Source organism: Vitis vinifera, chromosome 14 (genome assembly GCF_030704535.1).
Source record: "Vitis vinifera cultivar Pinot Noir 40024 chromosome 14, ASM3070453v1".
NCBI classification, from domain to species: domain Eukaryota; kingdom Viridiplantae; phylum Streptophyta; class Magnoliopsida; order Vitales; family Vitaceae; genus Vitis; species Vitis vinifera.
In genome coordinates, this window is record NC_081818.1 from 21167241 (window position 1) to 21239329 (window position 72089).

The 72089-nt window shown below is 29.2% G+C and overlaps 2 protein-coding genes and 1 pseudogene across 2 annotated transcripts; 1 reads left to right on the top strand and 2 right to left on the bottom strand.

The window, feature by feature from the left end:
• Positions 1-23465: 23465 nt before the first annotated feature.
• Positions 23466-26038, bottom strand: LOC132255118 (cytokinin hydroxylase-like). Its single transcript, XM_059742877.1, has 5 exons — positions 25717-26038; positions 25394-25620; positions 25060-25301; positions 24404-24782; positions 23466-24084 (listed from the first exon to the last, which is right to left on the bottom strand). Exons 1-5 carry the CDS (start codon positions 25991-25993, stop codon positions 23662-23664), a joined length of 1548 nt encoding a protein of 515 aa, XP_059598860.1. The 5' UTR covers positions 25994-26038; the 3' UTR covers positions 23466-23661.
• Positions 26039-37373: 11335 nt separating this feature from the next.
• On the top strand, positions 37374-37906 carry LOC100263476 (uncharacterized; annotated as a pseudogene).
• A 20306-nt stretch (positions 37907-58212) lies between these two features.
• Positions 58213-60243, bottom strand: LOC100266928 (3-ketoacyl-CoA synthase 6-like). The gene has a single exon (XM_002283694.5). The coding sequence runs from the start codon at positions 60112-60114 to the stop codon at positions 58636-58638; it is 1479 nt and encodes a 492-aa protein (XP_002283730.1). The 5' UTR covers positions 60115-60243; the 3' UTR covers positions 58213-58635.
• Positions 60244-72089: the final 11846 nt, after the last annotated feature.

The following is a 72089-nucleotide window of genomic DNA, read 5'->3' on the forward strand; positions in this document are numbered from 1 at the left end:
CTATGGTGGTGAAACTCTCAAAGGCCCACATATAAAAATATGTTGTGGTGATAATCTCGAAGGCACAAGGATGAAAATCCATGGTGGTGAATCAACTGAAATGCTCATAGATGTCCAATCTATGGTGGTGAGATAACTAAAACAAATGCTCATAGATGAAAATCTATGATGGTGAGATAATTGTAACAAATGGCCATAGATACACAATCTATAGTAGTGAATACTGATTAAGGCCCATAGATGAAAATCAATGGTGGTGAAACTGAAATGTCCATAGATGTCTGATCTATGGTGGTGAAAACTGATTAAGGCCCATAGATGAAAATTTATGGTAGTGAATTTGAAATGCTCATAGATGTCTGATCTATGGTGGTGAAAATTGTTCGAAACTCATAGATGAAAATCAATGGTGGTGAAACTGAAAAGCCCATAGATGTCCGATCTATGGTGGTGAAAATTGATCAAGGCCCATAGATGAAAATCTATGGTAGTGAATCTAAAATGCCCATAGATGTCTGATCTATGGTGGCGAAAATTGATCAAGGCCCATAGATGAAAATCTATGGTGGTGAAACTGAAATACCCATAAATGTCTGATCTATGGTGGTGAAAACTGATCGAGGCCCATAGATGAAAATCTATGGTGGTGAATTTGAAATGCCCATAGATGTCTAATCTATGGTGGTGATAATTGATCAAAGCTCATAGATGAAAATCTATGGTAGTGAAATAACTAAAATGCCCATAGATGAAAATCTATGGTGGTGAAACTGAAATGCCCATAAATGTCTGATCTATGGTGGTGAAAACTAATCAAGGCCCATATATGAAAATCAATGGTGGTGAAACTGAAATGCCCATAGATGTCTGATTTATGGTGGTGAAAACTGATCAAGGCCCATAGATGAAAATCTATGGTGGTGAATTTGAAATGCTCATAGATGTCTGATCTATGATGGTAAAAACTAAAGAAAAGGGGATGCCCTAAACAAAATGACGGAAGGGGGATGCCCTAAACAAACTGACAATAGGGGGATGCCCTAGGTGATAAATCATAAAGATCAATAAATGGGTCTAACAACCATGAAATCAACATGAGATGTGATAAACCCAAAGAGGGGGGTATACCCTAGTAAAAGAGCGCTAAATGGGGTATGCCCCAGTATGATGACTCGTAAAAATCAAGAAATATATCAAGTAGTGAGAAAATCTGCAAAAGATCCGATGAACTCAAAGATTGGGGGTATGCCCTAGTAGAATAGTGCTAAAGGGGGTATGCCCTAGTAGAACAACTCACAAAGATCAAGAAATAGATCAAGTAGCGAGAAAAATCTGCAAAAGATCTGATGAACTCAAAGATATGGGTATGCCCTAGTATGATGACTCGTAAAGATCAAGAAATTGATCGAGTGGTGAGAAAATTTGTAAAAGATCTTATGAACTCAAGGATGGAGGTATGCCCTAATGTAAGATAGTAACCAACATAAGACACAAAATGTCACCATATAAGACACTTTAGGATATGCTCAACAATGATACAATGAAAAAGTCTAACATCAATGAATAAATGCTTAAACAAGACTATGCATCACAGAAACTATGTTGACAAAGCAAAACTAAACTAACAGACCAAACAAATGTTGACCAAGACTCTAAGTTTGAAATATAAGCAAAACAAGACACAACATATCAATTGTCAATATGAAAACATCATCACAAATACATCAACAATCTAATAGGTCATGCCATCATGGAAGATGTTGAACCTAATGCCCAAAGGATGTGAAAACTCGACCAAAAAAAATCAAGAATGGTCTGCATCTTTTTCTGATAAAGAGAATGAGATAAGGTCATGCTCGATAGTGAGATAAGTAGGCTCAATATTTGTTAGGCTCTGAAATGATGGATGTAGGTGTAACAATGTCAAAGGTGAAATGTCAAGTGTGTAACAAAGTGGATATCCAAATCAAACTAGGTATGTTGAGAAGACTGAACCTAGGGTGTAAACAACTTTATAATCCATAAAAATAGCAATCATAAATAGGAGGTCGAGTCTCAATGTCAAAATAAGCAAGGTAGCTACACCCCACTATGAATACATTCTCTCAAAATGGGTAAGCCCTAAGTGCAAGATAATATCTGGGAAGTATGTGTCTCCGTCATCTCACAAAATCCATCATCGATGAGTGGGCTATGCCTTAGTGTAAGCATCTCCAAATCAAGCATCATAGGAGAAGTACAACCAATCATACATAATATGATCAAAATGAATCTCCACTCCTCAAAGTCATCGTGGTAACGTGAAGAGAGTATCTGACCTTATCTAAAGAGATATCATGTCCCAATGTGAAAAAGATCAAGCAAAGTGGTATGCCTCAACAAAAATGCACTTTGACATGATCATGCCCAAATGTTAGCTGGTATCTCTAAGATCAATCTAAAAGGGTTATGCCCCAGTATAGGACAATCTCTTAAATGACTAAACTCCGCTGCATGCTCTTATGAGTGTCTGTGTCCTGATCCAATCATCTCAAAAATCTGTCAACAATGATGAGAAGGTTGTGCTCCTATAATCACTTCAAGGAAATCGCCCAATCATATCTCATACTCCAATGTGGAAGGAATCTAATAACTTCCAAGGAACAACTATGCCTCAAAAACCATCATCGATTGAGAGGGTTATGCCCTTGTCTAAGGTACACGAGATGAAATATACCAATCATGTCTCATGCTCCAATGTGAAAAAGGACGTTTGATCTCCTATAAGGGATGGTCATGACTCAAAAATCCATCATCGACTGAGAAGAGTATGCATCGGCATAATGGTCATCTAAAAAATCAACCCTCAACTAAGAAAGGTGTGCCCTAATGCAATGTACCAAGCAGAATGGCTGCATATTCGGAAAAAAAAAAAAAAAACTCTCTAATGTGGCTATGCCCCAATGTAGGGTCATATCATAACTCTTGGTTCATCACAATCAAAATGCTCTCAAACCAATCTTAAGTATCGCCCACATAAGAGCTATCAAACACAATGTGTGATGTCATAGCCTCAGGGTGGTCTTTAAGACTCATGACGTAACGTAGGCTAAGGTAATAAGGTGAAGAAATGAATGGAAACAATGCTCAATAATCCCAATGATAAAATCTGATACCCCTATGTATAAAATGCAATATGTGAATAGAGTCTCATAAACCATGGATCTGAGGATGTCCAATATGAATATATCGATGATGAAGAAAGAATCCAAGATGAATATATCAATGATGAAAGAGAAGAAATGAATAATATCGAACTGCTAATGGGATGTACAAGAATGATGTGTGGAAAATATCGAACATAGAATGTAAATTGATATGAATAAAGATCAATGTAAGCAAGATGAATCAAATACCACGAGAAAAACAAATAGATCAAAGGAAAATGAATGAGCACTGATCTACTCAAATCAAGTCATAAAAAACAGTCAAATCATCAACGTATGGATTGATGAAGAAGACAATGATTCAAAGTCCTTAGTAAAAGGTCATTCGTTTCTCACATATAAGATACATAACGAGATAGACACAAGAAAATGTGGGTGTCTAAAAGCTCCCATACGAACTCTCATAAGCAATTGCCTCAATGAAGTAAGCTCAATGAAGGATGACATTGTATACATACATACATGTGCTTATTTTTATTTATTTATTTATTTTGCTTTTTTTTTTACTTGCACATACTCTAAATATCAACAAATGAACTCCACTGAAAATACGTAATGAAATGGATATACTCTCAAAAAATGATGTACATTAACTCTCTCTAACAAGATGACCCTCTCAACTAAAGATCTCTGAACTAGTGTCCATGAGATAGGAATGGAATGGGACATGACTATTCTCCATGCACTAAAATGTGAAAGATCATTACTTATGACATAGAAAGAAACGCGATGACAAAGACAAATGATAGAACAAAGGATATAAACAAAGAGGTATGATGAAAAAATAATGGTAGGACAACAAAAAAACAAAAAATAATGAAAAAAATGATTAAATAAGTCCATGACTCATGAGACTCCTGAATAAATCATATATACATCGGAGGACCCTTATCCCGATGTAAAAGATGAGCAAGGCTATAAGAAAGAAAATGTTATGATGCTCATACGAGGCTCAAAGGGCTAACAATGGTTTAAATGTCAATAAAGATAATAGGGTGTGAGCTAACCGAAATAAAGGTCACCCATTCTATGACCACGGTCTCAAACATCATGTTCTCAAACCCTTGAATGATCGATACTGAAGATCAATGTCAATCTGATATAACCACATCAACCCTCTAGAATCGTGCACCAAACCGTACTCTAAATGCTCCACAATAATCTCAAAGATAATCCTCTCAAAGCAATGTAAATGACAATCTCATCAGGCACAAATTCTCATCACAAGCCAACTCTCATCATACAAGATCAATCTCTATACTCATGGCAAAATAAGTGATAGTCCCATCAGGGAATCAACTAATCCTCACATCGTAAGCCACCCAAAGATCATAAGCCATCCCTCGCCATGCAAGATCAACCTTGAGCTCAAACTCCTCACACTCTACTTGGTCGGATCAAAGAGGAGATGTGCAAAACTAGAAAAACTGAGGATGGAAATATCATATAATGGTGTCAAGGGTGATGTTGTGCAAAGCTCACAATGGGCAGATGTAGGTCAAAACAAAGTCAATGTCTGAAAGTGAGTAAGACACTACTCTGATCATAAGAAAATGGGTCAGTCTCAAACTCCCTTGGTCAAATCTCTGATCTTAGGTTAATAAGCTCAATATCTTCCATGATAGGTTGATTACTACTCAAAAAGTGTTATTCTATAGCTTGTAATTAACTCTTTTAAACACTTTTGAGTAGTAGTTATTACCTTTTAATAACTCAATTGGCATGTTAAGGACCTTTGCAAGTGTTTCTAATCAAATTGTGTTAAGTTTTGGTGTTTTTGATAGCTTTTTGATCACCAAAGCAATATAAGATGAGAGAGAGCTTTATATAATCCATGGCAAAGAAAATGGAAGCTCATTTACATGAAGAAACCAAGCTTTGGAGCTTTTTAGTCCTTTGCCAAAAGCAAATCAAGAATGCAAGGAGGAAAAACAAAGAGAGAAATCTAACATGAAGAAATTCAAGAGGACAGCAACTGTTGGACATATTTCGAGTACTTTTTGGAGTCCATTTCATGCATACTATATTTTGTTTCGAATCTCGGGAATTCAGGAGTCCAACGCTTCAAACGGTGTACGAATTGGAGTTGAAACGAAGAAGTTATGGTCATTTGAAGACAACCGCATCAAACTGTGTGAAAATTTCGCAGTTGCGAAATCAGCTACGAAATCAACCTTTCGTTGCGAAAATTTCGTAGCCCAAAGCCCATTTTGCAGCTGCGAAATGAGCTGTGAAACCACCTACAAGCACACGTATGCCACTTCACAAGTTGAAACTCCATCTTCGCAGCTGCAAACCACGTTGCGAAATCACCTCCAAGCTGCGAATCAAGTTGCAAATCATCTCCAAGTTGCGAAATCACCTCCAAGTTGCGAATCAAGTTGCAAATCATCTTCAAGTTGAGAAATCGCCTCCAAGTTGCGAAATCACAAATTCAACTTGCAAAATCAAAGTTCAAACTTGCGAAATGGACACTTCCAACTTGTGATATCCACCTGTGCAATCTCAAATATTTGCAACCGACTCAGTTAGATTTTTTTCTCAAGATACTTTGTAAATTTCTATTTTCTCCTTGTAATAAGCTAAAGATATTATTGGGATATTTCTTAGAAAATATCTTCTATATATATCTCTAAACCAATGTAAAGAAATATCATGATAGATCCGATATATGTAATCCACGAGAGGATGATCATATTAAGAAATATATTTTACAAAGCACTTGCTCTGTTTTTCCTTGATATTTTTGTTTTCTCATTATTTTTATTTCTAGCAAATCAAACTCTGAGGATGTTTCCTCAGAGGATGAATGGCTAGGCTTTTTGCCTCTTGGAGTGAAGAAAGTCGGGTAAGTTTCCGAATGCAAAAATTGGAAGTTTTGTTGTTTCAGCTTTTAATGAAGAGAAAGTATAACCCATTAATGGTTTTTATGTTTTTAGTTAACTTAAAACGCCTTAAAATCACTTGGGCCAACACTTGGTAAGGCAAGTGGACTTCGTCCATTGAGTTACACTAGTTTATCTCTTGTGAGCCTTTGGGAGGTGGTTTAAAGGTAGGATTTTCTAGAATAGCCAACACTTGATAAGCTTTTGAACTCCAAGGAGACATCCATTAGTTATCTCTTGCGAGCTTTTGACAGGTAATCCAAGGTTAAGGATCACCTTGAATGGCCAATACTAGGTGAGAGGTATGAACCATTGCAAGATGCATCAGTGAGAGGGATTTAGTGTTTGAACCCATTAAGGGGAAGCATCTGTACCACACCGGTTCGGGAAATAACTATATGTTAAATCCCTAATGCGAGGAAAAGATTCAAGTGATCGGAACTCCCTTTTTGTATAAGGAACCTGAGCCTAGTGATCTGAAACTCCAAGAAACATTTTTCTTTGTAATTAAAATCAGTTACTATTTTTGGTTAGCTTAAAACCAAGCCTTTTTCAACCAAAGTTTATGTTTTCTTTTAAAGCTAACCTTGAAATGAAAAAGCACCAATTCATATTTGAATTAATATCAATTGTGAAGTGAAAACCTATCCCAGTGAACGATCCTAGAGCCACTATGCTATGCTAGCTGAGGCTATCCTAGTACATGGTGTAATAGGTTATAAATTTTGTTGATTACTCTCGTCTGAGGACCAAAATCAAGGTACACTAGCTGGGCATGAATCATAGGTCAAACCTCAAAACCACAATGTGCAAGTGAATAGATTCCTCAAGTCAAAAGTAAAACACATCATATGATATATGGTCCTGTGATAGCAATCTAAAACCAGATAAATGACAAAAACTCTAAAGTCATAAAGGTGTCCACTATGAGATGACTACAAATGTGACTAAAGAATCTTTATCAATAATCCAGAAAATGAATGAGGTGTGAAAAACAACACTATCATGAGATCGATACTCCATCTATAACAAAATATCCTTGATTCACTTTCAACCCGAGCTCCATAAAGAAAAATGATAAGATGATAAAGGTGAACCTCTAAAAAATTGTGTGAATGTGAAAACATGTTTTTCACATTTTTGTAATAAAAATATCGGGTTGAAAATAGAAATAGGCAAATCGACCAAATAATGAAGTACCAAGCCCATGACAAGTGAGGAATGTAAAAAAATGAGCATGATCAATGAGCACATCCCAAAACATTAAGTAGAAAGTGACAACAAACCGAAAGAAAGTGTCGAATCAAGAAAAGAAGACTATATGAAACCCTAGGGGAAAGTGTGCTAAACTCAATGAGTGACAAGAAGAAACCAAAACCATATGGGAAGGGATAGTCCAACTGATACTCAAACTTGCACTAATCTCTAAGCACTCTCAACTGAAGACCAAAAAAATGGAGTATTGGATCCGAATTGTAACTAAAGAGGCTCTAAAGACCTCAAATGCACCCATGTGTGGGAAAGAAGTCCTAGTCGAAGAATCTAAGGCTCAACCTACAAGGTCAAAGTGACTCTAAAAATAAAAGGGGTAGACTTTAAAGGATTCCTAGTAGAAGCGATCATACTCTCCGGCGGTACGCAACTCTCTGTACGCTTTCGAAGAGACGGGGTGCTTCCATGTAAGGTGGTCATCACCTCCACACATGCACTACCTCGATATCCCAGGGGGTTTCCTATAGTGAAAGCTCTCACAACTCTCAGCACTCAATAGTCGACTAAAGTGTAGAGTGAGTGGTGTGGGTGCATCCGAAAAACTTATAAAGCTAAAGCAGAAAAGGAAACACATTGGTCACACAAATATCCATGAAACTTAGCTTTGGGCTATACTAGTCTTCAAATATCATACTCTAATCAGCATCAATATGTCCACCTCCTCCAGAATGCTCCCAAACATAAATATAGCCCATCATTAAACCTTACTCCAAATCACTAGCTCGGTCGAAAAGCAAACAAAGTGACAAGTCTCGAATCAAATATGAGATCAAGGAAAACAAGGTCGACTGAGACTAGAGAATTTGAGGTAAGGGGATAGATGTGTGTCCCATATAGACAAAGAATACATGCATCACACAGAAGAAAAGCAGTCATGCATAAAGCAATCATGCAAAGAACATGTATATCACTTCTATCTACACACAAGCTAGGTAGAGATAAGATAAACAAGATAGCTATATAGCATAATGGACAATATGTCAAGACAAACAAGATAATATACAACAAAGAGAATCAATCATGTCAAGATGAATGAGATATACAAAAATGAGAATATACATGTCCAAGAAAGCAAGATAATCATACAACAAGAAAAGTCACTATGCTAAAGAAGGTAAGAGAATCAATCGATGTAATTAACGTGCAAACATCTCCAATGAACAATAATAACCAAACATACATCACAAATAAACATATCAAAGCTCTCAACGTGTAATCAACACCCAATCATACAAAGACACGTAGAGAGGGGTATCCACTAATCGACCAATCAAACACCATATTTCCCTTAACTCGAGTTCAAGTTTAACTCTCTAAAATATCCCCAATGGAGTCGCCATTTTGTGGACTCACGTTTTTCACGTGTGTCCCCACTCGAATGGTGAGACTCGCTTATTATTTATTTGGTGAAAATTTGCTTTTTTGAAAAAGACTTGGAGTCATCACTTATTTTTTGTTTTATTTTTTTTTAAAAGGAAAACAAAATAAGAAAGAAAACCATGTGTGACTCCTTATTTGGAAAAAACATGCCTGCAAAATTCGAATCTAGATCCGGGGGTCAAGTTACTTATTGGAAAGGTACGGTTGTGGGTCGTAGCACCTCTCTAAGCTCGTATACATACGGTATCTACTAAATGAATAAGAAAATTGTGACAATTAATTAATTAATTATGGACACCAAGATTTAAGGAATGAAACAATATACACAAAGATGATGACAAATAAAATTACAAAAATGTACAAAACAAATGACAATAGAATTATGCAAATTGATTTATTGAATTAATTAGAAAGAATATATATTTGAAAGAATTAGTTTTCAAGAAATTTCAAATGATTTTATTAAAAACAATTTTGAATTAGTGATTTCGATTTATTTATTTACAAAAAAGAAGTTTCAATTTATTTTATCAATTTCATTTGTATTCAATTTTTTTTTAAAAAAATAGAAGTTATTTACACTTATTGTATCAAACAAATTTATTACAAAATTTCAATTTGGGCATAAAAATTATTTTTACTTGTTTTTACAAAAAATGAATGAATTTTTATAATTTTATTTACAAAAGTATTTCAATTTGTCTTCATTTAAGAAAAGTGACTTATACAAATTATTAAAAAAAAAAAAAATTCATTTACAAAAGAATTTTTAATTAAAAAGAAAAAAAATTCAATCTCTTATTTCTAAAAATTACTTTTAATCCTATTTTAATTAAGGAAAAAGAATTTATTTTTTAAAAAAAAATTTGGACAATTTTATTAAAAATTAATTTTTGGGACAACTCTATTTACAAAACAATTTTTGGACAATTTTTATTAAACAAAGAAATTTTTGAACAATTTTATTAAAACAATTTTTCAAATTCTATTAAAAACAATTCTTTTGAATTTTTCTAAATGCATTTTTCTGAATTTTTATTAATAAAAAAAATTTCTTTTATTAAGAAGAATATTTTAAAATTATTATTTTATTAGAATATATTTATTGAATTGTTCCTCTTATTTAAATGAAATTTTTAATTTGTTCGATATCCAATTCTATACACACTCAATAAATATATACAAACAAATATTTACAGAAACCAAATAAAAATAAAATCAAATAGTAGTGGAAAATAAAACATGTACCCAAATAAGTTTACTACAAGTTCAATGCTTCATTTATAGCTTTTCAAGTTTCACTTTCTTTTATGAAATTTCATGCTCAATGTGTCATAAATCCGTATTTAGCCAACATAATTGTAGAATAGGACCATGCAAAAACAAAAATAACTCAAAGTGTAAATATCTAAAAATATGTAGTCCAAAATAATTATTCAAGCCCAAATTCAAACTTCAAATTAGTCTAATAAATTTCACCAATTAAAAATAGGCTCAAATTAACAAATATAACCCAACAAAAATATCTCACATGTCATATACCATAATCTAAAGTTTCCAAATTAATAGGCAAAACATGATATATTAAAATAAATCTCATTATGCTTAAATTTAATATTTCATAGTCCAAGCCCAATTTAACATGCAAACCTAAATCCACAACCAAAATCAACCTAATTTAATATGCAAACTCACTTCCAAAATATACCACAATATTATATCATGTCCAAATTAAATAATTAAAATGAGAACAACTATATAAATTATCAATTAATCTAACCCAAATTAGTCAATTTTAAATTAATTCACCAACAATAATTTATTTCACATTTCATACTAATTTATCAACAACAAATTAACATAAATTTCATACTAATTAACAAAGCCCAAACATAAGGCCCACAAACAAACATAAATGCACAAGTCCACTTTCAACAACAATTACTATTAAAATCAAATCAAGAAAAAAAAAAGAAAAAAATAGTAATAATAATAATAATAATAATAATAATAATAATAATGGAAAATAATAATGGAAAATAGGCGGTGACTAGCCGTGATCCTATTAGCGATCAATGAGGGTTGACGGGTTTTTGGGAAACAAAACAAAATAAAATAAATAAATGAGAGGGAAAAAAAACGAGAAAATGGGAATGGAGGGGCACATGTAAAGGCGTCGGTGAGAATGGGTGTTGGGACGGCGAGTTGTAGGGAGAATAAAAAAAAATTGCAAGAGGAAATGGGGGTTGGCCCAATGTGGGTGTTTGGAGTGGAGTGTGTGTTGTGGGGGAGGAATAAGAAAAAAAGAAAAAATGGAGAAAAGAGATGGGTCGTCGATCGTGTGTGGTGTTGGGAGAGAGGAAAAAAAAAAGAACAAAATGGAAGAGAGGAGATGGGGAGATGGGTTGGCTGTGTGGGTGTTTGTGTAGATCCTAAAAAAATGAAGAAAAATCATGGCGAAGAAGAAGAAAGGAAAGGAAATGAGGGAAAAAAAAAAGAAAAAAAAAAAAGGTAGGGGTATGGTCGGTGGGAATGGGGTATGGGAGGAGAGAGAGAGAGAAAGGGAGAGAGTGGGTGGGGTCGTTGGGGGAAGAGAGAAGAGAGAAAGGAAAGAAAAAAAAAACGAAAAAAGAAAAAGAATGAAAAGAAAAAAAAAAAAATATATATATATATATATATATATAATAATAATAATAATAATAATTAATAAAAAATAAAATAAAACAATATATAAAATAATAAAAACTAAGAATTAAAAGGTAAGTGGGCCAAAAAAATCAAATATAATCAGTTTTGAAATTTATTGATAAAATTGAGCTCAAAGTTAATGTAAAAATAAAAATGGAACAAATTTTGGGGTCCACACTTCTCAAAATAATTTTGAGATCTTTAGGAATTAAAAAAAAAAAAAAATCATTTCTAGAAGAATGCTCTTATTTTCTAAATATCAAATAGGGTACTTTCCTTATCGCACAAAATTAGAATTTTTCATCATAGATAAATTATTATTAAGGAATAATCAAAAGGGAGAATTATGTTTTGGGGGTAGATGGACCCCCAAATTAACAAAAGGTTCATCTAACTCTTTAAATTAAGCCCAAGACCCAATGAAAGTATGGAAATTGAGTTGAAGGATATTATCCTTCAGTTTTTTCAAAAATGCCCTTTGTTGATTTTGAGAAAAAAAAAATAATATTTTTGAAAAATACTTTTATTTAATTTAATATTTTTAAAAAATACTTTTATGTAATTTAATATTTTTTTAAAATACTTTTATTTAATTTAATATTTTTAAAAAATAAATTTATTTAATTTAATATTTTTTTTAAATTTTAATTTAATATTTTTTTAAATTTTAATTTAATATTTTTTTTAAATACTTTAATTTAATTTAATATTTTTGAAAAAAAATTTAATTTAATATTTTTGAAAAAAATTTTAATTTAATATTTTTGAAAAAAAAATTATTTAATTTAATATTTTTGAAAACTACTTTTATTTAATTTAGTATTTTTGAAAAAAAATTATTTAACTTAATTTTATAAAATATTTTATATGTGTTCTTAAAGGGTATATTTGTCCGTTACTATTTCATATCCTTCAACTCAATTTGAAGAGTTATATGGACCTTTTGTTAATTTGGGGGCCCATCTAACCCCAAAAGATAATTCTCCCTAATAAAAAAGGGTATTGCTAAGATTTAGGAATTTTAATGGAATAAATTATTATGAAAATAAATTTTCAATTTAGAATATTTATTAAATTAGAAATGTGTAGAAATAAGGAAAGTAAGATTTATAGAAAAAGAATTTTGAATTGTGAAAAAAAAAGTTTCCATTTATAAATTTATTCTAGGAATTTCATAATTTTAAATTTTTCATAAATGAGAAGTTTTTTTAATTACGTTAGAGTTACTAATTTGGAGAATAAATTATCTTTAATGAAAATTTTCAAAAATATTTATCTCCTATTTCTAGTGTAATTAGAGAATGTAAATCTTCAAAATTTTAAAAATTTTGTTTTATCCAAAAATTAATTTGACATGAAAACTACTCTCAATTTTTATACTCTATTTTCATACTTTACACAATTCCATTTGACTAAATATTTTGTCATGGAAAATTTTCCAATTGATAGATAAATATTTTTGGAAATTTTCATAAAAGATAATTTATTTTTATCAAATTACTTAGTTTTCTAAACATTTTTAACAATGTCCTTCAATTATAAATTATAATATTTCCAAAATATTTATTCTCAAAATTGGAAATTCTTTTGAAATAAGAAAAATTTTCATTTATTAAAATTTTAAAAATTTGAGAGTACCTTATCAATTCTTAAGGATTATTGTAAAATAAATTTTAAAAAATTAAAACCCTTAAGAATAATTTTACAAAGGAAACTTTGGCTCTCACAATTCGAAATTCATTTTCATACAACTAACTTTCAAAAGTTGAAAGTCCATGCAACATAATAATTTGGTAAAATCGTGACTACCCAATAATTAATGTCACTATTCATGATAGGTCATGTTCAATGTTAGTCATACACATTAATATTTTCAACATGAAAAACTCATTTTGGTGATCAAGACAGGTTATCCCTTCAATTAAAAGGAAGTAACACTATAACATTAGATGAGTTGTGTAAGTCTAAATCGATGATAGATAACTCATCAACTTATAGGGAACCCATAACTTAGATTTTTTTTGTATAACTTCTAATGCACTTATGTTATATACAATCCAAGTGATGCAAATATAAATGCCCAAATAAATATTAATGCAATTTAGGATAAAATGATAAAATAGTGAAAATTTAAAACTCATTTGATACATCATGTCATGCTTTATGAATTCTACCCCAACATATTTTTCAAAACTATTTTTAAAAAATTGGAGATATTAAAAAAAATTTACTATTTAATTTTTTTTTTTAAATTAAAGTGATTATTAGAGATATAAGATAAGTCTAGATTTTCATATGGAAGTTCTTACTATTTTTTTTTTAAATAAAATAAATATAGTAAGTGTGTCTAAATGATACTAAATTATTTTTCTATAATATTTTTAATAAAAAAAAAACCTTAGACACTTAACTTTCTATTATCCAACCAAATAAAATCAGGTTTTAAAATTGAAATTTTGAAAATCTTGTTTAATAATGTATTTTTTTACTTTTTGTTTTGAAAATAGCAAGGCTAAAAAAAATGTATCAAAAGCTTTTTATTTGTAAACTTTAAAAAAAAAAAAAAAATGAGAAATTAATATGTAGAGGTCACAGGTCATCAATATCTTATTCTTTCTTCTTTAACAAATCAATAATATCAACATTTGAACATTAAAAAAAATTGCTAAAAAAAATTAAACAAAAATATTCATCACAAAATTATGCATAAACTTCATTTCTACGTGCATGTTGTTATATGATTATTGAACATTTTTTTCCAAAATTAAATTTATCGCCAATATTTAAAAAAAAAAAAAAAGAATTATTCTTGCAATAATAATAATTTTTGTAGCTTCTATAAACATATTTTTAATTTTTATAAGGATTAAAATTTATGCACCATTTGTTAATCTTTTTCAAAATAGGGTAAGAAAATATAATTTTCCCCAAGGTCGAAAGTTACAAATTATAAACGAAAGAACCACAACCCTAATGTACAAAAAACATACAAATAACACTAACCACCTGTATTATTTACTAACGATTAAAACAATGCATATATTTTTTTTTCTTGATTTTGTATTAAACAATGCATATATTTTCCTTTTTCTTGATTTTGTATTATTTATAATTTAAAAAGTCATATATTATATCAATGCAGACACACTAGCCGTGGTGAAGCCAAAATTTTATCTTAGTAGGGCAAAATTTAAGAAAAGAAAATGATAAAGTTTTATTTAAAAAGAGAGACAGGAGGGGGGGGGGGGGGGGGAGAGTGAGAGAACCATGGTTGGGCCCTTAAAAAATATATTATTAGAAAGGATGAAAGTTGGGCTTGTCTAATTTTTTTCCCAACCCAACTCAACAGATGGAAGAGAATGGATCAACCTCAACTCCAAAACTCATAATCAAATAAGCCCATATATATAAATTTTTGTGGGCATTCTTCCAAAGAAACATTTGATCACCATTAGAGAGGAAGGAGAGAGTGGGAGAGAGAGGAAGGAAAAAGAAACTGAACCATGGTTGGGCCCCTATGAAATATATTATTAGAAAGGATCAAAGTTGGGCTTGTCTAATTTTTTTCCGAACCCAACTCAACAGATGGAAGAGAAGTGGACCAACCTCAACTCCAAAACTCATAATCAAATAAGCCCATATATATAAATTTTTGTGGGCATTCCTCCAAAGAAACATTTGATCACCATTAGTCTCAATATCAATATGGGTTTATTTTCAGAACTAGTTTTCAAATTTAGACTGATCTTTGGCTGAAAATATTATATTTTACTTTCAAATTTATTACACCAACTATTTTGGAGGTTCTGAAATACATTTAAACAGCTAACCTTCTCTCTTTCTCTCTCTCTCTCTCCTCATCTCTTTCCTTTATTGACTTTTTGAAGAAAAAAGTAGAGAAGAATTGTCTTGATCCTCTGAGAAGTTTTTGTTGTTCAAAGTCTCTGAATTTTGGGCAAACCTGCAACTGTATAAATTTGGTCACGCTTAGAATGTTGGAATAGAAAATGAGAAATCAACTCCATTCTCATTTACTAAAGTAAGTGGAAATGAAAAAAATCACTAGAACAAAAACTCAATTTTGATTCATGTGTCATCAATCCATTCCCATTGATTGGATTTGCGACACCTCTGCCAGAATCCGATGATGATGGTCAACTGCACACAATGTCAAAATCATACAGGCAAGTTGCGTTGAATATCCAAAAAATTTGAAGAATGGGAAAGGAGTTGTGGGGGGAGCACTTAGGAAATTAATCCAAAGTTGACCAAATTTCTTTTGGTTGCCCCTCCCATTTGGTACATTAAAAAAAAAAGTACAATGTTGGATTTAAATTTTAAGCAGAGTCATATGATCAGAGATGCTGTTGTGAACATGCAGAATCTCAGAGGATAGGCCTAAGATTACAACTCATAATGAAGCACAAGAGTCTGAATTACACAAAGATACTCTTTTCTCTTCATCAATCAAGTGCTCCTTCCACTTGGCCACTTGAAATGAGGATATGACTTTGTGGTGGTGAGTCCTGTTGGACGAACTTTGGGTGTTGTTTTGCCTCATCACCCCATCTCTTAAAAACCCTCCCATGTATTCCCATGAAAATCTCACTTTCCCAAATCTAAAGGGCAAAAAAGATTTCTATTGTTGTGTTGTGTTTTGAGCTTGAGCTTGTCATTGTCAGTGAGGCTTGTGTGTTGCATCACCACAGGAAGCATCACCATCCCATGTAGAGTGCACCATTTTCTCCATGCATTCCATTGTCTCCTCACCTTCTTTGAGAGTTCTGCAGCTGGAGCCCTCTTCTCTTGCCTGTCTTCTTCTCAATTATTCATTCCCACATTTCCCATTCTGGTGGTTCGAGTTTTTGGGTCAAGGAAAGGCATGGGTGGAACCAGATGGTATGCAAATTGTCACTATTGGTGGTTTAAGGATATTGATTAGCTAGATAGAATTAAACAGAGTATATCTAGGTAACAGCTAAAGTTTTGTATGTTGGGATGCTTCTTATTCGAGTCCCTGTGCCCCGGAGAGACAAGAGCTACCAGCTAATGAAAATAGAAAAGTGGGAGACAGTATAAGATTATCCATATGAATTGACAGAGAAGAAGAGGAAGAGGCCCCCGTTAATTTACAAAGACTAGTCCACCACATGCAGCTTTGCTGTCCACAGTCAACAATCCACATGTGGGCATCAGCAAAAACATGAAAATGAAATGGACTCATTTTGATTTCCCATACATTGAGAGAGGTACTACATGTTGAAGATGTCTGATGGAGTCATCACCATAGTAACCCTTTGGTCTCCTCCTAAGGGTTTCCATCATTTTGGGTGCTCTTTTGGCTCCTCTTTCCCTTTTACTTTGATATGCATTTAGGGGGTCTTGGCTGAATGCCTCACCTTGGAAAAGGAAAAGGGATTCACTGTAGTTACCAAAACGATGACAAATAATTCCATTTTCAAATGCTGTGTACAATGATTTCATTTCCATGAGACCTTTCCAGACTCACTCACATTCTGCAGCATCTCCTTTTTGACTCCTGTGAGAAAAGGAACTCCAAGTGCTCCTCATCATCCAGCAGACCTTCACAACCAAAATTATGGGCATCACTGGATCATCAGAATGCCAACTACATTTGTCCAATCTTTTTCTTCAGCTCTTGTCTTGTCAATGACTTATTTTTATCATCCATCTACTGCTGAAGTCATGATAATAGTCCAAAATATATGTATTCCTCTGTTTCTTTAGTTCCTCTTTTGGGAAAGCCACTATTCAAAAATGTATGATAAGGCTCTGAGCAGACAATTGAAATCAGGCCTTTTTTTTTTCCTATCCAAAGCCATTGTGTCATTCCATTTTTCATCATGGCCTTCCCCACTCTGCAGGCCTAAAGCTTTATTGAATGAGAAGCCCTAACACGAAACGGCTTTGTATATACTAGGACTGATCGCTAAGGCACAAGTGTTGAGCTAAGGATTGGGACATGGCAAGTTGAGGAAATGGAATCCATCTAATGCATGGAAGTGGACGTTTGTACGTAGCGGTAGAGATAGCGAGAAATTTGTGCCGAGTGTATCTGGAAAAATCCTTTGCTTAGAACATGTAGGTACACGATTTAGAGGCAATTTCGTTTTCCATGATGAAAATGTCAAATGGAAACTATACTAATTGGGCTAAGAGGTCACCATGCACTCAGCCGCCTGCACCACCAACACAGTTCACCTATCCAACACGAGGATTGCGGATCGACCTTGAAAATAATAGCCTCCTCTCCAACCAAGGGAAAGGAGATTTACTTACATATAAGAAATCCAAAACCCTCTCGTATCTTTAAAGGATAGAGTCCAATAGCCTTATCACATACACAGTGCCCATCACTCCAGGCCAAGACCCCCATCCCGGCTACACGGTCCTATTGAAGTAGAACAAATTGCATCTCTGTGCCCCATGTTAGTGATGCTGCTCCTGTGTCCTTCCACTACCCCCTGATGCTCATAATATTTCATGCCAGAATAGGCAGCACATGTGCTGATGCTTACAAAGGCACAGGCAAAATGTCTGAATATGCCTACTAGTCCTTTTCTTTGGTTGCTGACTGGTCCAGGTTTGACATGCAAACAAATTACAATGGGTGGACCGTGGGTGGTCAATGTTTTCTTGGTTCATCACACAGGTGGTCCGTGTCCCCCCTGTTCTACGTTTTCTGGGTTCATGCTCTTCTGTGTCCTCAAGGAAGAAAGAACAAACACACTGTACTTTGGTACTCGTTTCAAACTACTACGTGATCAATAACAAATTTGAACCAAGTTTTTCCCGAGATTCAATCCATTCAGCTTAAGATATTAGAGATTAAGATATTAGGTAGTGGGATACACACACACAAAAAATAAATAAATAAATAAAAATCTCAAAAACATGGATGAGATATCGAGACATGAAGAAAAAGTTTTATGACTTTTTTATATGTCCGTTACATCGAGTTACATCGAGCTTAAGATGTTAGGTAATAAGATAAAGGAAAAAAAAAAATTGAGATAACGAGGTTGATGACTTCATACGTCAGGCTTATGTTTACTAGCTTTCTTTTGCATAAGATATTAATGTGGCAACCTAATTAAAGATGATGGAGACCTTTTCAAAACATAATCTTTGAAAATTTGGAAGGATGGATACTGAAGATACTGAAAGGATCTTCTCTCCATGGGTCAAACAGAACACTTAAGCATTTTGGCTATCATAACCATTATGTGGATGCTGTCCATTTAGTTTTTATTTTTCTTGCCCATTAGAGTGCACTTTGAGATCTTCTATTATCCTAGAGGAGCGATTAGTTCCTCTCATATCTTAATGCCTCCTAACTTAAAATGTTTCCAAATTTCTTAGATATTCGTCTCAAAATCAACAATTTTCTAGTATTTTCAAAATAATTTAGAAATTAAAAGTTTCATCAAAGTTTTAAAAGATTGACAACTTTAACCAAAAATCACCCATTACCTTTTTTACTTTTTTTATTCCAATTTCATGGACAATATGGGTCAGCTGCACTTAATTATTTGGCAATTGGTATATCAAGATGACCATCAACCCGAATAAGGTACTGTTTGAGATAGCTTCTTATTTTTTGTGTTGACCAAAAATGGAAATTGAACTTGAACTTGAAGTTGATGAAAATGAAGTCAAAGTTTTAAAGGATAAGATTAGTATTGTAAAATTTTTATTGAGTATAAAAGGTCAATTTTATATATATATATATATATATATATATATATATATATATATATATATATATATATTTTTAAGTTTTTGGCAAAATATTCTTAATCGTCATTGATTTGAAATTATATAAAATATTTAGAATGGAAGTAAGTGAAAATAACAAATAAAAATATTATGAGAGATATTTAAATGAAATTTCAAATCAATAGTAGTACGAAAAAACCTGAATATGTTAAAAAGAGTTTTATAATAAACAATATTAAATAATTTAAAATATGAACTATTAAATAATAGAAAAAAATGGATTAGGGTTATAGCCGCCCAACTCCACTGAAGCCCATTCTTGTTTCTTGTATTTGGTTTCCTTTAATTTTGTTTTCTTTTTTTTTTTTTTCTTTTTTAATGAAGTAGTGGACTATCCTTCTGAATTCAAACACTATGCTGAGTCTAAACCTAGTCATCCCTCACATGGGAAAATCAACACAAACATAAGAGCAATGGAAGTGATCTTCCACATCTTCCTAAAAAGACAGATTCTAACTGCACCCTAGCTATGGCTCATAAATTAACTTTCTAAAGAATTTGTGAGAGAGAGGAGTACTTTCCTCTTATTTTAATATAATGGTTGCACGAGCGCATCACTTTAGAGTCTAAGGAATAATGGGATGCCACTTCCACCCTCCGTTTAACACATACAAGGACAATGACAAGATGGCTTAGCGTATCAACATTTATCACTCATGCACATTCATCTTTTTTTTTCTTCTTCTTTTTCCTTTTTAAATCCATTATATAAATGATATACAAGCACTGTTGGTGGGGTGTAATACTTTTAATTGAAAAATCTCTTGTTGATTAACATCAAATATAATAGTATTTTCGTGAAGGTGGTGGAGGAGATGAAGGTGGTGGAGATGATAATGGTGGTGGAGGAGATGTTATTTATTTATTTATTAATACCAACCTTAGATAAATAAATACTAAGATTTGATGTTGTAGCTAAAAAGGTTACTATTCCGTGTTTGACTCTCCCCTACCACTTTAACACCACTTAAATTTGCTCGTGCCAAAAGAAAAATAAGGTAGGTAGAAGTTTGGGGGTCTAATCATTAAGTCATAGGATAATCTCTTTTATTTGTGTGCACCAAAATTGTTGTTAATTATTTCAACCCCTCCATTTTCATATTCCCACAAGCATCAACCCAACCCCATCAATTAATTAAGATAGTAAAAATAATAAGATCCGTTTTATCATATTTTCTAAAGTTTATTTTTTAAAATTATTTTTAAGTTAAATTTTATTTTTAAATTTTGTAAAAAATGATGAAATAAGTTTATATTTTTCTTTTATTTTAAAAAATTGATGATTCTTCAAAAATTATTCTTTGTTTCATTTTATTTAAAAAAAAAAATAGAAATGTGTTTCTAAATTATATGACCAAACAACTCATAATGTCTAAAATCTAAATTCTCTAAGATTATGTTTGATTCCTGAAAAATATTAAGGAAAGAAAAATGACTTTTTTATATTTGGTTGTTTTATGAAAAATATCAAAGAAAATCAAATATAATTAAAACTAATTAAAAACTTATATATTTTTAAATTATTTAATATTTATATTGATGAGTTAAAATAAATAAAATGAGTTTGAAGTAACAAAAAAACTAATATATCAACTTTTAACTTATTTTTCTTATTTTTCTTCTATTTTTCCTTTATATTTTCTTTGCCTCATATTTTCCTTCAAATTTTCTAGGAACCAAACATATAAAAAAAGGATAATTATCTTTTGGACCTAGTTGGACCCAAAAATTAAGATTTGATCCATAAAAGTTGTATAATTGATGGAAATGATCTAAAATACGAAGAGATCAATATACCCTTCAAAACTATTTTCTACCATAATGTTTGAAAAACTTTTTTATCTTAACTTTTTTTTAATAAGTATTCTGAAAATTTATTATTTTTAGAAAACTAATTTTTTTTAAAAATATATTGTAAAATATATCATTTAAAAAAAAAATTTGACATATTTTTAGTTATTTTTTATATACACAATTTTAAAAATATATATTTTACAAGATGTTTGATTTTTAAATAATAATAATTTATTTTTATTTTTTTGGAAAATTGTGTATTTTTTTTTTCAAATCACTAAATTATATTAAATTTTATTGAGAATAAAATTTAAATTAATGTTTTTCTACTTTTTTTTTTATAGTCAATAAAGATTATTTTTGGAAAGATAAAAACTTCGTATCCTTCTTTTCAATTTTCCTATTTTCTCTAGGTCTTGGGTTTTAATAGTGAACTTATATGGATTAAAACTTAATTTTTGAACCCAACTAAGTTCAAAATATAATTACCCCTATAAAAAAAGGAAAAAAAAAAAAAAAAAAAAAGATGATTTCAATAGGATTATCGAATTAGGGTTTGACTATGTTGGACATTACAACTTCACACGCCTTTATACTAGCATTCAAAGAAGGACATCAAATTCATAAGTTGGAGGTCGACACAAATTAATGTTTTGAAAATGAGAAGAAATATGCTAAGACTAGTTATTATTATGATGGTACACTATTTAGGGTTGAAAAATAGATTGAGATAGGTGAACCTTTTTCAAACTTATGGTCCACGGTAGGTCGCAAGTACTTGACACCGACACTGATACGCCTAGTGCTCTCCACAGGTTTCAAACATTTTTTGCTAAATACATTTCCCAGTTGAAAATTTAAAAATAAAAATAAAAATAAAAAATCATGATTTATGTTAGTTAGTACGTCACACTGAGGACTGTAAGGTGATTAATCAGTCTAAAAGCATGTGATTGGCCATGCAAACTACCTTAACAAAATTAATGTCAATTGTATTTTATATATATACAGAATACAGTTTATTTTCCTAGGTTTCGATGGTATGTAGAACCCAAAAGAGTAAATTTGTCGGCAAGGGGCCTTCCCTGTTGTACTGTCATTTGACCCTACGCCCACCACCGCCGTCTTCAGTTTCTAGCTCTTCTTTTCAAATTCCAGGGCTCTTCCTTTCATAGCTATAGTTTCTTGATGTGTATGATCGCATTTGTCCTATGGTTGGCAAGTTTAGCATCATTCCACGTTGGTTAGATCACAATTGTCCTTTTGGTGGGTGAGTTTCTATTGATTTCCTTGAATATCTGGAAGAACCTTACACTCGTTTACATGATTTCAACTCTTGTTTTGTCAAGGTCGGCTGAAAGGTGGTTATAGTGGAATATGAGTAGGGATGTTAATGGGTTTGATTTTTTTTTTTAGCTTATCTGTCATAAGTCTTATCTGTCTTAAGACGGGTTTATGATAAAAATAAATATGTAAGGGGAAGGTTTGAAGATTTTTTAATTCGAATTTGAAAAGGGTTTGAATATTAGTTTGTCCCAACCCCTTTATATATATAATTAAATAAAAAAAAGTTATTTTAATTTTTATAAAATAAATTATAAATGAGAATAGATTTTTTTTTAAAAATGGGATATAAAAGTGAGCCATCCTAAACCCGACAGTGACACCTTGGCAATCTTTGAATACACGTCTTCGATAAATTAGGTCATGGAATAATCTCAATTTGTATTTTTCTTTTCTTTCTTTTCCTTATAATTAATTCAATAGTTTAAATTGTTGGGCAATGGATCGACAATACGTAGGCTCATACGCAGAAAACAGGTATATTGTTCATATATTTATGGGCGAAATGTAGTGTGGTTGGGGTAACAGAAAAAAAGAAAAGTATATAATAGTAGATGAAAAATGAGGAAAGATCATATGAAGATGTGATACTTTGAACCAGACCCAGATCTTATGATTGGAGAGTGATTTGGAGGCTACAGTAAAGAACGGTGGCGCAGGAATTTCTCGTACCAAGTGTATAGGCAGTAGTGACAGAGAAGAAAAATGAATAAATAATGGGATTGAAACAAAAAAATGAGGAAAATTGGTAAGTGGGAAGAGCAGGATCACAGACTGGGAAAACCAGAAGATGACGGAAGCATCACTTGTATTAAAAAATGAGGGAAAAAGACAGAAAGAAAAGAAAAAGGAAAGAGGGCTTGCCCAGTTGGCTATATATTTTTTCAAATTCAAAGTCATGGAAGGAAGGATCAGACCATCAAATATTAATTGTAAGTGTTGTGAGAATCAAAACTAAACAACAATAAACACTTTCTTAACCCCATCACTTCGTGTTGTCTGCTTTGATTAATTAATCTTTTCTTCTCCAGAGAGGTGAGGTTCTGAATTTCTTTAAACTAATCAATGGTAGCTCACGGATGATAACACATAAAGCTAAAGAAGAAAAAGTCAGTCTGGGGTTTTCTCATTGTATTATATCGTTGGTTTTTCTTTAATGCTTACAAGAGTCACCTCACCACAAGGAGCATAACAAAAGGAGTATTATTCTTGGCTCCATGAATGGCTTAACATAAAAAAAAAAAGGGAAAATCCAGACTGCAACCTAATGCAGTGTCCTGAATTGATCCTGATCATGGTTTCAAGGGCTTCAAACAGATTTGAACTCCATATTTGGGCTTTATGGTGAGGATGATGACGGGGGCATGCCGGTAATTCTGTGAGATTGTAAAGCTAAACCGGGAGACTAGCATGGCTAGAATGATCTTAGCTTCCATCATGGCAAAGGACTGGCCAACGCAATTCCGGGGGCCAGCAGCAAAGGGGATGAAATGGCGACCTGGGGCGAACATCTTTCCGGCAAACCGGTCTGGATTGAACTCATTTGCGTCTTTACCCCATAATTCCTCGCTGTGGTGGATTGCCAGTACTGGGATCCATATGGAGAGTCCCTTTGGGATGTGGAGGTCCCCTAGTTTGATGTCTTCGAAGGCCATCCGTGGTAGGACGGTGGCCGGTGGGTACAGCCGCATTGATTCATTGATTACCATGTTTAGCTGCACCAGGGAAATAAAAGGCCTCGTGTGAGCTCTTCTCTTGTTTTTTAAATGAAAATTTTCCAACAGGGGAGGGACATTTTTGTACAACAAAAATACTGTATCTAAAGGAGAAATCAGCCTCGGTTCATGCTTTTTTCAAAATTTAGGAACACCGATATGGCCAATACAGATAGTGAGTAGAACTTGTATGCATATATATATATGTTGCCAAGCACCCTGCCCTTTGGTAGGAGGCAAGAGAAATAAAAAATAGAAAAAACAGAAACAGAAACAGAAACGGAAACAGAGAGAAGCGGAAGCTTGATGAATTGCATACCAAGGTGAGCTTGGAAAGATGATCAACAGAGGGAGTTTCACCATTGCAGACCTCGGCCACCTGGGCGCGAACCTTGTCTTGCCAAGTGGGGTTGCTAGCAAGGAGCATGGAGGTCCAGGTGAGAAGGAGAGCAGTGGTTTCATGGCCGGCAAAGAAGAAGGTTTTGCATTCATCCATGATGAGTTGGAGGTTTAGGCTGAACCCACTCCCTCTCTTCTTCTGCATCTCATTCAGCAGCAAGCCCAGTAAATCATTTCCGTAAGAACTGCTCCTGCCAATCTCTACACAGTCCTTTCGGCTCTGTATGATCTCCATCAACAGTCTCTCCACCTCCGTCTTCAGCGCTTTAATCTCTCTGTTGTATTTACTAGGAAAATACCTGTAAAAAAAAATATTAGATTCTTTCAATTTCAGAATGAAATCATCATTCATTACTGAACAAGAGTTCCCCACACGGGAACCGTACAAATGAGGTAGTTGAAAGCCGAATCAGTGGTCAATTCAAAGGAAAGAAGACGACCCTGACAGCGATAGACAAGACTTCAAAATTAAGAACGACAATGAAGCTTAAAGGAAAAGAAGGAATCAATTAAAGGGAAAAACCAGAAGATAGAATCTAAAGAACATAGATTTGGCATGGGAAAAATGCGACTCACCGACTCCCAGGAAGGCAGAAGTGCTTGCTGGCTTGAGCACAAAGATTTTGCAACTCAGTGAGAAGATGGAATATTTGCTTTCCCTTCTCATAGCTGCTATCAAATTCTGTCTTGGAAATGATATCAGCGGTGAGACGAGTCATGTATTCGCCAATCTCGAACTCGGTCTGCCCAGATTCTACTGCATTTTGGAGTGATTGGAGCATCTGGGTAGTGCATTCCATCATGTACCCCGCATACCCCTGCCCATAATTTAAAGCCAACCATTTATAATATTATTTTTACAGAAGCAAATGAAACATCAAAAGCTTTCATCACATCAATCTCATCACACCTTCAGCTTGTCCCCCATAAACGCCGGAGCCACGATGTGGCGCTGGTGGTACCAGTCGTCCCCGTTCGCCATCAGCAGCCCACGCCCGATGAAATGCTTCGACCCCTGCTGCTGCAGCCATGACTTCCCAGAGATCATGTTGTACTTTGTCAGCAGCTCTTTGATCAATTCAGTCTCCGTCAAGCACATCCGTGGCTCTGGCCCATTCCAGTATATGAACCTCTTCCCTGCAAATCCCATCAGCCAACCCCCTTTAAGTAAACAAAAGTTTATAGGCTTTGAGCATCGGAGCTAGGAAAGGAGAAAGAGGAAGAGATTAGTACCGTATTGCTTGGACCAGGCCACGAAATGCGGCAAAAGGCGGCCCACGGTGTCATGGCTAATGGAGTCCATATCTGTGGAGGTTGATTTGGAGACGAGAGCTGCCATGTCCATGATGTTTCCAACTAGAAAGCGTGGTTTGGGGCCACGCACTCCTTGATTTTCCATTATTTTCTTGATTCTTCTAGGAGTTAGCCAGTAACAGGAGATGGTATTGTAGGCAGCCCTCAGCAACACAGTCCCCAAGACTATTAACAGAGTCAACAATAAAATGCCCATTCTCTCTTTCTCTCTCTCTCTCTCTCTCTCTCTCTCCCCCCTCTGAAATATGACTTGAACTCCCCTGGTGCCTCCAATTTATAGCCTCCCCATCCTTAAAAAAGTCCTCGAAAAGAAATGTGAAAATCAATATGAAATCTCCTTTTTCTTAAACTTGAAGCAAAAAAATTCATGTTTTTTCTCTCCCTTTTTCTTTTTTCCTTTTTATCATTATTATCATTACTTTTTCTTTCCTTCATTTTATGGAGGCAAAGCCAATTCCCCCCTCACTCTTTATTATTTCTTTTATGGAATATGTAAATTTATCTATTTTGTACATGGTGCAAACATGCAGAGATCCTTCCTCTTGAATCCATTTCTATAAACTATAATAATTTCCAATTTTACAGAGGAGTCAATCAAATCAAATATTTTGTTTTCACGAAAAGAGGTGGTGGCAATAAATACAGTGCCCCTTTTGAAGTCCACCAGAGACGCAGGGGAGGAACTTTTAACGCCTAAGATGGCATACCCGGCCTCTGGCCATACCTATTAACCGTTGACCTTGCCTTTAATTACTTGGGAAATTGCCTTGGCAATTAAATTATTATTTTAATCATTCAAAAATTTCGATCTTTTCTGAATTGTGTATTTGATCGTGACATCGCGAATAAGAGGGTGTTTATTTATTTTTAACTTTTTGCCTAAAATAATTTGTTTTTAAACTTTAAATTATTTGTTTTTCGAGTTTTTTTTTATAACTTATTATAAATTTTTGGTTAAATGAAAAAATTCAAAATATTAAACTTTTTTAAAATAGAAAAAAATAACATATTAACCTTTTTTTTATTTATTATTTTTCAATACTTAATAAAAATAAAATATTACAAAAACAAATTATGTAATACTTATTATTATTTAGTACTATTCAATTTTAAATTTTATTTAGAATTAAGTAGAAAAACAAATACTATTAAGTATTGGATTCAAAAAGGATAATATTTATATAAGATTTTCTCATCTTTTATTATAATTTTTTTTTAATGATGATGGGTGTTTATTTTATTATCAGATGCTTCGTGATTTGATAACAAGTATATATATATTTGGTGTTGAAAGATAAAAATGGAAAGCTAGCATGCTAGTCTATAGAAAGAATAATGGACCCAATACTGATTTATTTTATATAATAAGCCAATGGGCCATATTTTATGCATTGCCTTGGTCTCTATTGGAATTTTGGAAGGTTCTTTAATGGAAATCCAAACTGGGGCTCTCTATTTTCAATTGAAAAACCCACAATCATGCACTCCCTCACTTTCCATAAATGGGTTTTTAATTTAAATTTTTAATTTTTTAATTTTTTAATTTCCATAGAAATGTTATCATATTTGAGAATGAGAAGTTCATAAATTGCTCAAATTATTTTATAATATTTTATGAAGATAGAAAAATTGAAGAAAATGAAATGGAAACAGTGATGTAGCCAAAAGTGGTAACAACAGAGAATTGAATGCGCAGACAAGACAAGTTATATAGACTAATAAATTTAGCTAACACTTCTCATATTCAGTCATTTCTCCATTTTTCTCCACTTAGAATCAAGGAGGAAAATGTTGAGATATATCGGCGATATATCATGTATCGGGAGGGGTCAACACGATATTTTGTGGAGAAAAATCGAATGAGAGAAATTTATGCAAAAATTGCCAATATAATGGAAAAAAAATGGCCAAAAATGATGAAAATCGCCGATATTTCGGTCGGTCAACGCGCTATAGTACTCTCAATTTTTTTTTTTTTTTTTGTGTTGTTGAAGGGATTCGAACCCCAAACCACATCCGACCACCAGGGCATTTTAAAATTTTAGAGAGCAAATTAAATATAATTATTTTATAATTCAATACAAAAAATTTCTTTTAATTGATTACCAAAAATATAAAAATTATCATAATAATTTTCTTCATAGTGTTTTCAATATCATTAATGAATTAATTAAATATTAAAAAATTGTACATATGTCATAATTTATTTTATATTATTTAATACAATTGAATTAAATGGATCATAATTTTAATATTAATATATATTTTTAAGTTAGACATATTATAATCAAATATCATAATGTTATTATGAAATAATATTTGATATAATTTAATAATAAATGTACACTTATAAAATTCATATTTTTATCGATGCATACAATATTATTATCAAATATGATAAATCATATTATACATATATCAAATTCTTTAATAAAATAATTTAAAAATATTTAATATACTTCTAATTGCATTTTTATGAAGTTTTTCTTTTATTTTTATAAATTTTGATCATATTTAGGCTTATCGATATTTTTTTCCAAAATATTCACCGATATATCTCCGATGTATCCGTAAAATCGAAGTACCCATATATTCATGATTACCGATATTTTCATCCTTGCTTAAAATTGCCTTTTCCACACTTATCCATCATCTGTCCTAGGCACCACCTCACAATTTTGATTATCTTATTTTTGTGTTTCTTTTTTAATTAGCTATTAATGTTTGAATATCTTTTTTTTTTCTTTTTCTTTTTTAACATTTTATGGATCATGAAACTACCAAAAAAGGGGGCAATGAATCCCTCAAGCCATACTTAGATATATTTCCTAATTTTAATTTTTAAAAATATTTTTTTTATATAAAATATAAGAATTTTTATACAACAACTAGATATATATTTTGTGTACATAAAAATATTTTTAAAAATTTTCATTTTTTCACATTTTTATAATTTTAGAAAGAGTTTTAAATATAAATATTTTGAAAAATAAAATATTGAAGTGCAATATATTTTTTTATTTTAAATATTAAAAATAATATATATTCTATTTTTTTATTAATTTTATAAACTAATATAAATATAACATAATATATAAATATATTATTATCATATGAATAAGATATATAAAAATATCATATTTCATTGAAAATGATATCTTATGATATAAATATCTCATTCAATAAGATATGATATCTTATAATATACATATCCTATCTAATTCTAGCAATAAAATATAACCTTCATTTTTGTGGATATAAATTATTTCTTTGATTGAATGTGATGCAATAAATTCCAAAATTAATCACTTTTCAAAATAAAAGGAAGAGGAGGTGGAATTAGTGGAAATGGGTAATTGGATATTAACATTAAATGATAATAATAAGTAAATGTATCATCTAGCAAATAAGAAAATCCATATAGATATCAAATCTCCATTAAGAAATCCAAGCGTCTTTTGAATTTCTGATTTTATTGGCTTATTTATGATTTTATTGGCTTATTTTGTGTTTGAATTTGGATTTGATTTTTATTGAGTTCATTCTTTATAATAGGTGCCTAATAAGGATGCAACTTCTTTTTTTTTTTTTTCCATCTTTAAACCATTCATATTTGATTAACTATGAGCCCTTTGTATAGTTCATATTGACACTAATTTTGAATAAAAGGAAAGAAGTAAGAGGTTAAAAATAGAACATAAAAGAAAAACCTAGCTAAACCCCACCTAACAAAGACTTGATGAAACGGGATGGAATGAGCATGAGAAATTCTCATACCTATCTTGTCCTATTTAATTTTTTTAAAACAAATTAATTATATTACAAATAAAAATATGTATAATACAATAAATATATTTTAAAACATGTTAATAAAGAGAAAAATGAAAAAAAAAATATTAAATTAAATTTATTTAATTTATAATACTTGAACAACTTCAACACCTCAGTTTAAAAAACAAACTAAATTCAAACTCATCCTAAATCTATTTATTTTTATCTTTAAGTCTTCTTATTACGATGGGATGAATACAAAAAAAATTATCCTATCACCATTCCCTACTTGGATGAATTCTAAAGGATGAATATTGGTGTATATATTAAAAAAAAGAAAAAAGAAAAGAGAATTAATTTAAAAGAATACTTTATGAACATGATATATGAAATAGATCCAAGAATTTTAAAATACAACATTCTTTGTTTTTAGTGTAAAAAGATTGAATACAAATCTTTCATATGAGATTTCCTTTGTTTTTAAAAACGAAAAAGATGGATGACAAATCTTTTATATAAGATTTCCAATGTTGTAGCTGTTTAAGATTTTGCCATAAGATTTTATGTATCTCTCTTATTCACTCTCTCAATCTAACACTATAAAAAAAAATTGATAAAATAATGAAATCTGGAATTTGTTTGGAGGAGAATGAGAAATGAATAGATTTAACATTAATCAATGCACCACATGTGCACGAAATGATAAAATATTGTGCATGAATTTATAAAATTTTCTACAAGATTCCCCATGACCTAATTATTTTCTTAAGATCTTGTTGTTGGCATTATTATATTGATCTTCTACTTCTCCAAATTTATTTGACCACAAAATAATAATAAGTCAAGGGAGATCTAAGATTTGTTCAAGTAAAATATATAGCTTCTCACACAAATAGACAACAATGAATAGCTTGATCACTAAGGGATGTCTCAGTACTAATTTTAAAACCCCAAGCAATTTTCTTTAAAAGCGTTTATAATGGAAGCACGATTAGCAAATGTCACATATAAAATTTCTTAACTAAAATCACTCTCAAATTAATCCCAAGCTATTCTTGTTGTAAGTCGAACAACTTATTGAGATATGTTTTTTAGCTTTTGAGTAGCTTAGAATCAGCAAGACATCCCTTCAAAAAAAAATTTACCAATCAAATGATTATCAGGAATAAATTTTATCCAAGGATCACTTCGAATTATTGTCAAAAATCATTTCAAATGATTCTCTAAATTTTTAAAAATTTGTCAAACATTTCATTTTTATATATATAAAAAAGTACTTTCAGTATAAATAAGCACGTTTGGTCCCTTTTAAAATCATTTTGAAGTAGGCTCGTAATAAATAAGAATGATTTGGACCTAAATGTCCCCATTAACTTAAAAGAGGATGGGTAAATATATTATGAAAATGAATAAAAAAGTTAACTGAAATCTATGTCTTTGGTTAAGATATTCCAATAAAAAGAAAAAAATCTATTGAAAAATCCTTATGATAAATACGAAGAAAAATTAGATATATTTAGAATATCATGTAAAAATTCATGATGAAAAATCCTCACAAAAGAGTTTATTAGAAATTTGGGCATAGTTGAGTATATTGGGAAAACAAAATATAAGTGCATTTTTGTAATTTAACTAATAAACAATTGTTAGGTTTGAACTCATAAATTCCAAAATCTTGAACTTCTAATGTCTATGACTAAAATAAGAATGAAAAATAAAAATAAAATAAAATACTAATTTAACCCAAAACTTTTTCAAACAGGTAATAGAAAAGATACATGCTAAAACCCTAATAATATCAATTTTAAAAATTTTAACCAATTAAGGTGTGGTTTTAATTTTCTTTTTGTTTTCTATTCTTTTTTAAATGACAATAACTTCTGTATAAAATATAGTAACTCTTTAAAACTTCTCTTGAAAGAGACGGTTTTTAGTAACAGTTTAAAAAATTAAGGTATTAAAATGATTTTACTATTTCAAATTTTAAAAATTTTAAAAGTAATTTTTGAGAACATAAAGTATAAATTCATTTATTATATTTTATTTATAATTTATTATTATTTTTAATTTTTAAAAATATATAATACAAATATATCCAAACAATAACTGACCTGTATTTCTAGGTCAAACATTTAATTTAATAAGTTGTACTCCAACTAATTTGGATTAAAAAATTGTTTCTTATTGAGTTGAGTAGAAGCCATGATATAGTAGTATCAATGGGGCTAGTTGCTTCTTTTCCTAGGTAGTGGGATTCTTTGCCAACAAAAGCATTACTTAGTAAATTAAGAAATTAATATTTTGGAAGATTGGCTGGTTTGAAACTCAAAATATATTGAAAGGTTCTGAACATTGCCTATGACCATTGGAGTTGACTTTGATTTTGGTTTTGAAATTCATTAATCCACTAATTTATATGGCCACATGTGATATCACTGAGCTCTTACATGCCCTTTTTCTCTATTGCCTTTTATCTCTTAAATCATGCCTCCACCTTTTAATTGTTTCCACCCAAATCACCTTCAAGGCTAATGAGGATAGGGTTATGCTTATCTCTATTCCAATGCCTGCAATTTTCCTCCTTCCAATTCAATTAAACATTCCCCTTATCCCTAAAACTAACCTTTTCTCCTCTATTTTCCAAGTTCACACAAAAATAATGTATAAAATTCATATCACCATTATTATTAAGACATTAGAATTATCAGTTTTCTTGTATAATTATGTGACCACATGACATTACTTGTAGGCCATCTAAATATGATATATTTTCCATTAAACTTATGTATACAATATAATCTTTAAAAAGCGTGAAAACTCTTTAATCATAAGAAATGTAGACAAAAATACATTACGGAGATGCTTAATAGAAACAATTTCATTTTGAATTCTCTTCTTTTATAGTCAAACACTCAATATCAATAATTTGATCATCTTGTACTTTTATTATTACGAAACCAATATTCTAATAATTTGACCAACAAAAATTTGTTGATCACAAGTACTCATTAGTTGAACCATAATGTCAAAATGACATCCTAAATGTAGAATATACCTATGTATGTAAACTTAGATCAATCAACAAATAGGTAGAAAAGTAAAGGTACTTTTCTAATTTTCACTATATATATAGCTGATACTATGATGTGTTGATCTCATTACAATAAATACCAATTTTTGTCATAAAATTTTGCCACAAACTATATTTCATGGTAAAATGCTACTTTTGGCTGAAATTCACTTGTTGTCTTCGATAATATGGTGAGAATTATTTTTATGCAAGTTGTCTTTCTACCATACCGAAATGTACTTTTCATCGTACAATTCAAACTTAAATATAAATTTTTCTTTTTACCATGAATATATTTGTGATTAAAGTAACTTTTTGATGTAAAGCTATGGTTAAAAGTGAAAATTTGTCATTAATTCAAATATGACAATTATATGCTAGTTTACTTGTCATAAAACTCATATATTATTTGTGGAAGAAATATTCTACTAAAAATATTTTTGTAGCAAAAATAATAATATGAAAAATTTTACATTTGCTACAAATTCAAGGAAATATATATATATATATAGTAAATTTTACACCGATATAGCCATCTTCAGTGAAATTTCCTTTTGTTTTCATCTTGTGTGTTTTGTGATCTTTAACTCTTGCAGAAATCTTCAACCCAAGCTCTGATACCAGTTCTTATGTCAGCAAAAGCTTTGATGTCAACAATGTTAGTTCAAGAACATAAAGATAAAACAATCACACATACGGTACACGAGGTTTTAACGTGGTTCGACCAACCATGTCTATGTCTACGGATGAGAGAGAATGATTCCACTATACAATAGAGAATATTACAAAGGACAGAACCAAATACAACTATTGGGTTCCTGAAACAGCTAAAGGGGCAACAGGTCAGGTTTTACTCCAATTACTTGAAATGCGTTTGGATAACATCCTTTTTCGATTGGGTATGGCTTTGACTATTCCTGGAGCCCGCCAATTAGTTAATCATAGACATATTTTAGTTAATGGTCATATAGTGATATACCAAGTTATCGCTGCAAACCCCGAGATATTATTACGATGGGGAATAAACAAAAATCCAGAGCTCTGATTCAACATGTTTTTTATTCATCCTCCCATGAGGAATTGCCAAAACATTTGACTCTTCACCCATTCCAATTTAAAGGATTAGTCAATCAAATAATAGATAGTAACTGGGTCGGTTTGAAAATAAATGAATTGCTAGTCGTAGAATATTATTCCCGTCAAACTTAAACCTAACATGTTGTTATGCCAACGAAAGCTTTGATGTCAACAATGTTACTTCAAGAACACAAAGATAAAACAATCACATACGGTACACGAGGTTTTAACGTGATTCGGTCAACCATGCCTACGTCCACGGATGAGAGATAATGATTCTACTATACAATAGAGAATATTACAGAGGACAGAACCATATACAACTATTGGGTTCCCGAAACATCCCATGTTTCCCCACTCCTTGTATCCATACCTTACTACGAGCCCTCTCGCTCCACCAGGTACCTCCCGTTCTTTCTCACATCTCTATCCACCTCGTATAGTCTCTACAGGTCTATCTCCATCTCATGACTTTTTCCCCTCATGACCTAGAATATTTATAGAGATATTTCCAACAACCTTCCTTATTCTATAAGGAAGTCTAATATTACAATAATATTCTATATAATATTCTTTACAAAAAAAGAATCTATACTAATTAGGAATTTGAGACACTTCCTAACAATCACTATCAATGAAGTTCATTTCAACTTCCTTTCATTTTATTGATGCTTGGTAAAGGTCGACCAAATGTTTAGGCGTACGATAGGTACGCGACCAATGCTCCTTCATACCACATCTATAACACTTATTCTCATGGTTCTTAGGAGATTTATCTTGTAAACACTTCCCATTTTCTTGTTTTACCTGAGTATTATTCCACTTCTGGTGGTGCAATGAGACTTTCCTTTTTTGAGAATTTGGTGAATTATTACTATAAGAACTATGGTATCGGGGATTTCTTCCACGATCACGTCATCGTCACCGTTCATGAGTTTGGGACAATATTGCATTCACTTCAGGGAATGATTCAAATCTAGTTGGACGACACTAGTGATTTCTCATCAAAAGCTCATTTTTGTTAAACCTTCATGGAGATGATGACGAAGGAAAATCAGTGTTTTTGCACGATCCTACAGGGATGCTTGATTTCCTTCTTTGATCATAGTTCCAAGACTCATTGACAATTTTGTTTTGAATAACTTCTGGTTATACAAGAGAATTAGAAATTGTATGCATAACTTCTGACTATGAAACAATTGTTAATAAAAATTGTTTTCCATAATTCTTGTTGTGAAAAATAAATGAGTACGAAATGAAAATTAAATCCAATATTTTTCATAACTTTGGGTTATGATTATTTTGTCAAAACAAGAAAATATTCAAATTTGTACATAGCTTCATGCTAAGAACTATTTATGTATAACTTCTAGTTACACAATATAATTAAAAATAAATTAAAGAAATTAAAAGTTAATATATTTCATAGCTTCAGACCATGATTATTTTGTCAGAACAAGAAAATATTTAAATTTGTACATAGCTTCAAGTTATGAATTGTTTTTTTATATAAATTTGTATATAGCTTCAGGCTATGAACTATTCATTGGGTAGATTTGTGCATAGCTTCGGGTTATGAACTTTCATTATGTAGATTTGTACATAACTTTATACTATGAACATTTATTTATTTATTTATTTTATAGCTTCTGGCTATAATATTGTTTGGTATAACTTCTAGTTATACCGTATAATTAAAAATAAATAATTAAGGATCATATACATAACTTCTGGTCATGTATTTGTAATTTTATAATTTTCCATATAACTTTTGGTTATAGGGATTGCACATATTTTTCATAACTTCTGGTTATGAATTTACCCTATAATTTATAATTTATGATTATAGGGATTATACATATTTTTCATAACTTCTAATTATGAATGTACTCTATAATTTATAATTTACCTTATAACTTCTGGTTATAGGGATTATACATATTTATGTATTCAAATAAAATATATGAAAACAGAGATCAAAAGGTAATAAAATAGAAAATCATGATATAAGTTTATCAGATACCTTTTTATGAGAAAGAAGAGAAAAAGTCTTTCTATTTCTCTGAAGGGAAAAACATCTTTCTATTTCTCTAAAGAGAAGAACGTCCTTCTTATTTCTTTTGTAGATACTATTTGTGTTGATAACGTGTTGTAAAATTATAAAGTGGAAGGAAAAGAAAGTAAGAAAGATAAATTTGAATGTAGGAAGAGAATAGAATGCACGAGAAAACTCTCTTGAAATTCATTAGGGGTCTCTAACACAAAATTCAATTTTTGCACATAATATTGTCTTTTGGACACAACATAACAAAAGGTATAAAGAAATATTTTTGTTAGAGTTATTTATTTAGTTACTATTTAGATTTGTTTAGTTACTATTTCTTTTTTTTCTTTTTTTTATTAAATTACTATATTACAATTATTATTTTTCTTTTTTAGGTTTTGTTAGGTCTATTTTAAATCCTTACGGTGTTATACATATTTTAAAGAGAATTTGTAATAAGAAATCCTATATTTTCATTTTTCACTTTTTTTTTAAATCTTTTTTGAATTTCAATATGGTATCAAAGTTTGGTTGGGGATGTTAGAGTTATTTATTTAGTTAGTATTTCTTTTTCTTATTTAGTTACCATATTAGAATCATTGTGTTTAGAATTGGGATAATTGTGTTTCAGACCCAATTGGACCCAAAAATTAAGTTTTAATTTGTATAAGTTCACCATTTAAGTCTAAGACTTAGAGAAAATGTGAAAATTGAAAAGAATAATATGAATTTGTTATCTTTTTAGAATGACCTTTGCTCACTATGAAAAAAAAAAGCATTAATTTAAAATTTATTCCTTTTATAAACCTCAATAAAATTTAATATAATTTAGTGATTTGGAAAAAAATACACTCTTTTTCAAAAAAATAAAAATAAATTATTATTATTATTATTTAAAAACCAAACCTCTTGGAAAATATATATTTTTAAAATTATGTATATAAAAATTAACTAAAAATATATCAAATTTAATTTTTTTAAATGATATATTTTTAGAATATATTTTTTTTTTTAAATAATAACTTTTCAGAATGATTATTAAAAAAATTAAGATAAAAAAGTTTGTAAAATATTATGATAGAAAATAGTTTTGAATGGTATTCATATTTTATATCATCTCCATCAATTATGCAACTTATATAGACCAAAACTTAATTTTTGGACCCAACTAGGTCCAAAACATAATTTTCTCTTTAGAATATTCAATCTTTTTTCATCTCCCTAGCCTCGGAAAGTGATCAAGAATGAAGCATCTTATTTCGAATATCAAGCCTAGTAGGTAGTGAATGCTAGAATTCTATTGGATTTTCATGCTTTCTTTCATCTTTTGGTACAAACGCGCGTATCCAATCCGCGCAGTCCCACTACGGTGTTTCTTGCATCCTCCTCCCTTTCATTGCCTCCATTGCTTTCTCATCCAGTTCTTGTAAGGAAGGTTGGTACTATCGTTGCCTTGGTGTTGAGCCTTCGTCTCTTTTCTTTTTGCTTTCTATTCCTGTTTTTTTTCTTTCGCTTTCTTGCGCTTTTTTTATTTTATAATTATTATTATTCCATTCCATTCGTTAAGAATTGCTGTCTCTTTCGTAATCTTTTGTGACAAGGATTGGAACAACAATGTTACTCTATAAGCAAAAGAAGAATCAAAGCGTTGGAAAAGACAATCGCTTTTTGATCAGTATCAATGTTCTTGGTAGCGTTGGTCTGATTCGGTTCATCGTCAACAAGGACGAGCTCGCCGCCACCGTCATCGACACCACCCTCAAATCTTACGCATGTGAGGGTCGCCTCCCCATTCTAGACTCCAATCTCAACAACTTCCTCTATTGCTCCAATGCCGAATCAGATGCTCTGAATCTGTGGGAGACTATTGGCAGTAATGGTAGTCGGAATGTCATACTGTGTAAAAAGCCACAACTGCAGAAAGACTATAGAAGTGGGTGTTGAAAGGAGAGCAGGAATGCCCCGGAAGGGAAGTGGGAGTTGGAAGGTTTGGACCAATAAGTCGCTTAATCTTAAGATTTCTTCCCATTAATTTGTATCTAATCGACCAGATGATAATTGTTATTGTTTAGATCTTAATTTGGAGCTCAGTTTCATCTTATTAGGGTAATTTGCATGCCCCTCCTATGAGTTGTTGCGTCTCTCTGTAATTTTAAGGGTTGGTATTAGAGTTTGGTCTGACAGGAGGTCGGGTAATCGAGCCACCTCTCCACATCTTTAATGGGACTTTTAATTTATCATTTCATGGAAAAGAGTTTAATCTCATACACTACTTTCGTATATGTTTGATTGTAGAATATTGTAATGGGTGATCAAATTGTTCTTTTCTTTCTTTTATTGGATGTGAATTCAAATTTTGTCTATCTCTATTTATTGGATATGAATCTAAATTTTGTTTGTCCTTATTTGTTGGATATAAGTCCAAATTCTGTTTGTTGGATATGAATATGAAATTTTGTCTGGCTCTATTTATTAGATATGAATCCAAATTTTGTTTCTCTTCTTTTATTTATTTTTCTTTTGTGGTTTGTGTTTTCCTCTGTCTTCCTTGATTTCTCATTCCTTGATAGTTTTGTGTCTACTTCTTCTTCTTCTTCTTTTAATTTTTTTCTCTTTCTTTGATAGTTTTAAGTCTTTTATTACTTCTTCTTTGAGCATATACATTTTTTATTCCTGCTAAGTCTCATAATGTTTCTAAGTCTGCATTTATTCACATTGATCCTTTCTTAGATGATACAGATTGTTTTCATGCAGATATTGGTACTTTAGTTTTTATTATCATGCTCCTTCCTGATCTCCTCCTATTTCTACTCCTAGAAGTCGTTCTTGATCCTCTTTGGTAGCAGGCTATGACGAAGGAACTTTTTGTTTTACATAAGACTAGCTAATACTTTGTATTTAGTACTTCAATTAAGCGGTACAAAGCTCAATTGGTTGCCAAGAGATTTTTTCAATAGTATGATTGATTGCAAAGTTTTTACCAAATCAAACCCGCTTTTGCATTTTTGATTTTCAATTGGCAAACTCTTGATGTTTTTTGCAATCAAATCGTGAGTTTGTAGGGGATGTTAGAGTTATTTATTTAGCAGTTTTTATAGTTATTATTTAAATTTATTTAATAACTATTTTTCTTTCTTATTTAGTTAGTATATTAGAATTATTATATTTCGAATTAGTCTCTTTCTTTTATAGGTTTTATTAAGTCTATTTTTAAATCCTAATGGTGTTGTACCTATTTTAATGAGAATTCGTAATAAGAAATCCTTTTTTTTTTAATCTTTTTTGGATTTCAACAATTTTCACCTGAGAACCTAAGTTTTACGGCAAAAGATCACCTTTTATTTTAATATATGTGCTAAATTTTCTACACCTTTTTGCCATGAAAATCTCACTTCATCTTGATTCTTAAAAATATTAATTCAACTTCCAAGTTAAAATGGGAGACTTTTAGGAATCTAGGATGTAGTGGAAGTTCTTAATTTAGTTTAACTATAAATTAGAATTAGTCTGAACATGATTAGTTTGATACAAATAGAGACGCCAATGGGATTAGTTCAGAACAGGTCACTCCATCCCGATCCCATCTCATTTATTCAAAATAATTTTCATCTCCAACCTAATAAAAAAATTAAACATAATGATATAGATTTGCAAATTTCTCATACCAGGTCACCCTATTATGTTTAACTTTTTAATTTTTTTTTTTAAAAATAGTTTAAAAATTAATTTATAAATCTTTTAAAACTTATTGAAAATTTATTTTTTATTAACTTATAGATATTAAAAATGGGAAGATAAAAAAATTAAATTAAATTATTTTTAAATTTAATTTTATATGCAATCAAGGTGGGATAAGGCAATATTTGAACTATTCCTAGTTTTTATTAAAAAAAAAAATCTCAAACTTGCACTTAACCCATTTATTTTAATTTCAAACTCATTCCATTAAAAGCGAAGTAGATATAGAAAAACTCATCTCATTGTCATTCCTAGATACAAATATAAATTTGTTATTATATTGATTAATGAGTTGAATAAAATAATTTTACTATTGATACCCAAAGAGCCAAAAGATAAGAGGTGTAAGGCTAGAAGATCAAGGTTAGAATAATACGAATTAGAAAGTTGCAATTTTGTATATAATATCTTGGTTATAAATAACTCAATTCAAGCACAACTTTTAAAATTTAGTTCATTCATATGTGGGTCTTGTTAACTTATGAGATCTAGTGCATAATGATTGCAACAAAATGAATAACCTAGAAAAATTCGAGGAACTAGTAAAAAAATATAAAGATTTATTGAGATTTTGGAAAATATATATGTATATTAGAAAACACTCTATGCAACATCCTAATAATAAAAGAATCCATATTTGAGAAAATCTTAAGGACAAAAACAACAAATGAGGCATGGGACAATCTATTAAAAAATTGTATAAAGATGATGATCATGTCTTCTCACATCAATGACTTTAAATCAATTTGGGATGATGCACACCATTGTGAACTAGATGCAAGCATGTTAATGGTGAGAATTTTGATAATTAAAGAATAATTGAGAAAGTTATATGCTATTAATAAAAATTTCAAATATGTTATTTTAACCATTAAAAAGGAAAAAGATGTGTTCACCTTAATTCACATTTGAAAGTTTTATGAGTTCATTATATTTTCATGAATAAGTAATGAATCATAAAATCAATTCTATTCATTCAAAGCAAGTTTTATAGAGTAAAACATTTATATGAGATTGTGGTGGCCAACAACGTAATAAAGCTCATGGTTATAGTCAATGTAACAATTCAAACAAAATTATCATAATGGGCATAACAATTCAAACAGTAGAAATGAAAATAGTTACGGAACTCTACATTTCAAATAAAATTACATATTAAATGGAACACTACAACTATGAATGCCAAACAAAATTATCAAACAAAATTACAAAATCAACAAATAGAACAGGCAAACACCATTAAGACAAATCCTTGGAATACAACTACATTGACCTCAAAGCACATAAATATTTTGTACCTTGATACAAATTGCAACAACTATAAGTACAAAAAGAAAGAATTATTTTTACAATTAAATGAATCAATCAAATGAGAAGTTAATTTTGAAAGCAAGTCTAAAGTTTTGATCATTAGTAAAGGTAATATTCAAATTTATTCTAATTATCGTATTGATATCAATAAGGTAGATATATATATATATATATATATATATATATATATATATATATATATATATATATATATATATATTTTATCCTAGATTTTTTTTTTGAATTTATTAAGAATAGGACAATTAACATAAAGTTACCTATTATTAATATTTATAATAGTATTTTCATTTTTAATAATAAAATAAAAAGATAATTGCAAAGGTATAAATGACAAAGACTAAGATATTTCCTATATTTCTTCGATTAGAAGCTTTGTTGAGTTAATGACAACTAAGAATCAATTTTGGCATCTTAATTTGTTTTGGCCATCTCAATTTTTATGAGTTAAGTTATTAGTGTAGAAGAATTTGGTAGCATGATTATCAATAATTGATATTCTACATCATATCTTCTTTGTAAATATTATAAGAATTTATTTCCAATTGGAAAATCCAAAAGAGCTAGATAATCTTTAGAGTTAATGTATATGTGAGCCTAGTAAAGTAAAATCACTTGATCACAATAAATATATTTCAACTTTTATAAATAGTTTTCTAATAAAGCTTGAATTTTTTTTTATTAAAAGAAAATTTTGATTATTTTAACAAGTTTATTGTTGTAAAAGTTAGGGTATTTGACAATAATTGACAACTAGTTATACACCAAAAAGAAAGGTATAGTTGAAAGAAAGAACAAGATAATTGTAAAGATAGCTAATAAGAAGTACTCACTTCCAAAAAAAATTTGGGCAAAAGCTATTAGTTGTGTAGTGTTATTGTTGAACAAGTGCCCTGCCATAGGAGTTTTGCAAGAAATACCAAAGAAAGGCTAGAGTGAACACAAGTTAAACTTTTCTTTCATGCAAGTTTTTAGTTTTTTTTTTTCATATGCCCATGCAACAAAAGAGCATAGAAATAAGTCTGATGACAAAAGTAGGAAGTTCATTTTTGTTAATTATAATGATGTCACCAAAGGTTACAAATTTGTATAATCCAAAACTAGGGAATTTGAGATGTTTGATTTCTATATAATGAAAGTTGAACATGGACCAAAAAAAGAAAGTATGAAAAATAGGTTTTTGATTGAAGAAGATTTTGTAAATGACATCAAAATGACTTTACACAAATATGCATATATCAAGTACACATTCTCCTACTAAAAGTTCCCCTTTGCAAGATAACGCAAGAGCTTGAATCATGGGCAAATGCGCCTCAAATGTTCTTGTATTATGTATGTACATTTACAAAATTATGAAGTTATAAAAGATAATAAAATTATTAATAAGGATTTAGTTCATTTTTGTTTCTTATAGATTGTAACTTAATTTCATATAAAGAAGTATTAAGTAATGAGAAATGGATTCAACCAACAAAATAAAAAATAATAATTGATATAGAAAAATTATCCATGGGAGCTAACCACTCTACCAATTGGAAAAAAAATCTATTAGTGTTAATTGGCTTTATAAGACAAGGAATAATCCTGATAATAATTTTGATTGGTGTGAGAAAAAATTTATAACAAAATGTTACAACTAGAAACTAGTTATTAATTATATTGAAGTTTGCATCAATTGTCATGATAATTACTCTTGTAACTCAAAAAAAAAAAATGAAAAATATACCAAATCGATGCTAAGTCTACTTTCTCGAATTGAGTACTTGAAGAAGAAGTTTTTAATTGAATCACTATCACATATTTAAGAAAGGGCAAGAAAAGTAAGTTTACACAGTTGAAGGCATTGTCTAAATTAAAGCAAATACCTCATGCTATGTATACAGGATTGACACTTGTTTGCAATAGTGTACTTTTGAGTTAACACTTTACATCAAGCCAAGTTCTAATGGTAATATAGTTATCATATGTGTCTACCTAAAGATCTCATTTTTATAGGAAACTACTAGTAGATGTCTTACAAAAAAGTAAGTCACACACATTAAAGCAATTCAGTTTAGGATCATCAACAACAATTCACACTCTTGTTGCAAAGATATTAGAAATGGAGAAAGAGAGCGGTAAAGAATTAGTAAATCTAATATATTTTAGGGGCATAATAGGATGTCTTTATTATTTGACTTCTATTAGCTAGATTAGAAATTATTAGCTAGTCGATTTACGAAGCAAAGCAAGTTTTGAGATATTTGAATGATACTAGTGATTATAGTATTTTCTATGATTTTTCAAACATTTTAATTTAGTGGTTAAAAAGATAGTAAATATATACATTTTGTAAAGACTAAAAAGAATATCATCCCATATGTTTTTTATATTGGAAAATTAAAATTCTCATGGGTTTTAAAGAATCAACAAGTTCTAACATTTAATTATCAACTATAGAAAATAGATATATGACAGTAATTTTCACAATGTATCAAATTATTTCAATGCACTATCGAGTAGTTTTGGATGCACAGGATGCTTACTAAATTAAAGCTTGAATAGAAAGTGTGGTTGACTTTAAAGCTCCACTTAAAATATAGAAAGTGTGGTTGAATTTAAAACTCCACTTAAAATAAGTTATTAAAAGTATTAGTTGGCCTTAAAGTAAAATTCAAAGACTTTTAGGGATTTGAGAAGTATTTGAAAGTTATGTTATTTAGAAGTTCTAAATTAATTATAAATTAGAGATATAATCCAAGTATAATTAGTTTATTATGATTACAAATTTATTACAATGTTGATTAATGAATGGAATGAAATATATATATCTTAGTAAAATTATTGTCAATATCCAAATGTGTGGTTCCAACCACCGTTATTTTGGAAAAGAAGAATAATTTGAAAAATCTAACGTCATGAAAGGTTTATCATCACAAAAAGTGACATATGAATGATAAAAAAAAATACTAAATTAAAAATATGGATAAATTAAAAATCCAAATGTATATGCTTTGACTAGTTCCTCAACCTTTAAAGCTAGTTGATGGGCCACTTATCACATCTGATGCATTGATATTTCATCTTAGATTATTAGATTTGTTCAAGTCATTGCGAATAGAATTGGTAGAATTCTGCAACTTGTTAGGAGTAAGGGCTTTCTTATACACTTCTCTCCTCCTATCCTTTAAAGGGGAGTGGAACAAGCTCTGGATCTAATTGGAGGGTAGAAATTTCTCCCGCAACCTCGATCACATCTTGTCCCACATAGTTCCCTTTGCCTTTCTGCTCACACCTTGCTTAGACTTAATCCCACCAAATTAAGGCATGACCTATGCTCAGGAATTTCACCTTCGCACACCTCAAATAGTTATTTACAACAATTTTATTAAAAAATAACCTTGAATAATAGAAAGTATTAGGAAGGAAGAGAAAAATATAAATCTTCTTCTTTTGATTTTTCATTTAAAAAAATTATTTTTCTTCTTTATACAAAGATGAATAGAATTGAAAATGGAGTGAGAAAAATTTGTATTGAGCTTAATGACACAAACTTAGGTTTTTCCCTAAGTTTATGTGCAACACTTAGATGGAAGGGTCATTTGGAACAAGGTACGACACTAAGCTCATCTTTTATTCTCCTTCATTTTTCTCTTTTTTGCTCATTATTTCTATAGAGAGATAAAATATGACATACTATTCTCATTGATGATTATGGATATTTATATACAAATACATTTGAGTTCTACCATAATTCAAATTATATTTCCTTCTATAATTCAAACTAATAGTAAACTCCTACTTTAATTCAAATTCTAAATTCTATTCTAATTCAAATTAATATATAATAAATAGATAAATATCAATATATAAATTAAGGATAACATTAATTTTCTCTAATACTTTCCTCACATATTTTATAATTTAAACAAATCCATAAGAAAACGTAAAAAGATGTAGGAATAAAATTATAAATAGGAACCTTACCTTATGGAAAGCCAAAATTTTCACCACTTCAAATTTGCAAAGATGGAACCCAAAAAAGAAAAGAAAAAAAGAAAAAGAAAAAAACAAGGAGAATAACAACTTTTCTGGTTCTTTATAGTGGAAAAGCGATCGATCAGAATAACAGCACTGTACACTTTTCCTCTGCCTTTGAATATGTAACCAGTCCATCGAATTCCATTTTCTTTGTTCAAAGTCATCTTCCGTATCCACACTTCCTTCCTCTCACTCCCTCTAACCGCACGCTACCCCGCACCAGGCCCTCGGTATATTCAACCTCATGTAAAGGTAGAGAGGTCGGTACACTTTTCTGCCAATGACCATTTTCTATCCGCTATGTTATAGCAGCAAGCATGTGGGACCTATTTGGTATTGTAAAAAATGCTTTTTTTTTTTTAAATAAATTTTATTTTAAAATTCGATAGAAAACATGAGAAATATTTAGTTTTTAGTCATTTTAATCATTAAAATTCTTATATATATTTTTTGTATATAAAATAATATTTTTGCTATTAGAAACTTTGTAAATAATTAAGAATATAGTTTAAAATTCTATTTTTTCCATTTTTATACACTAATATGGAATAAAAAATTTTAAAATAGAAACTCATATTTATAAAATATAAATTTCAAACAACTATTTAAAAATAATTAATATTTTATATACTTTTTTTTTATCAAATGCATTATTTTTAATCATTCAAGTACTACATTTTTTAATGATATGAGTATTACATTTTATTATCTGATTATTACTTTTGACCAATGAGTATATAGAACTTGAATTACTTTTAAAAATTTTCTATTTTATGATTATTTTTACAAGAGTAAATTCACATTCTCGCATTTTGATTATTTTGTCTTTACTGCATACCAGTCTTCTTGAAATAAATTCCTTCCTATCTTCCCTAATCCATTTCTTTTTTCTTTGAAAGTTTTCAAAGCTCCGCTCGTAAATTCAAACATGAAAAATAGTGCCACTTTTAGTGGTGACAATGAAAGCTTTTATTTAGTTTTTAGTCATTTTAATCTTTAAAATTCTTATATATTTTTTTTGTATACAAAAATAATATTTTTGCTATTAGAAACTTTGTAAATAATTAAGCATATAGTTTAAAATTATATTCTATCCATTTTTATACACTCGCATGAAAAAAATTACAAAATTAAAACTCAAATTTATAAAATATAAATTTCAAACAACTATTTAAAAATAATTAGTATTTTATATACTTATTTATCAAATGTATTATATTTAACTATTCAAGTATTACATTTCAATAATATAAGTATTACTTTTGATTATCTGGATACTACCTTGACTGACTGATGAATATATAAAACTTGAATTACTTTTAGAGAATTACTATTTTATAATTAATTTTACACGAGTGCATGAAAATTCACTTTCTCGCATCTTGATTATTTTGTCTTTACTACATACCGGCTCCAAATAAATTCCCTCCTATCTTTCCTAATCTATTCCCTTTTTCTTTCAAGGTTTTCAAAGCTCCATTTAAAATTCAAACATGAAAAATAGTGCCATTTTTTGTTGTGAAAATGAAAGCTTTTATTTAGTTTTTGGTCATTTTAATCATTAAAATTCTTATATATATATATATATATATATATATTTTATACAAAAATAATATTTTTGCTATTAATACTTTGTAAATAATTAAGAATATAGTTTAAAATTATATTCTACTCATTTTCATACACTCATATGAAAAAAAAATTACAAAATAAAAACTCAAGTTTATAAAATGCAAATTTCAAACAACTATTTAAAAATAATTGATATTTTATATACTTTTTTATTTATTTATCAAAAGTACTATCTTTAACCATGTACTATCTTTTAATGATATAAGTACTACTTTTGATTATTTGAATACTACATTTGATCGATCGATGAGTGTATAAAACTTGAATTACTTTTAGAGGATTCTTATTTCATAATTATTTTTATATAAGTGCATGAAAACTCACTTTTTCAAATTTTGATTATTTTGTCCTTATTGCATATCAGTCTTCTTGAAATAAATTCCCTCCTATCTTCCCTATCTATTTCCTTTTTCTTTGAAAGTTTTCAAAGCTCCACTTGTAAATTCAAACATGAAAAATAGTGCCACTTTTGGTGGTGACAATGAAAGCTTTTATATAGTTTTTAGTCATTTTAATCTTTAAAATTCTTATATATATTTTTTGTATACAAAAATAATATTTTTGCTATTAGAAACTTTGTAAATAATTAAGAATATAGTTTAAAATTATATTCTATCAATTTTCATATACTCATATGAAAATAATTATAGAAAAGAAACTCAAGTTTATAAAATACAAATTTCAAACAATTATTTAAAAATAATTAATATTTTATATACTTTGTTTATCAAAGGTACTATCTTATACCATGTACTACATTTTAATAATATAAGTACTACCTTTGATTATCCGGATGCTATTTTTGATTGACCGATAAGTGTATAAAACTTGAATTACTTTTAAGTTATATTTGGTTCTCAAAAAGTACTAAGTAAAGAAAATAAAATGTTAAGAAAAATAATTTTCTCATATTTGGTTGTCCCATGGAAATTTTTTTTTAAAAATCAAATATAATTAAAACTAGTGAGCAACTTATACATTTTCAAATTATTTAATATTCATATCGATGAATTAAAACAAGTGAAATGAGTTTGAAATAGCAAATAAAAATACTTTATTAACTTTAAAATTTATTTTTTATTTTCTTCCACATTTGTTTTCCTTCTACTTTTCCTCTCTATTTTCTTTCTCTTAAAGTTTCTTCAAATTTTCTAGGGACCAAACATAGCCTTAGAGAATTCATATTTTATAATTAGTTTTATATGAGTGCATGAAAATTCGTTTTTTTGGACTTTGATTATTTTGTCTTTACTGTACATCGGCCTTTTGAAATAAATTCCCTCCTATCTTCCCTGAATTATTTGCTTTTTCTTTCAAAGTTTTCAAAGCTCCACTTGTAAATTCAAACATGAAAATAGTGCCACTTTTGGTCGTGACAATGAAAGCTTTTATTTAACTATTCTATGTATCTAATAAGCAAGAAGATAGAATCATTCCCACGTAATTAATATTGTACATACACATCTTAATGCAATTCGGTATCAGATCCATGAACATGTCATTACGAAATTATAAAGAAATAATTTTATATTTTCCTATTTTTTATATTAATTTTTGACATATTTTCTTTATCTTAAATGAAAATACCACTACTTAAAATATTTTATACGGTATGCTTTACTTTGAAAACATAAACACGAAATGTAACAAAAAGGGACCATGAAAAACACGTAGGAAAAAGGAATAGGAAGAACGTGAGACATGATCACCTTTCCCTGATCCTTTGCTTTCATTTCCTGTTTCCTTCTTCTTTCCACTAATCCCATTCATACTTGACCAAGATTCTCCAAAAAGCAAACATGTAGAACCGACTACTATGACAACGGCAACTAAAATTTCAGAATTAAACCTCTTCACTTCATACTGAAACAGACCATGTACCAAAAAAAAAAAAAAAAAATTGGTCTTGCACATTGGATATGGCAGTTGAAAGCAGCCAATTAGTCTTCCATGCAATAGGATTTAGGAAACACCCAAGTGGATTAAAGAATCATTCGTGCATGGAACATTGCCGAAAGGCGCAAATTCAGACCTTCGTATTTGGAATCAATAAAAACTTACTCAAACTGATAATAGCGTAACTACTAACTCAGAATCAGTCTGAAGAATCGAATCTGTATCAGCTTCCAGATAGATATTAGTTGAATAATCAAAATGCAATGCACTCATGGATCGAATGGCACTTCTTAATCAGTCGGTGCGTAACAGGTTGATATAGTCTTAAAAATGTTGATATAAGAGAAAAAGTTGGTTTCTTTTGAGAAAAGGTGACAATATACTACGCAAAGGTCAGTTGAATTGCAGGTAAAACAAGGATTAAAAATGTCATCAATGGCGGAAAGGGCCACGAGAATCATCATCTTCTAATCATTGGATAACATTCTTTTAATCTTCCAAACTTTTGATATGAGGAGAGAGAGAGAGAGAGAAGGAATAGTTGACTCTATATGTATTAGTCAAAAAAAGATGGCAATTGAAGTAAAATAGAAAGGGGGAAAAATATAGAGAACATGAATGCGCATAACAGTGGGAACCCTGTGTTAAAAGCAGGAAAGGAACATATTCTCATGGGTGTTGGATGTTGGGTGCCCTAGCGAGGGGCAGTGTTCTCAAAGCCTAACATGGAGGACAAAGCTCTCTATCATTTGTTTCCTTTTGGCCCTATCTCTGTGGGAGCCTCTAGGGTACATTGAGATAATTAGATCTTATCTCTGTCGACATTGCATGAACAAGCTCTTGTGAAGGGCCAACATGCTTGTTTGTTTGGACTTTTTTTTTTAATTGGTGCATGCATCTCTTTATTATTTTTACTTTTTAGTCCAAATAATTGGCCGACGTAAATTTGACTATGTCATGTGTGTAGTACAATTTTTAAAAACTCCTGGGAATTGAGGAGTTAGATCGTTTCAAATCGGATAAAGATGTAGTTTTTTCAAATGCATAAATTATGGTAGATTTTTTTTTCTCCTTTACAAGATTCTTTCTAGTTTACTTTATGTGATTTGCATGTTACACGTGGGATTGAAATTGGTAGGACTGTACCAAAGGGCTAAACCAACCTTTTTATTTTAATATCAGTTTTTGGATAATAGGAGTATTTGGTGGGTCTAAATTTTTAAGTGTTTAATCATAGAAATTGTACGTAGCTTATTACTAAAAATCATTTTATTAAGTAAATGAACTAATTTGACTAAAGTAATATATTCATGATTGTTAGTGTACTGTAATTGTTTGCCCTATTCTAGAACCTTCCCCTGTATATAATTAAACAACTTTCTACTAATTGTGTTTTCATTGGTTTAATGTGTAACTAAAAAATATTTTCTAGGACTTGGAATGAAGTCGTGTTCATGTTAACATAATCGGTTTCAAGTTATTTTCTATACAGATGGTTCATGTAATTGTGAATGTTTGGTTGTTATCTTCATCATGATTAGTCTGGTGTTTACTTTAATGATATGTGGATTTTTTTACCTTTAAATATTAAATTTTTTTAATAAGTTTAATTTATAAATGATTTTTTTACTTTAGTCATGTGTGGATTTATTATTATTATTATTATTTTCTTTTGAATCCAAATAATTAGATTGTCAGAAGTAGTACTTTAAAGTCATACATAATTTGCCTCTATCATAGGTGTTTTGCCCTTTTGGGGAATTTTTGGGAATTGAAGAATTGGTCGTCAAAAGAATGTGACACAAAGTCATTCTAAAAAGCATGAATGTGGCTTTTTTCTCCTTTACAAGATTTTTCTTCTAATCTACTCTATGCCAAGCTTAAATTGAGGCATTGATTATGTTTTGGATTCGCTATAACTTGCTGGATTGAAGTTGATAAGACTGTGGGAAAAGACTAAGACTACTGTAATAAAAGGTTGAAGCTTCCAAATTTTGAATACTTTAATATCAAATTTTGGATGCTTTAAGTAATGTTAAAGGTGTTTGGTAAAAGATAGGAATCGAAAATTGGAAATTTTGGTAGGTCCTAATTTTAAAATGTGTTTGATTAAGAAATTTCATATTTATTATCATTTTATTTTTGTTAAAAACTACTTGATATATAAGGGAAATGAACTTTTCACCTAAAGCATTAAGTGGATTTTTTTTTCTTTTTTGACATTTCTAATTTTTATATTACGCTTGTTTTCTAAATGTATGAATACATTTAAATATTTACTCCTTTTTGCATAATGAGAGTTGATCCGATAATATCAAATGGCTCAACCTAGAGTGTCTTTGTCGATGTTTTTATTTAAAATGTTTTTAAGAGGATTATCTATCAAAGTATTTTTCCAAAAAGAAACTATAAGTGATTTTTTGCTTTTAAAAATATTTTCTAAATTTTATTAAATACTTGATTTTTTCTTTTCAAAAATACTTTTTCCTTTAAAATTTTTTTTTGAAAACAGATTTTTAATAAATCATTTAAGCTTTGAATATTTGAAAATTAAAACATATTTTTTAAAATTTTAATATAGTTTTTGGATAATTGAATAATCTTAAGAGGTGTTTGATAAAAAATAATTATTAGACACTGAAAATGTGTTAAATTCGATTTTAAAATGTGTTTGATTTTAGAAACTATATACCGTTTATCAATTAATTATGGATGAAAATTAATTCATCTACTAAATAAATGAACCCTAATTTTTCATTAAAGCAAACCATGATACTTGTTTCTTTAAAAAAATATATAATTTTTAAATGGTATTTTTATATTTAAATACTAAATCCAAAGACAAATTTGTAAACTGAACTAATCTTCCTTCTTTTCCTTATGAAAAAAAAATGTTCATACTAAATAAATAATATAGTTTAAGAAACTATTTTAATGACTTAATTTAAATGATTAAGTGAGTGTTTAGTAAATCAATTTAATAACTTAAAATATCCTAATAACTTAATTTAAGTCATTAAATAAATTAAGTATGTATTTGGTAAAATAACTTAATAATATAACTTAAAGTAAAAAATAACTTTAAGTAATAAATAAAAGCAATTAACTTATTTTTAAGTTCATATTTTTATTTTACCTTTTTACCTTTGTTTGCTTTAATTACCTCCACGATCTCCTTTGCTACCCATGACCTTTTCTATTATTTAACCTCCATTACCCTAATTATAATTTATGAGATAAATATATCAATTTGATGATTTAAAATATGTTTTAAGTTAATTTTATTAAACAACCCTAATACTTAAAGTAAAAATTAAGTAATAATTTTTAAATTAACAATTTAAATATAATTGAATTTAAAATCAACTTAAATTATTAAGTAATAAGTATTAGGTTTTACCAAACATTCCTTAAGTATATTAATATATATGTTTTATAAAATAACTTAATATTGAATTTTAAAAATTAAAAATGATTCAACAAAATAAATAAAAAGTATGTTTAACAATGTTTCTATTTGAAATACTTTTAGATAAAAATATTTTATTTAAAAATATTTTTAAAATAATCATATATTAAACGCTTTTCTTTGAAGCATTATAAGGGGTTTTTCAATTTTTTAACTTTTGTTAAATCTCAGAGGTGTTTAATGAAAATGAAACTTAATACTTATTACTTAATGAATTAAATTCACTTTAAATTAAATTATAGTTAAGTTGTTCACTTAGAATTTATTACTTAATTCTTACTTTAAATATTAAGATTGTTTAATAAAATTAATTTAAAACTTACTATAAATTATTAAATTAATATATTTATACTCACAAATTATAACTAGGTAAAGAAAGTCGAGTAACAATAGAGGTCATGAAGTAGCAAAGGAGATCATGAAGGTAATTAGAGCAAATAGGGATAAAAAAAAAGATAAAAATGAAGATGTGGACTTAAAAATAAGTTAATTGTTTTTACTTATTACTTAAAATTGATTTTGACTTTCGGTTATACCATTAAATTACTTTACCAAACATACTTAATTTATTTAATGACTTAAGTTAAGTTATTAAGTTGTTTATCAAATACTCACTTAGACTCATTTTTTTTAATAAAAATATTTTTTTATGTTAAAAGTGTTTTTTAAAAACAACATGAAAATGGACTCTAAAATAAATAACTTTTTAAACCATAATTATACTTTGCTCTCGCTGTCCATGTCTTTTTTCTAATGTTTATCTAATAACCTTATTACTCCATGAAAGTAAATATATTAATTTAATAATTTTGAAGAAATTTTGAAAGGCCAAAATCATCATCTTCTCTATTTCTTTAAATGCATTAAATTCGCTTGCCTCAATTTTAATTTTGAGTTAATATCAAAAGTAGTTAGGCATTCAAACCAATGACTAAGAGAGTGTTTGGTACATGGGAAGAATGACACAAATAGAATGGATATTAAGATGATTATATTACTATGTAAAAAAGAGCAATCAAAATTCTAATGGGAATGATATCTTATTTTCATATAAATGATTTTTTTTTTTTTTACATTTTTGAAAAAGAAATCAAATATATTAATGAATGGGACACAATTAATTTCTCATTCCATTCCCTATTCTAAGGTTCCAAACTGACCTAAAAGGTCTTACATTTTGGGCTGGATGGAGATTTTGATTTAGTTGGGCCCATTTACAGCCATGTGATATCATGAAAATGCTGGACCCAATATTGAGTTGTAAGGTGGGCTCAAGCCCAGACAATTTATTGGGACCAAACACAATCAACAATGGGACTAAATATGGGCTTTATTCCCTAATCTGTGGCCCAAAATTTCATAAGCAAATAAATTTGATCCTATTCAAATATTTTCATCCTAATTTCCAGCATCTCAAAGGGACTTCATTATTCAAATATTTTCCTTTTTTTTTTTGGGAAACTATTATTTTAATATTTTTATTACAAAGTAATAAGATATACATAATTAAAAAATATTTTTAAGAATTATTATCTTAAAAGAAACTTTAACAAAAAAAAACTGAAATATATATATATATATATATATATATAAAGAGGAAATAAATTTGAAGTCTTTTCAATCTTAATAATTTTTAATATAGAAATAAAGACTTTGAAAGAATATAAATTTTAAAATAATTTTATTATTTTATTTTATTTGATATTTTCATTAAAAAGTTATACAAGAAAATATTGTACTATTTTAAATTATTTCTATAGTTTTTGAAATTGTAATTGTAAAGATTATGTCAAAAAAATTTCAATTGTAACTTCATTTTTTTTTTCTAATTTTTCTCACTAACCAAATAAAAGGTAATTTTTCACAAATAAAAAATAAATTTCCTCAAAAGCTAGACAATCATTTTATGAACAATTCCCTTCCCCACCCACAAAACAAATTAAAAAAAAAACACCAAATGTGAATGCATCCAATGATGAAAATATCGGTAATTATAGATATATTAGTACTTCGATTTTATAGATGTATAAAAAATATAGTGAGGAATATTTTAACACAAAATATGTGTTAAAATATTAGTGACATAAAAATAAATGAAAATTCTAAAAATATTAAGAAAAACTCTAATATATATATATATATATATATATATATATATATATATATATATATATATATATATATATATATATATATATATATATAAAGTAAAAATAGACATTTCAAAGTTTTTTTTTATAAAAAAATTGATATATATAATTTGTCATATTTGATAATACTATTCTCTATATGGATAAAAAAATATAAATTTTATAAATGTACATTTATTATTAAGTTGCATTATATATTATTTTACAATAATATTATGATAACATAGCTAATTTTAAAATATATTTAATATTAAAATTATCATCCATTTTAATTTAAATGTATTCAATGATATCAAATGAATAATAATATATGTATCATTTTTAAAATATTTATAAATTTTATATATATATATATATATATATATATATATATATATATATATTATATAAAAGAGACCTATTAATAAAATCATGTTTTTATATTTTTGGTAATAAATTAAATCAAATGTAAAAAGAAAATAACTAGAATTAATTTATTCAATAATAAAAAAAATTAAAAAATTAAAAAATTGGTGAAATATTGATAAAATATCTAAATATATTGGTAAAATAACAGGTGTGAAAAAATCGAAAAATTCTGTTGATGGATACATCTTCCTGAATCTTGTATCGGATGCGCGAGTATTGCATATATGGAGGATATATCAACCATATATTTAGAGATTTTAAACCTTGAATGAATCATCTAACTATATTTTAAATCTTGAATGAATCATCTAACTACCTTTTTCAACACAACCTCTAGGGTTTAGATGACGTGTAGGGCTATGTGTTCCATTTCCACCACCCTCTCCATTAATATTTTGGTCCAGGCTATTTGAGAGACACCCACATTTTATTCATTTTTTTTTAATTCTTTCAAAGAAATAAACAATTAAAGTATTGGCAAGTAAAACAATTATAATAATCATGTAAACTATAATAGAATGATGATAAACAATATATATGAAAAATAATATAAAGTATAAACCATATATTAACCTTATACTTCATATAAAAGCTTGAATCTCTATCAATTATAATCCATTATTCCTAATTCAACTATTATTCAAATTTACAATTGTATTACCTTCTCACTAGCATGGATGAAATGATGATCGAATTAAATATCTTAATTAAACATATATTATAGCAAAATATTTTGAAACAAGTTTTAACACTTCTTATAATATGGTTAAATTATCTAATTAAAAATACGGGTTTATTTCATTAACACACCACACCTTGAGGTTTAATGTATATATATTAAGTCATGATTGATTTTAAATCTTTTTATTAAAATTTTTTCTAAAAAAATAAATTGAATACCATAGAATTTAAAATCAATTATGATTATATACATTTATACTCAATCTTATAGGTTCGATTGAAATAAACTCTTAAAAATACTAATCAAGATATAAAATTTTATGAAAAACGTGAGATTGGAAAATAACTTTTAATGTTAAAACTAAATTGAATAAATTTATCAAAACATGTAAGGTGAAAAAAAACTATTTACTTTCAACTTGCCATGCAAGAAAACGTGGTGCCTTAGAATATGAAGTGACTTTGAAAATGGACAACTCCAATTTAAATTATTGAAGTAGAAGTAATCTTGTAAAAGTTAATAAACCCATCTTCTAGACTTCTTCAATGCATCTAATTTGAAGTTATGTCTTCCTACTTGACATGTAAGTAAGCAATTCTAAATTCTTCCCACCACAATCTAATTATATACTCAATTCAAACATGTAAGAAGATGTAACAATCTTAAACAAAGAGCATAAGCACTTAAAAAGCAATTTTTTGAAAGATGGTTGTCATTCTATACTAGAAAATCTCATCACAAAACTCATCTTATGCATTATAGAGAAAATTTTTGTGTGCTTGGCATATTGCTTTTTGTTTAAAACATTCTTTTGAGTTAAAGTAGCTTAATTCCATTAAGTTATTACTCTAAATGGGTACTTAGATTGAGAGACTTATCACATTAGAGGTTTTGATCTAGTTAACTGCTAGAATCCACTATGAGTTTGTAGTGGCTTCTTTCCTTTTCTTGTTATGTAGTTTTCCCTTGGGATGAGAAAGTTGCCTAAGCTCAAGTAAAATCAGATATGAGTGTGGAGGAATATCAGCAGAGATTAATGGTGGGAAACATAAATGGAAATGGTGATAATATAAGATGATGATCATCGACATGGTGACAAATGGTTGAAAAGGATGCATCATGCATGGAGGTTGATATTTTTTGTAAAGATGGAAAAGGTGAATAAAATGATTAATTGCAATCTTAGAATTGGTTGCCCACACCCATCGGCTACCTTAACTTGTGCAACGTCAAAATTGGAGGATAAGGGGTCTATAAATAATTTCAATTTAACGTTGACATGGATTGAGACAAACACCTCAGAGAAGACTTAAGAGCATTCTTCAAGACTTGAAACATGTTTGGTATATATACATATAGCTTATTTTAAAAATAGGATGTTTTTTAGAAGTATATTTTATTTATTTTTTGTTTTTTTTTGTTTTTTTTTTGCTGTTTTCATTTTTTTTGTGAGCTATGTTAAAAAACCAATTGTTCAAATATAGAAAATGATTAAAATAGAAAGCTATAAATAAAATTTATTTTTAAAAATATACGAAATAGATTGAAAACATTCCAAATTGTTTAACAAAATTTTTTGTTTTAAAAAGAATCATAGACATGTTTTTGAAAACTATTCTCAAAAACTTTTTTTGAGAATATTTTTTCCAAAATGGTCTCTGACAAAAACTAAGGGTTTGTTTGGTAATGATTTTCAAAAACAATTCTCAAAAATAGTTTTTGAAAACAGTTGTTGAAAACTATTATGATAGAATAAAAGTTTGTTTGAAAATCTAAAATATTTTAAACATGTTTTTAATATTTTTAAATATATTTTAAAAATAAATTTTATATTTAGTGTTTTATTTTATATATTTGTATAATTATTTCTTAAAATAACCCTCACAAAACAAGTAAAAATGATATAAAAAAATAACTAAAAAATGTTATCTAAAAAAAACATGTTTTATATTCTTAAAATATTATTAAATATAATTTTTATATTTAGTATTTATTTTTAATCATTTTACATGTTTGTATAATTATTTTTTAAAATAACGATAAAATTTTATTTTTTTAAAAAAAAAGTGAAAACAATAAAAAATAACTAAAAGATATTATCTGAAAACACTATATTTTCTGTTTTTAAGAATATAAAAGTAAAAATCAATTTTAAATTATTAAACATATTTTTCATATTTTTTGTCCTGAAAAACAAAAAACTATTCTAAAAAATAATTCTCAAACATGCCCTAATTTATTTTTTTTCCACGAGTTTTCTTATCCCTTGAGTCTTAATACATTGATGCTGTATTTGTGTCGGCATTTTGAAAATTGAAAAACACTTATAAGTCTAAAAATCCATTAACACATATTTTATATTATTACTTTCTATATCAAGTTTCTATTCGTTTATATTCTGAAATTTCAAGTTGAAAGCTTTTGCAGCAAATTATTACAAAATATGAAGGAGATGCCATTAAAGGTTGAAATGGCTGAGCAACTGCATCAGCTGTACGTGTTTCCTTCTTTTAATCCTTGAATTTCCTGAGCACTTGATATTGTACCTTTAAAGTGAAATTAGGTTTTTTTTTTTTTTATTCTTTTAAATCCTATTTAATTTTCCAGTTGTACACAGCCCAGCTCAGATCGCCATGAATTCGCCTCACCAGATCCAACCACCCCAGGAAAAGTTGCCAACACTTAATCAATTTAAGTCAAAACAATCTTCATTTTGTTCTTCCCTTGCTTCACTCTCCACTAAGTTAATTTTGTCAAATAAATCAGATATTGTCAAACCTTCAGTCAAAACTTTTCTCTATTTGTTCCATTTTTCAATCTTTTCAATCTCATCCATTTCTCTCTATTTATTTATTTATTAGTTTTTTTTTTATTGCATTAAGTCACATGGTATTATGTTGAAGAAAATCAAGCATAGAAATGAAGGGTGAGCTCAGGAGTAGTAGTATAATAAAGGCACCATCAAGGCAGTTGGTTGAAGTGATGAATGTGTCTAAGTTGTATTTGAATAAACCCTAGCTATATACGGCTCAACTGTATGCATAGGTTTTTTGTGATAATTGCTCAGAAGCCTTAAATTACATGACATATACAGAGAGTCTATCCAGACAAAAAAAAGATCAAGAGGCATAGCTATATGGTATAGTTTCTTTCATAAGATTATTTATGATTCGGTACACACAGGGGGGTTGATGGTGATGAGGATTGATCAGAAAATCAAAGAAATTACAGATTATTTATGGGCCACAATAATAAAACCAATATTAAAAATTATCATCATGACAACTAAAAAGCTAATGGAAATGTGCAGTTGTTGAATTCAAGTGATGGATGGATGTACGGATCCAGGCCAGCAGTGACAAACAGGAGTTCATGGTTAAAAGAGAGAGTGTTGAACCCTTGAAATAAAAAAGAGGAAGAAGATGATGATAATGATGATGGAGTAGTGTGTGGTTTTCGCTTTGATATGGGATTTTGGGAGGGTTTTTCCATGGACTAGAGTTTGTTTCATCCCTTTGTCTTATGATTATAATAGCTAGAGAGAATAATGAATCAGAGCTTGACAATCTCTGGAATGTACACCGGGTACCTATCAATGCAGTCAGCCCACGGCCCATCGGTCGGTGTTGTAATGGTGCGGTTGCACTTCCAGACTGCGCTGTTACACTTGAATCCGCTCCCGAATGCTATCTGCCAAACCCTGTTGCCCTTCTTCATCCTCCCTTTGGCCTCAATGTAGCTCATCTCATACCAGAGTGAGGAGGACGATGTGTTGCCGAAGCGGTGCAGTGTCATCCTGGAGGCCTCAACGTGCTCCGACGACAACTGCAGGTTCTTCTGCAGCTCATCGATCACCGCCCGGCCCCCTGCGTGGATGCAGAAATGCTCAAAAGCCTCCTTGAAGTCGGGAATGTAGGGCTTCCACTTAGGGTTAAAGATTTTCCGGCCGATGAGTGTGAAGAGGAAGAGGAGCTGCTCGGAGGCAGGCAGAACAAGAGGTCCAATTGTGGTTATATTTGATTTCAGGGCCTCTCCTGCGATCACCATCAGGTCTTTGGAGAGGGAGATACCCACTTTCCCTTGTGGGTCTTCTTCTTCGTAGACGCATCGGTAGGCCTTGTCGTCAGCTCCCTTGTGGGTTCTGACCAGGTGGACTAGACGGTACTTGGCGCGTCTCCTCTCTCGTCTCCTGTTGGACAGAAGGATTGCTGCGGCGCCCATTCGGAACAAACAATTTGGAAGAAGCATTGCTCTCTGGTTTCCGCTATAGTAATTAGGAGTGATGATCTCAGTGCTGATCACCAGAGCGTAGGAATTGGGATGAACTTGAAGGAGGTCCCGGGCCAAATCAATTGATATAAGGCCAGCACTGCACCCCATGCCAGAAAGATTGAAGCTCCTTATATTACTCCTGAGCTTGTACTTGTTAATCACCATGGCGGAAAGGGAAGGGGTGGGGGAAAAGAGACTGCAGTTGACAATGAGAATATCGATGTCCTTGGTCTTAATCCCAGTTTTTTTCAAGAGATCGTCGATAGCAGAGAAGATGACAAGCTCAGCTTCACCCCTTGAAGCTTCCATGGTGGGTTTGGGAGGAATATAGTGATTGGCAGCAGGCAAACAGGTCTCTTCGCCAAGGCCAGACCTCTCAAGAATTCGCATTTGGAACTCAACGCTCTTGGGGTTGTCGCTGTTGATGAGCCTGGAGTGCTCCATGAAGGTAGCAAAGGGAACACGGCAGGTGACAGGGGGTTTGAAGCAGGCATAGTCGACCAGGTAGATGGAGCGAGGCTTGGACATAAAGTAGACAGTGGCAATGAAGATGATGAAGAAGGAGGAGCACAGGACTTGCAGAAGATTAAAGTGAAGAGAGTTCCATATCTCATAGATTTGATCAGGACCCAGACTAAGAAGCTCAATCACAACACCTACCATAATCGGGATGAGCAAGAAAGTGAGAATGTGATTGACAAGGTACTGGTACCCAAGTTTCACATACTTGAGCTTCACAGAAGTAGAGAAATTAGGCATTTTGGGAGTGAGAATTAAGAATTGAGGGAGAAAGACAGAAAGAGAGAAAGAGAAAGAGCTGATGATGTTGATGAAAGAAGAGAGAAAAGAGAGTGGTAGGGAGAAAATGGGAGGGTGAGGTGGGATTTAAAGGCAAAGCTAAAATAGTGGGAATTAAATAGAGGGCAGATGAGAGGATTTAATGAACAGCTCACACTCACGCAACGCTCCCCCACCTGGACTCACCTACACTTTATTTCCTAACCTCCCTCATTATTAATCAACTAAACTCCCCCCTTGTTTCTCTTTTTCTCTTTCATTTTCATTTTCATATTCATGATGCCCCTCTTTAATGGGTTACTGTTATTTGTTCATTTTTCTACTTTGGTCTAATAAAAAAATAGCACCCTTCCTTGTAAATTCAAAATATTCATCCTTAATTAATTGATTTGGGACTTAAATTAATTCATCAGTTCATTGTTTTTCTTCCAAAGTGGTGAAATTTCATAAGCCAAGATCCATCCTTTCAATGACACTCCCAAGCAATTAATAGCCTCATCCCACCTCTACAAACTAGAAAGTGATTGTATCATGGGTTTTGTACAACGCAATCCGAACATTCCGGGCCATTTTGTACTGAGAATTGGTTTTTAAAATAATTTTCTATTATTCATAATAAAAACAAACTAAACCATTAAAAATTATTTTTTGTTTTTTATTATTAAAAGCAAAAAATAAAAAAAATTTTAATTTTTTTTTATTATTATTTTTAGAATTGTTTTAAATACTAGATATAAAAATTATTTTTAAAACATATATAAGAATATTAAAAATATTATAGAGTTTTGTTATACAAAAATAAGTTTCAGAATTGTTTTTAAAAATAGTTGTCAAATAGGTTTTTTGTAATTACTTTTTAAAATAATTTTCTATTTTTTAAAACAAAAAACAAATAAAATTACATTTTTAGTAAACATTTTGGTATTGTTAGCATTGAGTGCTTGGAAAAAAAACGTAATGATACCTCTTACATGATACTATGATAAAGAGTTCTTTGAAGAAAAAAAAAACACAAAAACAAATGTACTTACGAGCAAAAAATTATTATTTTTATTTTTTAATAAAAATAATATTTGGAAAACTTATTGTGAAAATATAATGATTTTAAATGACATATTTTAATTATTTTTACTTGTTCTAGAAATTGTTTTAACAATACAAATACAAAAAATGATGAAAAATAAAGCATAATAAATAAAAATTAATTTTAAAAAATATTTAAAAATACATAAAAACAAGTCGGAGTATATTTCAAATTCTCAAATAAAATTCTATTTAAAAAAACTATTTTATAAAATAGTTTTTCAAAAAACATTCTTAATCATACTCTAATCTTTTGAAATAAAACATTTGAGTTAAGCTAATCTAAAACTAGTACTTCTAACATAAGGTGGACTTAGTGTCTATAACATCATTTAGTATAAACTAATTAAGGATTGTTTCTCTTAAACCATGTATACTAAAAACCTAATCAACACAACAAGTTGCATCACCAAAATGTATAGGGATACTTCAAATATTTGAGGGTAACGGCTAGCAGATTTATTCTGATTTGGGGTATATATTATTAATTATTATCTATCATCAACCATCTTGCTGGTTTAGATTGGGCTGAGCTTTCATTAAATTAAAATTAATAATTAAAACAATTTTCAAATATAAAAATTAACATCAAAATGAAATGACAAAGGCATATAAAAATTATTTTTAAAATATATTTAAAGATACTAAAAACAAGTTAAAAACATTTTAAGTTTTTAAATAAAATTTTATTTTATAAAAACATGAAATAATAATTTTTAAAGACTATTTTCAAAAACTGTTTTTGAAAACAGTTATCGATCTAATATTTTGTTATTGACATTTGTAATTTTAGTAAATATATATTTGATGGGTAATTATATAATGAAGTGATCATGTTATGCCTCGTTTTTGTTTCATACTTCTCTCTTTTTTCCCTTCTTTTGGAGTGCAAAAATAAGAAAGCATCAAGACATGAAGGTGGAGTATGAATGGGGGTCAAGTTTTGAACCACAAAATATGGCATTTAAGATGGAAGTGCAGAGGGGATATACGGGGGAGAGAGGAGAGTGCATTCATCTGAAATGGACAGAAGATGAACCCAGAAACCCTAAATTTAATGGTGGCAAAGGCAAATGGAGACACCTTGTAGAATGTTAAATGGAAAGGCCACTTTCATTTCATGGGAACCAAACCTAACTCTCTGAGAATTTTATGTGGCCAACGGCCATCCCCACTCACACTCAGACTCCACCTGCTGCCACCGTCGATATCATATTCAATTTTTAATTTAAGCACCTACCTTTAACATGTGGTCCTGTTTCAAAACTCTTCTGGAATTTTTTTATTTTTTATTTTTTTTAATTTCAAAACAGAAAATAATTTTCTAATTAATAATTTTTTATTAAAAAAAGAAAGCTTTTTATATGATATGTTAAATTTTATTATAAAAAATAATTGCACTGTTGATATTTTTTGAAATAATTATTTTAAAAAATAGGAATAGGAAGATAAAGGTTTGTTTGGTAAGTGTTTTAAAAAATAGTTTTTTATAACAATTTTTGAAAATTGTTTGTAAAACAAAAATTTATTTAAAAACCTAAAATATTTTTAATCTATTTTTAATATTTTAAAAATAATTTTTATATCTAGTGTTTTATTTTTAATTATTTTATATATTTGTATAATTATTTATTAAAATAATCATAAAAAATAAGTGAAAATAATATAAAACTTTTTAATTATCAAATATGTTTCCAGTCTTTTTCATTTTAAATAAGAGAAAATTGTTCTCAGAAACAGTTACAAACATACCCTAAAATTTCAAGAACCATGTCAGCCCACCTGTAAATTAAAAGAGGTAGCTTTCTGAAATGTGATGTGTTCCTACTTAGACATGCCACAGTGACACCATTTGTTTGATCTAACAGGGTCAAAGCTATGAAGGGTGATACATGAAAATTTGTAAACCTCTAGGAGGAAATAAATACTATATTCTGATTTTTGTGCACAATAATATAGGATAATTTTAAAACAAGTTGTTAAAGCACTTTATGAAGGGAATTAAGCTGAATTCCCAACCTATGAGAAACAAAAAAAATAGAGAAAATACACGTTAAAGAAAAACAATAACACGCACAAGACAGTATTTACGTGGTTCGGCAATTTGCCTACATCCACGGAATTGCAGGGATATCACTATTATCAGGGAAGAATATAGAGTATAACCTTCGGCTATAATATTTTCTCTCTCTACATAAAACACAACAACACCACACCAAAAAAACTCTAATTACAAAAGGCGGTTCCACAATGGACTAAACGGGCCCAAAAGTATCGGCCCAAGCCGAAGCGCTCATGGACTAAGCCTCAATAAATCTCCCATTAAAAAAAAACCACGCAATATTATTCGAGTCGGGTCGTCAAACCGGATCAAACAAAACTTGGCTCCACAAAGCCCAACAAATCTCCCACTTGGAGACTAGTTCAATTACCAACATCAAACTACTATCCTCCAAGAAACAATCCCTCATCCCTACAACTCATCCTCTTGTCCTCAAGCTAGAAGACCAATTGAAGCTGTGCACAGCTTCAACTTCTCAATAGTGACACCCTTAGTCAACATGTCTGCTTAGTTCTTAGATCCACAAATCTTCTCAAGTATTACCAGTTTATCTTCAACAAGGTAACGAATAAAGTGGTATTTTGTTTGTATATGCTTCGACTTTGAATGAAAAGCTGAATTTTTGGCAAGAAAAATTGCACTATGACTGTCATTGTGTAGAATGCCCATCTCCTGCTTCTTACCCAATTCATCTAAGAAACCATATAGTCAAATCATCTCCTTTCCAACTTCAGTTGCTGCAACATACTCAGTTTCTGTAGTAGACAAAGTAACAATCTTCTATAGATTTGAAGCCCATGATATAGTTGTACCACCTAGAGTAAAAACAAACCCAGTAGTACTCTTTCTACTATCAAAATATCACCAGCAAAATCAACATCTACATAACTCTGCAGTTTCAAACTTGCACCTGTGAAGCAAAGACATGTATCTAATGAACCCTTCAGATATCTTAGAATCCACTTGACTGCCTCCCAATGCTGCTTTCCAGGCCTACTCATGAATCTGTTCACAACTCCCACTACATGTGCAATGTCTGGCCTTGTACACACCATAACATACATCAAGTTTCTAATAGTTGAGGCATAGGGCACCTTGCTCATATGGTCCCTTTCTTCTTCAGTCTTCGGTGACTGTTCTTTGCTTAGTTTGAAATGATTACCCAAGGGTGTGCTCACTGGTTTAGCTTCATTCATGTTGAACCTGCTGAGAACTTTCTTCACATACTCTTACTGTGAAAGCTTCAATGTACCATTAGTCTTGTCTCTAATGATTATCATACCAAGGATTTGCTTTACAGCTCCCAAATCCTTCATTGCAAACTGTTTGGACAATTGCTTCTTTAGATTATTAATCTTCTTAATGTTAGACCCTACAATAAGCATATCATCCACATACAACAGTAATATGATGTAAGAATTGTCAAAAGACTTAACATAGCAATAATGATCAACTTCACATCTCTTGAACCCAATTCTATACATAAAACTGTCAAACTTCATGTACCACTGTCTAGGAGCTTGTGTAAGGCCATACAAGCTCTTTCTCAGTTTTCAGACTAGATTCTCTTGTCCTTGAACAATGAACCCTTCTGGTTGAATCATGTAAAAGTCTTCCTCCAAGTCACCATGAAGGAATGTTGTCTTCATATCTAACTACTCAAGATGTAAGTTTTTTGCAACCACCATTCCTAGTACAAGTCTGATTGTTGACATCTTCACAATTGGAGAAAATATCTCTATGTAGTCAATGCCCTCCTTCTGTTGGAACCCTTTAACAACTAATCTGCCCTTGTAACGTTTGCTACCATCATGCTCATTCTTTATTCTGTATACCCACTTGTTGTGCAAAGCCTTCTTTCCTACTAGTAATTCAGTCAATTCCCATGTTTGATTCCCCAACAAGGAATCCATCTCATCCTTCATGGCTAACTCTCACTTGCTGAATTCTCATCTTGCAAGGTTTTATCATAACACTCTGGCTCATCACCATCAGTCAACAGGAGATAATTTAAAACAGGTGAATAACGTTGTGGAGGTCTAATGTTCCTGGAAGATCAGCGAACTTCAGCTACAGGTGTACTCAGATCTACCTGTGAATTTACATTCTCCTTATCTTCTTCATCCTTTTTTTTGGACAGTACTTTCAGTCAATTCATCTAAGTTGACAAACTCAAATTTCTTTTGATCTATCTCTATAACATCTGACACTACAGTTTTTAATTTAACCTATTGCCACCGTCGATATCATATTCAACCCACTTTTAACATGTCTTCTGGATTTTTTTTTATTATTTTTATTTTTTATAATTTCAAAGCAAAAAATAATTTTCTAATTAATAATTTTTTATTAAAAAAAGAAAGCTTTTTATATGATATGTTAAATTTTATTATAAAAAATAATTGCACTGTTGATATTTTTTAAAATAATTATTTTAAAAAATAGGAATAGGAAGATAAAGGTTTGTTTGGTAAGTGTTTTAAAAAATAGTTTTTTATAACAATTTTTGAAAATTGTTTGTAAAACAAAAATTTATTTAAAAACCTAAAATATTTTTAATCTATTTTTAATATTTTAAAAATAATTTTTATATCTAGTGTTTTATTTTTAATTATTAATTTTATATATTTGTATAATTATTTATTAAAATAATCATAAAAAATAAGTGAAAATAATATAAAACTTTTTAATTATCAAATATGTTTCCAGTCTTTTTCATTTTAAATAAGAGAAAATTGTTCTCAGAAACAGTTACAAACATACCCTAAAATTTCAAGGACCATGTCAACCCACCTGTAAATTAAAAGAGGTAGCTTTCTGAAATGTGATGTGTACCTACTTGGACATGCCACAGTAGCACCATTTGTTTGATCTAACAGGGTCAAAGCTATGAAGGGTGATACATGAAAATTTGTAAACCTCTAGGAGGAAATAAATACTATATTCTGATTTTTGTTCACAATAATATAGGATAATTTTAAAACAAGTTGTTAAAGCACTTTAGCTATTAAAAACTATCTAAAAATCAACATATTCATCCTCCTTCCACTTGTAATGAAATTACAAAACAATCATTTTTCTTTCCATTTTTTTTGTAATCTTAAATTACTATAATATGAATTTATATGAACTTCAAGAAATCAACCAATCATTTAAAATCAAGAAATGATAGATCACAAGAAACCAACTTAATAACTTAAAGTGACTTATAAATTAATTCAAATTATTAAGTAAATTAAGCATGTTTGATATGTAACTTAATGATATGATTTAAAGTTAAAAAAAATTTTATATAATTAGTAACTTATTCTTAAATATATATATATTTTACATTTTTATCCTTATTTGCCCTAGTTACTTTCACAATTCCCTTTACTACTCACCACCTCCAATATTACTTGATCTTCTTTGTGCTAATTATAATTTATGAAGATAAATATGTCAATTTGATGATTTAAAATATATTTTAAGTTAATTTTATCAAACAACCTTAATACTTAAAGTAAGAATTAAATAATAGGTTTTAAATTAACAATTTACATATAATTTAATTTAAAGTTAACTTAAATCATTAAGTAATAAGTATTAAGTTTTACCAAATACCCCTAAGACAAGTCAATATTGTGGGTGTTTGGTAAACTAACTTAATAATTTAAAGTAATTTAATAACTTAATTTAAGTCATTAAGTAAATTAAATATGTTTGATAAAATAATTTAATAATATGACTTAAAGTTAAAAATAACTTTAAGTAATAGGTAAAAATAATCAATTTATTCTTAAATTTATATCTTTATTTTATTTTATTTTTACCTTTATTTACCTTAATTATTTTCATAATCTCTTCTTTTACTCCATAACCTTCGTTGTTACTCAACCTCATTTGTCCAAGTTATAATTTATGTGGATAAATGCATTAATTTAATTATTTAAAATAAAGTTTAAGTTAATTTTATCAAACAACCTTAATACTTAAAATAAGAATTAAGTAATAAGTTTTAAGTTAACAACTTAAGTATAATTTAACTTAAAGTCAACTTAAGTTATTAAGTAATAAATATTAAGTTTTACCTAACATTCATACAAGTTTAATTCAAATTAAAAAATAATCAACCCAAACCCATTCTAACATGACTTCTAACCAATTGTACTCAATCTCATTTTTTTAAAAAGCTTGGATTAAGCATAACTAGTTCGAGAAAATTCAAAATAAACTTTAAGGGCAAATAGTAAATTAAAAATTAATTAATTAATTAATTAAACTCATTAAAGGTAAAAGAGTCATTTTACAATTAAAAATTTTAGGTATAAATTAGATTTTCCTCTTATCTTCCTTATTCAGAAAACTCCATTAACAAAAAATCAGAGAATTGGAGAACGTAGGGCTAAAGGTTTGGAGGTCTACAGTTTGAAGTTCAAAATTTTTTCAAGTAAGATTCTAACCCTAGTTAATATTTTATATTCATTAATTAATTTTGAACACTTTAGATATTCTTTGGAATATCTCAATTTTAATTAGAGTTCGTTTAATTAATTTCTAGGTCAAAAGATTAAAAATTTATGAACATAGTTTGATTTATTAATGGATATCGATAAATTTTGATTACTCAAATGAATAGATCTAGATAAAAAAAAATTATATAGTTTCAGATGTGAAAATTACATAAAATTTGTGAGTATGGAGATTAAAAGTATTGACTTTAGAGAGGAAAAAAAATGATGAAAGATGCGTAGGAAGGATTTGGCATGTTGAAAAAAAAATTGCATGGGGTATTTGTTAAATTTCAGTAGGAGATTTAAATAATAGTAATAATAGTTTGATGCAAATAAATATTCTTAAAAGATTTAATTTAGATAAGTTAGAAAAAAGAAATAAATTATTGTTTAGGAAATTGAAATTAATATTGGATGGTAATAATATTAACATGAGAAATTAATTAGGATGTCTAATACTAAATAAAATATTTTTAGGATTTTCAAATTTTGTATATTTAGATAAATAATCAATAATCAATATTGTGTATGATATTATGTTAGGTGATGAGTAAATTCATCAAGCTAAATACTTCAAGTTTTTTAGTGCTTCTTCAAGGTAAGGGAAATTAATGTAGATTTTTATAAAAGAAAATAATTTTCTTTTTATATTGTATTTTGAAATGTGTAAAAATATTATTTTTATCTTTTCGCATGGATCAAATATGTGTTTTGTATGGAAAGTATATTTGAAAATTTTCTTTATTTATGAAAAATGAAAAATTTTGGAGATATGATATTTTGTTTTGCAAGTTTGAATTAATGAAATAAAATGTTTGACTCTGATTTTTATGGCTCTAGTCAACGGGTTATAATTGTTGACATTTGGTTTTGTTCACCTTAACAAAAACAAATTTGAAACTAGTCACTCGTTTGTGAAGTCTCACTTAATTAGGCACCATTTGTTATTTGATAACTAGTGTAAAGATATTTTGAATGTATTTGATTTGATTTTGATGAGAAATTGTTTTGAATTGGATATAAGAAAGTTTTGTTGAAAAGTTTTGAATATATTAGCATGTTTAACTAAAAAGTTTTTATGACAATAAGTATATGTTATATCTCCTGTTTGTAATTATAATTAAAAATGTCTGATTTATGAAACTGTATTGATGTTCCTTATTGAGCTTTAAGTTCATACCCCTTCTTTGATAATTTTTCAAGTACTGTTAGTTCGTGCGAGGAGTGATGGCTAGATTGAAGAATTTTTTCTTTATTAGGATTTTAATTCAAACTTTATTTTGGATATTGTTTAGATGTTAAAATTTAATTCCCTATTTAAATTATTTGAATTTGGAGTTATTTGGACAATAACACTCTGATTGATATGTTAGTTTTTTTTAAAGTTGATACTTGGATATTTTAAAATTTTCAATTACAATATGAATGTTTGTGTCATTTTCACTTAGAGCCTTTGGGTTTGAGGTATGAAATGACCGTTATGCCCTTGAAGTGGATTTTGAGGTGTGATAGTATGATTCAAAATTCAATCACATATTTTTTTTAAACTTTATATATATCTATTTCTATTGAAATTTAAATATTAAATCGAAATAATAACAAAATATATATTTATATATTTTTATATAAAAATAGAAGTATAACGATAAAGTTATAATTTGATATTTTTCTTTAAAAATCTAAAAATAATTAAATAAAATGAATATTATCAATTAAGATAATATAAATTATAAATATTATAAACAACAGGTTTGGCTTAAAGTCAAATTGCACAAAATTTAACCAAATACCTCAATCCAAATATCAAGAATAATTTACAAGCCCATTCAAATATTGAATTAGTTCATATTAGATCTAGTTAACCCGCCCAAATTATAGCCCTCGAGGATTAACAAGAAACATTTTTCACACAAAAAAAAAAAATCAAATTCAAAATTATCATGAATATTTGCTACACCAAATTCCCAGGTGGTTAGAGAGGCAACCCATGCTACAAATGGATTGAAATGAATGACAAGTGAAGAGTAAAAGCTAGAGCTTGTACTTGGAATGCAACAACCCAACCTGAGATTAATTGGAACTCATCCGTCCATGCCCTGTGTCATTACCCAGTCCTACCTTTTCGTTTCCAAGTTCCAATACATTCCATCTCTTCCCAATTTAATTATCAACTATCCCAACATGAAGCCAGCCTTTAAGAGTGAGTTTGTATCACATAATTGAACTAGAATATGATCTTTACTTATCATTTACATCTTCAATCATCCCCACTTCACTTTGGAATTCCTTTTTCTCTACTTCTCCATTTGGTTTAAGAGTTTAATAATTTTTTTTTGAAAAAGAAAAAATTAAATCATTTGCAATGTGGTTAAAAGAGAACTATGTGTTTTCCTTTTCATTAATCATATCATCAAGCCCTTGAGTCAATTTAGGGTTACAATGATTTTGACGATTTTGCAAAATTAAAATGAAATTAAAAAATTTTTATTTATGAATTTATATATACACAAGAAAAGTATGTTTTCATATTCTCATATAAAACAAAAACACAAAATCTTCAAATAATTATCTAAAAATAATCAATATTTCGCATTTTTTTTTTATCAAAACACTACCTTTGACCATTCAGTTACTACTTTTAATCATATAGATACTATCTTTAACCAACAAGTATATAAAATTTTACAATTATTTTTACATTAGTATATAGAAATACATTTTTTTTCTTATTTTTATGAGTATATGAAAACCCGCTTTTTTCTAACAGGAAAAAATAAAATAAGCAAGCCCCTTAGAGTAGGAAATTTTGTTGAAGGAAACATGAGTAAAGGAAAAGTCATATCATGGAATAAGAAAAATAAAGGTGGGACCAAAATTATACATCTTAGCATTTATTAGTAGAGGTAGAACAAATTTGGTTCTCAAAAATCACAATCCATACCTACATTTTAATTATGTAGGGGCACTGCATTTATATATTGTTGTTAAAAGTCTGATTATTTGAAAGCGTAGTCTACATGTGCTAGATTATATAGTTGGCACAATTAAGCTTAGTTGCCTTTTATTTTAATTTTTTAATTTTCTTTGGACCCCCAAATTTTTTCTTTGATATCCGAGAAAGAGGTGGGCATTAACTGTTTTCCACTTTGCCTTTTCTTACTTTTGGGAAAAATTCTAGTGTTCGTTTGGATATATTTCTTGATTTATGTTTTTAAAATAATAAAATAATTTGTATAAAATACAAACTTATTTTTTTAAAAAAAATGATTCTCAAAACTATTTAAATTATTACATCAAATTTTAAAAATTTTCAAAGTAAATTTTAAAGGTATAAGATAAATATTAAATTTTTAATTAAAATGTATCACATTAAAGTTTTTTATTTTAAAAATAAGAAACAAAAAGTATCTTGATGGACACTTACAATCCCTTTGAAAACGGTTTTTTAGAACAATTTTTTAATTTTTAGAACAAGAAAAACAGGAAAACACTAGAACATGTTTATTGTTTTCTCTTATATTTTTTAAGGGTTATTTTAAAAAATAATTATAAAGATATATAAAATAAATAAAAACAAAACACTAAATATAAAAATTATTTTTAAAACATCTTTTAAAATATTAAAACACAAGTTAAAATATTTTAGGTTTTCAAAGAGATTTTTATGCTCAAAACATCATAAAACAAATAAAAAACTATTCTATTATATTTTTCTTCAAAATCTTTCATTATATATATATATATATATATATATATATATTGTTCTTATTTTTTATGATTTTCTTTTATTCTCTTTTTCTTCATCCTAATAAAAAGATTTATTTTCTTTTGTAAAATATTTTTTATTTAAAAAAAGTATATTTATAAAACAACTCATAAATACAAATTGAATCCAATAATAAAAGTAATGACTTTTTTTCTTTTTTCTTTTTTCCCTTAGGCTCTGTTTGGTTCCCGGAAAATGCTAAGGAAAGGAAAAAAAATGTAGAGGAAAATAGTTTTCTTTAGTTTGGATGACATGGAAAATAAGATGGAAAAAAAATATAAAGGAAAGTATGAAAGAAAATATTGTAATATTTTCCCTATTATTTTCCTTAAAAAATAACAAGGAAAATAAGGAGAAAAGGGAAGGGCAAAGGGGGGGAAAATTTTATCGGGAGATCTATTGTGCCCATTATTTTTATCAATTCTGCTCAGCCTCCTCTCCTTTAGGACTTCAAAGCACCTTGCTACTGTTAAAGGCTAGAAAGAATTTTATACAATCCAGCAATTTTTTTTTTCTTTTTTTTTAAGAAAAA

What these genes read in the sequence shown, in the direction of transcription:
- LOC132255118 (XM_059742877.1), bottom strand. Translation starts at nt 25,993, where the DNA reads ATGGGCATTTTATTGTTGACTCTGTTAATAGTCTTGGGGACTGTGTTG. An exon ending in TTATGGGGGACAAGCTGAAG is followed by an intron (nt 25,302 to 25,393) that starts GTGTGATGAGAT and finishes AATTATGGGCAG; the next exon opens with GGGTATGCGGGGTACATGAT. An exon ending in TTCTGCCTTCCTGGGAGTCG is followed by an intron (nt 24,783 to 25,059) that starts GTGAGTCGCATT and finishes TTTTTTTTACAG; the next exon opens with GTATTTTCCTAGTAAATACA.
- LOC100266928 (XM_002283694.5), bottom strand. Translation starts at nt 60,114, where the DNA reads ATGCCTAATTTCTCTACTTCTGTGAAGCTCAAGTATGTGAAACTTGGG.